This window comes from Zalophus californianus, chromosome 5 (genome assembly GCF_009762305.2).
Source record: "Zalophus californianus isolate mZalCal1 chromosome 5, mZalCal1.pri.v2, whole genome shotgun sequence".
In the NCBI taxonomy this organism is placed as follows: domain Eukaryota; kingdom Metazoa; phylum Chordata; class Mammalia; order Carnivora; family Otariidae; genus Zalophus; species Zalophus californianus.
In genome coordinates, this window is record NC_045599.1 from 18,984,535 (window position 1) to 19,056,623 (window position 72,089).

Sequence of the window (72,089 nt, forward strand, 5' to 3'; positions counted from 1 at the left end):
TGTGAGGACCCTCACAACCTATGGAGAGCAGCCTAATGGAGAGGTCATGGGACTGAGCCATCTTGGAAGGAGACCCTTTAGCTCTCAGATGACTTCAGCCCTCAAGGCCTGGAGTCTTCCTTGTGGAGCAGAGAGAAGGCATCCCTTCCGTGCCCTGTCTGAATTCCCAACCCAATGGAAAGCAAAAGATTACAAATGATTATTGTGGTTTTGAGGTCATTTGTCACACAGTGATAGATACCTAATGCAACATCCTTCAATAGAGAGGTGAAAGTTTCACTTGTTAAGCTGAGGACTTCTGTTGATAGAGATGGGAAGTAGGGAAAGGTTTTGAAGGAGGTCAGGCATAGACCACAGTGCAAATTAGCAAACTTTTTTTGTATCTCAGAATGTGCTATTTCACTTTTATGTATCAATTAACATGGGGATCTTTTGTTCATAGTTAAATAATTCTATCCAATGTGTAATTCTTATTTCTAGGATGACCAGACATCCAGTCGGCCGGGGACAGTTCCAGTTTTCACAATGCAATTCCCATGTCCCAAGAAATCCCTCAGTCCTGGGCCAAAATGACTGGTCCCTTACTTGTATCATAGATTAAATGATTACCAATATCTCACCTGAGCTAGTCCCATAGGCAAAGAAGGGGTTCCCCATAAAGGCTTTTGTGTGAACACATGCGTTGTTAGAGGAAAGGAGAAATAGCTCCTACAGCCCCCATCTGGCCACATTACTCCACACTTCTCCCTATGACCATGCGACTTCTGAGTCCTTCTCTTGGATAAGCATGGGTGGGAAAGGAGGGTATCAGGGCTCTCAGCTCACACACCCTTCATGTGTCATGGGATCTAGAGATGCAGGGTAGACAGTGTTGATGGTTGTTAGATGAGAAGGTGCCATGGGAGGGGAAAGCAGGGTTCTAGGGGAATCTCTGTAGCACTTAGCTACAACTCTATTGACTGAATATAGAAGAGAGTGCTCAGAATCAGTTTTCTTCCCCTGTGCCCTTTGATGATTGTCTGCTTTGTTTTGTGATTCAGGAGATCATAAGGGTGTCATTTGTTCATTTAATAAAAACTTTTAAATCTGGAAAAGATGAAAGAATGTATTACTTAAAAGCAGACCAAAGAACCAAAGACTCAGCTGCAGCCCCACCCGGACTTTTTCCTGCCTTGTCAATAACCAAAATAGCACATAAGCATCCAATCTTCTCGTGGAACTGTCTGTCATGCAAGCAGGAGAGAACTAGACAGAGTATTTATTGTTCAGAGTAGATGATGCAGAGACGAGTCACACCCACATGAACAAATTTCAGCTGCTTAATTCTACAGCGGACCCATAAGAATAGCTTTACTCTAAAAACATTTGTTCAGATGGAAATTCACCTGGGTTGTGAATACAGATATTCAGAAGCAAAGGAAATGTTAGTAAAGGAAATGCTGGCTTACATAAATGAGTCATCCAAACGATGCATCCAAAGCATAAATGCATCCAAACAATGCATGCATAAATTATAAGTTGTTCTTATCCAGGGTGCCTGGGTGGCTCAGTTGGTTAAGTTGTTCTTACCCGTTTGTTAAAGCAATCTTTTCCCTCTCGCTCTCTAACCTTGGAAGTAGCAATGATACTCACATGTAACAATGAGGGAGCAGTTACTGCCTGACAAGTACAGGAGAGCTAAATACATCCTCATTTAATGGATGCATGCAACAAACCTAAAGAGGCAAATGTTACCAAGTCCCTGTTTTACGGAGGAGGAAACTGAGGCCCAGAAGGGCAGAATAATGGCTGCGAGGTCACATCTCAGGTAGGTTCACCCTCCACACATGGGCTCTTTCTTTGATTAACTCAGTCTCTGATTACTCAGTTTTATTCATGCAAATCTGCCCCCCTCCCCCCAAGGAGAGTTAATTAACAAGTTAAACTGCCCCCTTGAACCCTCTCTGAGAGCAGGGGTCCTAGACCAAGAAACAAAGATTAAGGGAGGGTGAGAAGATGAAGAAATGCAAGGGGCAGGATGAAAGCAGGAAAGTGAAACTTACAGACATAGGACAGAATGATGGATGAGTGAAGGACAAGGGAAGGAGAGGAGAAAGAAGGAGAACGAAGGAAAGGAGGGCTGGCAGGGTGGGTGTGGAGAAAACGTGGACACAAGCAAGAGTTCCAAGAGCAGGTGTCAGCACGATTTTACATCTGATGACTGATTCATGTCTAAAATAAGGTCATGATTGAAGGCTGTAGAATTTGCATCTGAAGAAAAAATTTTCCTGGTGCACAACTTTGTCTGAGGTAGACCATGCTTCTCCCTGCAGAGTGTGAGGACTCCATGCAGGAAACAAGGACCATCTAGAAAGTACACAGTGTTGCAAGTAGAGGCAGAAGGCCTATTCCTGAGAACATTCTACCAAAGCCATGGCTTTTCAAATAAATTTTGAAGAAATGTATTGGCATTACGGTTGTTAAGATGGTGATGAAAATGAGTGCCCTGGTTTTCAACCCTGGTGAAATATTAGAATCCCTCTGGTGAGCCTCTCCCTCACACCCTAGCCCCTCAGCCTAATGATGGCAGAATTCTTGAAGGTGGAAGAAGGGGGGCTGGTTGGACATTAGGATTTCTCAAAAATCCTCTAAGATAAGTCACTCTGAGAAATTCCAGGTTAAAGAAATAGCAGGAATATTCCTAGCAAGTTACCTGTGCATACTGACAAACTGATTTTAAAGTTTACGTGGAAAGGCAAAAGACCAATAAAGAGCCAATAAAATATTGAAGGAAATGAACAAAGTTGGAGGATTGATACTACCTGATTTCAAGACTTAATGTAAAGTTACAGAAATCAAGACAGCATGGTACTGGTGAAAGAATAGACAAATACATCAGTAGAAGAGAATAGAAAACCCAGAGATGGACCCCATGTGAATATAGTTAACTGATCATTGATAAAGAAGCACAGGCAATATAATGGAGAAAAAATAATCTTTTCAAATGGATGGTAATGGGACAACTGGACAGCCACATGCCAAAAGGAATGGCTCTAGACATAGACATTCCACTCATCACAAAAATTCACTCAAAATGGGTCATCGACCCAAATGGAAAACACGAAATTGTACACTTCCTGGAACACAACATAGGAGAAAGCCCAGATGATGTGGGATATGCAGGTGACTTTTTAGATACCACACCAAAGACACATTCCATGAAATAAATAATCGCTTAGCTGAATTTGATTAAAATCCAAAACTTCCGCTCTGAGCAAGACACTGTCAAGAGCATGAGAACACAAGCCACGGACTGGAAGAAAATACTGCAAAAGAAGTCACAGGAATGTAAGATTATCAGAAGGATGGGACTACTTTATGATGAATTACATAATAAATAAAATCAGGATGCCTCGGTGGCTCAGTCGGTTGAGCGCCTGCCTTCAGCTCAGGTCATGATCTCAGGGTCCTGGGATCCAGCCCCGCATCAGGCTCCCTGCTCTTTGGGGAGCTTGCTTCTCCCTCTCCCTCTGCTGCTCCCCCTGCTCGTATTCTCTCGCTCTCTGACAAATAAATAAATGAAATCTTTAAAAGAATAAAATTAATTAATTAATTAAAATGTCCTCCACTCCCAAAGTTGCCTCCCTGGTGGTGCAATCTGGGCAGGATGGGGCGCGGATGGGTATGGCCAGGAAGGGATGGGGAGGGATGGGGAGGGATGGGAAGGGAGGAAGAGGGAGGGGGAGGGCAGGGGAAGGCGGGGAGAGCCGCTGTTCTTTGGAGATGGCATCGTTTTACTGTTGCTATCACCAGTTATCACCCGGTTTCTTTTCCGATGCTGAGTCCGAAGAGCCTCTTGATTACTAACAAAGCAACACAGCACACCCAGCTGAAAGCACGCTTTCATCCTTCTCCAGGAAAACCCTCTAAGCGAAGATGCCTAAAACTCCCAGCCCATTCTCCTCCTGCAGCCTCCCCGAAAAACTCCTCAGCGGAAGCTCAGCTCCTATTGCAAACAAGTCAGCCCCAACCACCCTTGTCATTTCCATGTTTCCTACACCTGCTCTGGGTGTGTGTGTGTGTGTGTGTGCGCGCGCGTGCACGCGCGCACACAAACGCCGTAAGCGGCTCTACCCCATGCAGTTTCCTCTCATTCGCCAGCCGCCACAGGCTCTGGTGTGGAACCAAGTTCACTTTCAAATTCAATCTCACACAAAATGAAAAAGCAAGAAAATCATGAAAGACAAAGCTGGCCAGAGCCATGAACGCAGATTTCCCTGCCAGATTCTTCTGGTTTATCCGTCAAATGGGAAACAGAGGAATCGGCTCCGAGAGCAGGTGCTGAGATGCGGACCTGGGTTACAGGGTCCTGTGGGTCAGAGGAAGGGCTCCTGAGATGGCCCAGCATGAGCACCCAAGCCAGCAACCCACAGCCAGGCACACTAGTGAGGAACACCCGCAAGGGCCCTGGACCCCCTTCCTCTGATAACAGTAGCGGTCCCCGGGGCCTCGCCTTTCAACAACATAGTGGAAACCATCCAAAATTTATTTCAGACACCAAGTTCAGGATTAGGGAGCCAGAGGAAATGACAAGGTTTCCAGAGGGAAAGTATGCATTTTCTTTCAAAACAAAAAAATGTTTTACAACCAGCACAGCATTCACATCTCTGCTTGAAACAAAGTGGCTAGTTCGGTATTCTTTAAATACAGCAGCAGTCCTGCTGAATTATACATGTGGTCGGAATTAGAGAGGCCTCGGTCCCATGTCTGGGTTTACTAGGACTTGCTGGGTTATCTCGGAAAAAAATCAGGAATTCCCAGCCAGAATGGAACTGGGTGGGATCTGGGCACGCGCGTGCGCGCGCACACACACACACACACACACACACACACACACACCCCATGTGCAGGGTGAAAGCTGCTCTATAGGGAGGTGGGCTACAGTGGACGTAGAAAGAGTCCCATAATTTGATCCTGAGTCCTCCTGGAATAAAGATGGCAGAAGTCCTTCACAGTAGACCCAGAAATGACCTGGCACCATGTCCATAAAATCAGGCAACATGGTATCTTTTTTTGCTCCAAAACCTGTGAATGTCTTCTACTTCCTTCCCCCTCAGTTTGAAATGCTTTGTGCTGGACGTACTCAGAGAATAAGTGAGTTTTCTCGATACTGAAGAGTTCTAGCCTTCTAGTTGTTTCCTACAGAAACGCTCTCCCCTCCCTGGCTTGGTAAGGAATTTCATAGTAAGAGAGCAGGACACTGGCTACAATGCAGGACTCACAACTGATGCCAAGGGGCGGCCCCTCTTCCCGGAATTCTACGTGATTGATCCTCTTTAAATAAATCTGGCTCGCTAACGAAAAGCTTTCCCTTTGCCAGCATTTTCTCAATATGGTCTCCAGACTCTTTATGGTTTAAAAAAAAATTACCAAATAAAATTCGTGAAAAGGCAACAAGAAACATATCTCACAAAATTTCTGTACGGAATTCAAACATTGTTCCCGGGCCAGAAACACACAGCTGTGGGCCTGACGTGGCAAAACCATCTGCTCCGAGCCCCACACTATGGCTGCTTCAGAGAGGCAGAGCTGGGTAGGTACATCCTTTGTTGGAAACACACAAACACCATTGCCATGGGAGCTTTCCTTCCCCCCGCCCTTCAATGCCGTCTGTCCATTTGGAGGGAATTGTCACTGGAGTGTTATACGCACAAGATGGTGCAGACAATGTGGGCAAAATACAACTGCTTAAAGCAAACGGAGGTTGGTACCTTCCTGCTTCAGCTTGCCTGATTTCCACTGGGCTTGGGATCATCACACCTGCTGAGAAGAAGGAGACACTCAGAACCCGAGCAGGGACGTGAGTGGTGGTCAACTTGGTAAACAGTTACGTCATCCCTGACCCAGAGCAGGTGTCCCGGGGGTCATTTCTATACATCTGTTTCCTCTGGGAACATAATTATCGATGTGATAATATTTGATACTAATATGTTTTAATTTTCCAGAGGACTCCCATCAATCTACATTAGCACCAAGGCTTATGAATAAAACTAATGAAGAGACCCCCCCCTTCGACAGTTAGAGGGAATGCTCCCCTTCCTATGTGCCTACATGGTTGCAGGATTTGGCCCCCAAGTTTCCCGGAGAATGCCTGCCTCAGTCACATCAAAGAAGAGACACAGGAAGTTTTAAGTAAGTGTCCTCAGACCCGGTGGGCTCACATGCCCTCAGAGCAAGTATGTTGTTTTAACCTAAACACTCTTTCTGTGCCTAAGGTAGGAAATCTTAGCTGGTGAGACCTGAGGACCTCTTTTCATAATGTGCTCACATGCATCCAATACAGAGGAATACAAAGGAAAGCAGTTCTATTTAAAAGTACTTATCAAAAGGTTTAAACAAATACATTCGTGATATAGTAATGTATGTGCTTATTTATTAACCCACTAAACAACAGAATTGGGCAGAGGGTCGAATGTCCATTGGAATTCTGAGGACAACATTCCTGCAGAAAGTGTAGTATGATACAAAAGTATCAGTGAGTCTCATTGGTGACAAAGTCACAGGTACCTGTCATACTGGTTGGTGTGAGGTTTTGCCAATACCCATAATTGAAAGAAACATCAACTTTAGTTACAGATTAGTCAAAATAAAGGTGTTTGGTCTTTTTTTTTTTTTTTTTTTTTTTTTTGCCCCATCTGAGTTCATGGGCCTCTGATTTCTCTCCACAGATCATTTAGGAGCCCTGAGTTAAGATCTCTATTTTTGTTCTGTTTTTCCTTTTAGACAATTAAATCTCTGGACAAACTGAAAGAGATCTAGCTGCCTAGGTCGTAAGTGAATGTGTTGTATGAATATGGAAGATACCATGTTTTGGATTCATGGATCCTGAGATAATTCTGTCAAAGGAAATCAATGTGTTGCTGTTTAAACATCCCAGTATTGGCCTTTCAAAAGTCATATGAGTTTCTCTTCTCCACTGAATGTTACCTTTCCTCCATCTTCTTCTGCCCCCTGTCATTCTTACTTCTAGAGGCAATGTTTACTTCTGTGTGTCCTTCCTCCTTCCTTAAATACTTCGAATTCCTCTCTTGCCTGGATTTTCCTCCTTCCGTAACTGTGCACAGATCCTTTATGTATTATTAATCACCAACAAATACATTGATCCCCATTATTTATCTAAGAGTCACGTCATACTTCTCCAACAATGCTCAAAGAACTTCTGAAGACCCCCTTCTCCCTGCTTCCCTCCACCATCCCCCCAGTGCTCCCAACTACACCAGTGTGAGAATTCACCTGAGAACCACCAGCAAAAGCCACTAAGTGCTTTCTGAACATATTCTCAGAGAGATTAAAAAGGCTGTTCTTTTTTCTTGAGAGCCTTGGCAGACCGTAAATTACCAGAACCTCGCTCCCTTCTCATTAAATATAAGCACTACATGCAGGAAGGGACTCATGTACTAGATGGGCGTCGAATTCAATGACTTTACAGGTCTTGCCTACCTTTGGAATTCTAAGATACCTGTGGTAATTGTATCTAAGCAACTCAAAGTTTCATACCCAGATCCTGTACATGCAAATTGATTCTGACTGGTACCGTCACAGACTTTCCAGTGAAATAGGCAGCAGAGATTAGAGCAACACTGACTATTCTTGTTCGTTGAATATGTGAGTTGTGTTTTTATTTGCTCATCAGTGTCTTCCTTAGTCCCGCTTTATTTTCCTATGGAAGGGTGGGGTTAAGGTTCATCTAAATGACTCTCCATATGGCCTCTAAAAATGCCTCAGGGACAAATACACACTGTGTAAATGCTTTCTGATACTGCTAAAGAGGGTGGAATTGCAAAGCTGCTCAATGAAAAAACCCAGAGAAGGTGTCTTTTATCAAAATGAAGGGAGCTTTACCTTCTCCTGCTACTAAATAGGAGATTTTCTCACTCTGAGAAATTTTAAAATCACACACACACACACACACACACACACACACACACACCTTATTAGGGAAAAAAAGGTTTTCCAACTGTATTACGGTATGATTGACGTAAACCACTGTGTAAGTTTAAGGTGTGCAGCATAATATTTGGTATATGCACATACTGCAAAATGATTACCACAGTAAGGTGAGTTAATATATCTGTCATTTTACACAGTTACAACAGGGAAAACATTTTTAGTCATATCAAAATCTACCACCCAGAGATGACCAGACTTAGTTTATGAATAACCTTCTAGATATCCATCTACATGTATAAATATATATGGATATAAATAGCTATAATTTTACATAGGTGGAACTTTTTTATACATGTTATTGTGTCACGAGTATCTTTCCAGGTCAATAAATATAGTGTTACATCATCCTTTCCAGCAGGCTCTTGGCATTGTGCTGGACAAAGGTACTATAATTTATTTAGCCAATTCATCTCTTATTATTAAAAAATACACTTTTAGAAAAACCTAAGCTCATAGATACAGAGAACAAATTGGTGGTTGCCAGAGATGGGGAATAGGGGATGTAGGTGAAAAGGGTGAAGGGGGTCAAAAAGTACAAACTTCAGTTATAAAATCAAGGTCACAGGAATATAACGCACAGCATGATGACTAATAATAGTGAATAATAATGCACTGTCTATTTGGAAACTGCTTAAGAGAGTAGATCTTAAAAGTCCTCATCGCAAGAAAGAAAGTTTTTATGTAACTACGTATGGTGATGGATGTTAACTAGGCTTACTGTGGTGACCGTTTTGTAGTAGATACAAATACCGGCTCATGTTGTATACCAGAATCTAACCTCAAGCTAATACGTCAGTTGTACCTCAGTTTAAAAATATACACTTTCAGAAGCTGAATAAATCTAGTGGTACGTGTGACACTGCCTCAGCAGGCTCTGAGGTAATCTTGACATGTTTCACCCCCAACAACGTCAACATTAGCCTTGGAGTCATTTAATAAAAGCAGCAGCCAGTTACTACGTCATCCTCTCAGGCACTACAGTCCACATATTAAAGACCAAACCAAATCCACATGGAGAATTTAAAAGAATCACAAAGGCATTAATCAAGGAATAAGCTCCCCCTTTAGACTCACTGCCATCAGGATACCTGTCCCCTCCTCCTTCCCCGGTGGGAACAGGACCTCCGGCTGAACAAGCAGGCTGTGGGCTGGTGGCCATGCTTGGTGCCACAAGGACAGGGGAGCCAGTCCTCAGGCACACATAGTCAGTGTCTCCCTGGCAAGTCAGGCACATGGGGAAGGGCAGTCACTCCGACAATGAATTCCATCTCATCGGAATCTATTGTCACGGCCAAAGATGTGTGTCTTTATTCAGAAAGTACCAGCAGTCGGATGAAAAAAAATTGCTTGAAAGCCCCTTGGGGGCAATTAGAAAAAAAATGGGGGTAGATCAATTGGAGTCACCTATCATTTTATTATCTGGAGCCGCATGCTAACGAGGACAAAACAAGAAGTCCCAGCAATAACTTGGGTGAGCCCGAGACGGATCGGTGGCCTGATTGGCAAATGCTAAACAATAACTCTTATTCCTCCAATCAAGAAAGATGGTGCCTTCTAGACCTTCTCATAGCCAAAGCAGGAGATGGCTGTGGCAGCATGGGCAAGAACGTCCGGTGGTTGGCAACAAGAATGAGAACGACATCAGAGTCAGAGGATTTATCGTTTTCATGTAATCAGTATCGCTTACATGAAAAAAGAAACTGGGGCCACAGGTGAACAAACCAGGACACAGAGTCTCACGAAATGTGCCTTAGAAGTAATGCTGGAGAAGAACACCAGAAGTCTGTGAAGAAAAGATCTAAAACTCGGCTAGACTCTGACTGGGTACACAGGTAGACTGAGAGAAAAGAAAGAAATTGCCAAGATGACAGCGATCATTTCACTCTCAGGAAATCCTGATGAGACACATGGCTTTTGACACTCCAGGAGCAATGCAGTTTTACTCAGTGCCTCTCTTTGAACTCTTGCTTCTACTAAAAATTAATGAGTGCTCTGATGAAGGCAAAGGCCAGCTTAGTGGGAAAGCTTCTGGTACCACTGACTATGGATGTGTCCTTTGAACCATTAGTACCTTCACATGTAGACTGATGTAAGAATAACTACCCTATCTCATAAGACTACTGTGAAAGTCCAACTTGGAAAGGGTTAAAAAGATATAAAAATGCAAATTTTTTTCCTACTCATATGACATACTTTGAGATGAAAATATTACCCAAGTAAGACAGGAGGGCAAAAATGGCGGCCACAACTGTCTACAAGAGGTGACTTGCCCCACATCACACGCAGGTATGCACTTCATAAAAGGCAGATACTCCCTCGAAAATTTCGGTCTAAGCAAAGGTAAATAGGGAGATTTCTTTGAACTCTTTTACATGTCCCAAGAAATGGTAGAAACCCTGGATCCTAAGGGCCGGGGATATCATCTTTCCCTGACTATGAACTCAACCGGACAGCAAGAAAGTAATGTTGAGTAAGGGGTCGGGGGCGGGGTAGGGTGGAGGGGGGAGAAATTCAGTCTTGCATGCAGATAATGTTAATTTAAAAGAAATTAACATGTTTCAGCGTGTCCCTTTAAATATCCACACTAACTAGAGAGGAATCTGATTTATTTATTCCACTCTAAGCAGACCCTGGCATCCTGTCGCCAAAAATACCCTCGCACTGTCTTGCCCCCCACCCCCTGCCTTCCTGGCATTGTCTGCAGGTGCCTTCACCCTGAAAATGAAGTCCTCTGCATGAGGCTGGGACTGGCTCGCTGTGTTTGGCAGGGAAGGCGGCTTGGCCCATTTTGCACATGCATTTGGGAGATTTCCAAACAGATGCATATGCATCTTCACTTTCTTGGCAGGAGGGCTGAGAATTTAAGAATTCTTGTGGGGAATTGAGACTGCTCTGAAACCTTAACCGGTCGTGGAAGCAACACGAAAGAGCTCCTATAAAAGACGTGACCTTTTGCCTCCTTTTGGAGTCTGTTGCTGGGTCTCCTGCGTCTCGGTTGCCTTTCATGAAAGTCTGGCGACTTTCTTTGTCAATGGGTGATTTCCACCGTCTTGAGCTCTCAAGGGTCTATTTTATTTCCGACAATGATTTCCATCTCATCCGAATCTATTGTCATGGCCAAAGATGTGTTTCTTTATTCAGAAAGTACCGGCAGTCGGATGAAAAAAAAATTGCTTGAAAGCCTTGTGGGGGCAATTCAAAAAAATGGGAGTAGATCAACTGGAATCACCTATCATTTTATTATCTGGAGCCACATGCTAACGAGGACAAAACAAGAAGTCCCAACAATAACTTGGGTGAGCCCGAGACGGATCGGTGGCCTGATTGGCAAATGCTAAACAATAACTCTTACACCTCTGAGGCCTTCAATCCCCAAATGATCAGAGAGAACAAAGAAAGCCCTGCAAATCAGGAAGATTTTATAATTTCATATCTGCCTGTATTTGTCTGGGCTAAATACAGCCAAGAGCTTTTTAATATTCTCCCCAAAGGATACTTTGAAAACTCACCAAACAGGAATTACCCTGTAAAAAGGCAGAAATACAATGCTCTGCAAACAGTATTTTCTTAGGCTGGGTAAACTGCAAATAAAACAAACACACAGAAAATTAAACGGTAGTTGAAAAGAATAAGAAAGTAACCCAGCCTCCTTTATTTGACATTGTGGATGATTTAAATCGTGGTTCACCCCCTTCCTTGATAAATACGCCGAGGGAATGAATTATCGGTATTTTGATGCCTGCCTCGATGGCCCGGGTCTTGTTTTCAATTTGCTTCGTGGGTTGTGATTTCAGCCCCCCCCCCTCCCCCCCGCCCCGGCAAATTCCTTCCCGTCTTTCCTCTTACCTGCGTAACCTGATTATACCCTGACATGGATACCTCCCAGGGTCGCTTCCCACGGCTCAGAGCCTGGTAGTACGGCGGCAGGCTTTTAGACATCTGCACTGACTCACTGAATCTATTCTTCCGCTCAGTAGGATGCCCCGAAGAAAGGTTCTCAAGCAGGGTCTAACAGGATCTTTATGAGTTGGGAGTTTATTTTTCCCTCTTTAGGGGAATCGCTTTGCTAGGAGAGAACAGAGGTGCCGAGACCCCGCATCAGCCTCCCTCCCGGCACCCGGCACCCGGCACCAGGGATTTCTGATCAGTCACGACCAGGGAGCGCCCCCATGGAGGATGGCTCGTGAGGCCCTCTAAAACAAAGGAAGTTTCTTTAAGCAGCTGATCTGCATTAGCAGCACTTGATTCTAGATAGGCTAGTGCACCAACAATTCCTCCTGAAAGAGTAACAGTGGCTGAGGAGAACACACTTCCAACTGTGAAGCAATTAGAGAGCTGCTGAATGGCTGACTGCTTGCGTGTGGTCCCCTTAGTTCCCTGGTGGAGCATGCTTGTCGCTCTGCAATTGGATAAAATGGATTGGAATGAGCGCTGTCATATAGAACTGCCAGTTGTTCTACTGTTAATAAAGACACTATTTAGCTATTAATACATCCCATTCTTACATGTTGTGCCCATTCAAACAAAATATCTTTGTTTGCGGAGGGGGTGTGACTGCACCTGTTCCTGATTCGGGAATCTGTGGCCTATGGAGGACCCCTTGTCACTCTCTGCACAACTGTGGTTTCCAGGCAGTGTGTGCTTGGAAAAGAAACAGAGCGACCAGACTGTGGGATTAAAACAAGAACAAGCCAAGCTCCGGGTTCAACGGAGCTGCCATTTCCTCACATGGTTTCTATGTAACCAAAAGCCATGTTTACTACGGGACAAGTTCGAATTCACTGGGAAGCAAATTCCATGTGACTAATGATTCCCTCCCTTTCCCAGGGAGTTATTATGTTTTAAATATTCCTGGGGGGTGAAGCAGGATTCGTGATGGTGATACCAGCAGGTGACAAATGCAGCCGAAGGCAGAGGAACTCACACAAGACACCATTTTCCAGGTAAGTCAAATAGCAAAGCTCTTTCTCCCCACCAGCAAGTACAATACCAGGCTCTTTAGAGCACGGGCTTCAAGGCATCGACAGTGAGAACAGAGAGGTAAGATTTACACACCCAGGTAGAAATAACCCGCACGAAGCAAGTTATGTTGTTTACATTTCTCTGTGGACAGACAGGAAACCCAAAGGATGCCGAGTGGGATCTATCCAAAAAGTGCAGTAACAGCCCAAGGTAGAGCCCCCAGTTAACCACTGCCCCTTGGAGCAATTTCCCTGGGGTTGATGAAGACACCACTCCAGCGCTGGCATGACTACACCACTGTGGCCACCATCACCTGAGTCTGTAGAAGCGTAAGAGACAAGAGAATGGAGACATGAAATTTAAAAGAGTCATCCTCAACCTGTGGGAATGAGGTGTTCCTAGGTGTATGGGTCTGCTTGAGCCACCAAAGCCAAATACCACAGTCTGGGTGGCTTAGCCAACAGAAACTTCTCTCTCACAGTTCAGGAGGCTGGGAAGTCCAAGATTAAGATGCCAACAAGGTTGACTCATTGTGAGGAGTCTTTTCTTGGCTTGGAGGTGGCCTCCATCTTGTTGTGTTCTCACATGGCCTCTCTCTGTGTGCATGGGGTAAGGAGGGAAGGAGAGGGAGAGCTCACCGGTGTCTCTTCTTAGAAGGACACTAATCCTATCATATCAGGTCCCCACCCTTTTGACCTCACTGAGCCTTAATTACCTACTTATAGGTCCTATCGCCAAATACAGTCACATTAGGGATTGAGGCCTCTCCACATAGCTATTTGGGGGGAGGGGACAGTCTATAGCATTAAGTGATGATTTTCCTTTGTTCCTCCTGAGGGGGAAGAGGTAGAAACACACTGTTCAATCCTACAGAAATAATGAGGGTGATTTCAAAAAGGGGAGACAGCCTCCAGAAGGCTCAACGGTCCTTGTGGTTCAGGTGTCTTTGGTGACTGGGGTGACTGGATCTGAGCATTGCCCCAAGGTAACCGTGTTCACCTACTCAAGCCCACTACGTCAGCAGAGGTCATCAGCAGCATCTGGAACTAGATAAAACCAGAGATGCGCGAGCCTGGGGCACTTCTTGCCATGGACATTTTAACTGATCAGTAACAGAAGGCCATCTTTGCCTCCCCCATCTATTCTCTTCATTCTTGCCACAGGAGGAGATTGGAAGAGAACCAAGAGAAAAGGGTGAAGTGACAAGCCAGATCCATTTCACTTCCTCTCTTCTTCATGCTGAGTCCTTCTAACTTGACATCCAAACTGTCCAGGAGATATTTAAATTGGAGATTGGAGAATTAAACCGGCTGATCTGAGTTGGAACTTATAGGCTGCAGTTACAACCAGACTGGCCTTTATATTCATAACCAAAAGGATGGGGAAGTTGTAGAGTCCATCCAATATAAAAAAAGAGAATTGCGCAGAGTTAAAAGCAGGAGCAGGAAAAACAGTTGTAAACTTATGCCATCTTACACTTTACTTAGTTTGTTAGCAGTCCTACTTCTTTATGAGGGAGAAGGTGTAAAAATAAATAATTTGGGAAAGATTAAAAAACAAAGTACCTAGTACAGTACCTACCACAAAGTAGGCCCTCAATATCAATTTGTTGAACGATCACTAAAATCTCCCCTTTTCTCTTTAGGAATTTCTACAAAGGATCAGGGGAATGTGTGTCTTTACAGACTGCTCATCCAGGAGCCCCAAACCACCAAAGATACAGAAAAGATGACAACCAGAAAAATCTGCTAGCATGTCTTTCGAGCAATTCTCTAGCATGATAGCACATCAGTTTAGAACAATTTGTTCACTCCCAACATCACAACCTGCTGCCCTGGTTCTATGGCAGTTTTCTCATACAGATTACTTTTGGAGGACAACTCAGTATGTGACTTCTCCACAGAGGCACTTCCTTTCAGCTTTAACTCAGTTTCCTGCTTCATCAAGCTTCCCAGTGATTACCTCTGCATTGGTATTTGTAGGTCTTGATGTACAGGTGTCTCTTTTCTCAAAATTATTCCTCATTTCCAGCTCCATTCTTCTGGATATTTCTTTCCCATCAATTCATGTGGCCTCTTCACAACAGGGTGGCATGATTTGTCTTTTAAGACCAGGAATAAGGGGATCAGATTTGGTCCCAGTTCTGCCAGGACCAAGGACAAGACCTCTTTTTCGTCCCTCAGTCTGTGCACGGACTCCTACATCAAACCTTTCTTGACCTTTGGGTAGAGGGATTGCTTTCCCTTGCTTCTGTTTTCATGTCTCTCACTCTGCATTTACACCTACTTGTTTATGTGTCTATTCCCTCTACTCAAGTGTGAGCTTTGCACAGTGAGGGTCCTATGCACAGCTGGGTTCCCAGTCTGTGCTATGTATTAGGAGTTCAACGGACATTTTGAAATAATGAATGGACAATCAATATAGGATGCATGGTGTTTGATCTAGTTCTTAATGCTCCCAGCTTCTGTTGACACTGTGACAACACTGTGCTGGGTGAAATAGCGTGGACTCGACTCTCCTGGGTCTACAACTGTTATCATCATTGGATGAATGTGGTCTCTGGCTCCAACACTTCCTACAGCAATTTCATTTTTTATCTCATCTCTCCTCCACTTTCGAAACACTGTGACAGTTGGGCCTCACTGGATGCAAAGAGACAGTATTAAGAGAAGAAGGATGATCCATATCAAATCTTTCTACTCTGACAAGATAAAAAGCTTTTGCTCTCTTAGAGATCAGTGAATCAAAAGAGACCTCGGGAGTGGCCTTGTATTTGGTCCTAGACATCTTTTAATCCGAATGGTATGTAATTCTTCTTCTCAAATATATGGGTTCTAACACAGAAGGTCGGGGTAACCTGATGATCTCAGTACCCAGAGCAGCAATGGGACCAAAAAGAGAACAAAATGTCCCCCGTAAAAGAGGTGCAAAAGTGGGATAAATGGATTTTATAGAACAAAAAATGAAGGTATAGCTTCTTTATAGGAGAGATTTTACTTCTTTGTATTCCTTGATACACATACAACTTTGAAATATAGTAGGTATTCAACACATTCTGAGAGGAAGAAGGATATATCATGGAGAATACTTTCCATAGCAAGTAACTGAAAATCCACAATAAATTGGCTTGCATATAAATGCAAAACTCACAAGGTTTAAGAACTTCAAAGGGTTTGATTAGTTCTACCTTCATTTCTCTGGGATTCCCTTGGGTCTGTCCTCCTCCATGGTAGCTTTATCTTTGGGTTGGCTTTCTCCTTGGTAGTAAAATGACTTCCTCAGGGCCGGACATTCTATTTGCATAATCACACCATCCAGGGGGTGAGAAAAGGCCACTTAAGCTTGAGGGACTGCCTCCTATTTATGAACCATGGCTGAGAAAATGGGAATAAGATTTTACTGACTGGCCTAAGCCAATCAAGTTCCATGTCTGGACCAAGAGGTGGCATCAACCCCAACATAACAACCAATAGGGAAATATCTAGAAGTTGAAAGTAGAGAAATATCCAGAAGTTGAAAGTAGAGAAAGGAAATATCTAGAAGTTGAAAGTAGAGAAAGTAGAGAAAGTTGAAAGTAGAGAGAGGTATCCAGAAATTTCTACAAAATTTCCACAAATTTCTGACTTTCTAGAAAGTCAGAGAGGGAAGGAAGGAAGGAGGGGCTGAAAACAGAAGCAAACCTGTTCTTATACCCAGTCTCTAGGTTATTCATAGCAGAAAGGATGTAAGTCTATACTGGAGATGGTGGTTCACAATGGCAGGAGAAAGAATTCTCATGAGAAACTGCTGTCAAATGTGCTGTCCTCCAAACCTTAGTTTCCCGCAACAAATATTTATTCGATATTTCTAAACAGCTATTGCCTGGCTTGAACTACTACTGCATTAGAAATTTAGGAAGGCCTTCGTGTAGCTTTTTGTATATTACTAATGTACCTTTTTGTAGATTACTAATGTAACATTACAAAGCAACTGAATTCAGCCTTAATAAGTGCAATCACAAAAATTGAAGAGCTGAGAAGGGGTAAATAGTGCAAATTAAGAGCTGCATGTTCATTTAGGAATGTGAAAAGATGCTAAAAAAACTAAATAGTAGGTAAATGGTAAGATTATCCATTTGGCTTACCAATCAATACAATTAAGACTCTTGGTAAAATTGAAAGAATTTCAAATTGGGAACTGTTGCTATTTCTAAAAGTGGCCCTAGAATATTCTGGAAGCATGGTGACTTGTGGGTCTGGAAACTTTATTCTTCATTCAGGTTGGTGTATTTTGTTGGGGTTTAAACAATAAAAAACCTGAAATTTGAGAAGAGAGAAAAAAGCAAGGGCAGGACTACTTTTTGTGTATTTAACCAAGAGATTTACATACAAGGATTAGATGACATTCACCTATAATTGTGGTGATGAATCTACCAAACTGTAAATAATTCAACCCACACACCATTCCTCTCTAGTAAATCTCTACACTAAGGCCTTCCTAAATTTCCAAGATATAGTAAGTATGCTATTTGTTTAGTTCACTTGTTCATTTATAAAGATATGATGGATAAATACACTTCTAGATCCAAATTGAAGAAGAAAATGCAGTAGTAGACAGAAAGTTCAGTGTTCAGTTGTAATTTTCTCACTGAGGAAAAGAAACATTAGTCACTCTGATCCAGAATTTATGAATAAGATGGCATAGTATATGTCTTAAATTATTAATAAACTTGGTAACTCAATGAAAGTTATTCCAGACAAACAATTACTCAAAACATAAATTAATTTTTAAATGGCCAAAAAAAGGTTCTTTCTAATCTCTAGCAAATAAATAATAATAAACCAAAATTTGGTAAAATGTTTTTTCTTGGATCACCTCATTGAGAAGGTGAAGGAGGAGAAAAATAAATAAATATGCAAAATGCTTCAATTTCTTATTCTGGGGATTTAAAATGACTACTAACAGGTCATTTGCAAATATCTTCTCCCATTCCATTGGTTGCCTTTTAGTTTTGTTGAGTGTTTCTTTGCTGTGCGGAAACTTTTTATCTTGATGAAGTCCCAAAAGTTCATTTTTGCTTTTGTTTCCCTTGCCTCTGGAGACATGTCTTGTAAGAAGTTGCTACAGCCGAGGTCAAAGAGATTGCTGTCTGTGTTCTCCTCTAGGATTTTGATGGTTTCCTGTCACACATTTAGGTCTTTCATCCATTTTGAGTTTGTTTTTGTGTGTGGTGTAAGAGAATGGTCCAGTTTCATTCCCAAAACCATTTGTTGAAGAGACTGTTTTTTCCATTTGGACATTCCTTCCTGCTTTGTCGAAGATGAGTTGAACATACAGTTGTGGGTCCATTTGTGGGCTCTCTATTCTGTTCCATGGATCTATGTGTCTGTTTTGTTGCCAGTACCATACTGTCTTGATGATGACAGCTTTGTGATAGAGCTTGAATCTGGAATTGTGATGCTGCCAGCTTTGCTTTTCTTTTTCAACGTTCCTCTGGCTATTCGGGGTCTCTTGTGGTTCCATACAAACACTAGGATGGTTTGTTCTAGCTCTGTGAAAAATACTAGTGCTATTTTGATAGGGAGTACATTAAATGTGTAGATGGCTTTGGGTAGTATGGACATTTTAACGATATTTGTTCTTCCAGTCGAAGAGCATGGAATGTTTTCCCATTTCTTTGTGTCCTCTTCTGTTTCTTTAGTAAGTATTCTATAGTTCTCAGGGTACAGATCTTTTACTTCTTTCGTTAGGTTTATTCCTAGGCATCTTTAGGCTTTTGGTGAAATTGTAAATGGGACCAATTCCTTGATTTCTCTTTCTGCAGCTTCATTATTAGTGTATAGAAATTTGACAGATTTCTGCCCATTGAGTTTGTATCCTGCAACATTACCGAATTCTTGTATCAGTTTTAGCAATTTTTTGGTGGAGTCTTTTTGCATTTTCTACATAGAGTATCATGTCATCTGCAAAGAGTGAAAATTTGACTTCTTCTTTGCCAATTGGATGCCTTTTATTTTTTAATTTTTTATTTTTTTGTCTGTTGCTGAGGCTAGGACTTCAGGAGTGCGTTAAATAGCAGCGGTGAGCGAGGACATCGCTGTCTTATTCCTGACCATAGGAGAAGGGTTTTCATTTGTTCCCCACTGAAGATATTCGCTGTGGGTCTTTTGTGTCTGGCCTTTATGAAGTTCAGCTATGTCCCCTCTATCCCTACTTTGTTGAGGGTTTTTATCAAGAAAGGATGCTGTACTTTGTCAAATGCTTTTTCTGCATCTATTGAGACGATCATATGGTTCTCATCCTTTCTTTTATTTATGTGGTGTGTCACGATGATTGATTTGCAAATACTGAACCACCCTTGCAGCCCAGGAGTAAGCCCCACTTGATCATGGTGAATAATTCTGTTAATATGCTGTTGGATTCGATTTGCTAGTATCTTGGTGAGAATTTTTGCATCCATGTTCATCAGGGATATCGGCCTGTAATTCTCCTTTTTAGCAGGGTCTTTGGTTTTAGAATCAAGGTCATGCTGGCCTCGTAGAACAAGTTTGGGTGTTTTCCTTCCCTTTCTATTTTTTGGAGCAGTTTGAGAAAAATCAGTATTAACTCTTCTTCAAATGTCTGGTAGAGGTCCTCTGGGAAGCCACCTGGCTCTGGCCTTCTGCTTGTTGGGAGATTTTTGATTAAATGGGTGATGGGTATTAAGGAGGACATTTGTTGTGATGAGCACCCAGTGTTGTATGTAAATGATGAATCACTAAATTCTACTCCTTAAACTAATATTACACTGTATGTTAACTAACTGGATTTTAATAAGAACTTGCAACATTTAAAAAAAAAAGACTACTAGGAAATAAAGCCTCTGAGAAATCCTGCAGTTATAACAAATAAATAATAGTGGTTGATTTAGTTTTTATTTCCTATGCTTGAATACTTTTTTTCTGGTAATACTTGTTAACATCCAACACTTGGGAAATACTTTGTTGAGAACATCCTTCTTTTCCATGAGACATCCAGGAATTTTAGCAACAAAATGGCATGTCTTGTGAAGACATAAAAAAAAGATCATCCTTATTGCCTTGAACAGATCCAAATAAATATTTGTATATCTTAACACCCTTAGAGAAAGGTGTTATAATCTTCCTTGTGGTGGTCATTTATTACATCAACCATATTCCTAGCCACTACTTCTAGAACACTACTGTGCACCTAATAAACTTGCAATAAAAACTTATTTAGTGGAAAATACTTCTGAAATTCTAAGGATATTCAATTTTTTTTCAAGTTTATATCTCACATAGAAATACTAATTTTTCCAGCTTTATGCCAATTTAAGTCAGTGGAGATACTAGAAAAAAGTATCTGAAATGAAGCAAGAATAGATTAAAAGTTTGGGTAAAAGTATGGTAAATATTGAAGAGACACATTATTTTATCTTGGTGGTAACTTAATAGTACTCTTCAATACACGAAGAATGATTAGGTGATAAATATTGCAATCACATATTTACTAAAACCTTCGTCCCTTCTCTAGTAAATATGATCTCTCTCCTTTGCAATTTGTTCTATCCTTTTTACCTAAGACGTACTACCCGTATTACAATCATTGCAACCGAATGCAATGGAATACCCTGAAATTTCACAAACCCTGTACTGAGGACTGCTCTAGGTGGGAGGCTAAGGTAAGAAGATGAAAGGACAGTATCTAATCTCTGAAAAGGGAGAGAAAGACCCATATATGGAAGGCCATGTGCCAGCATGGTGGACAGTGGAATCAGATGGCCTGAACTTGAATTCTGGCTTTGCTTTTTTTTTTTTTTTTTTAAGATTGTATTTATTTGACAGAGAGAGACACAGCGAGAGAGGGAACACAAGCAGGGGGAGTGGGAGAGGGAGAAGCAGGCTTCCCGCTGAGCAGGGAGCCTGATGCGGGGCTCGATCCCAGGACCCTGGGACCATGACCTGAGCCGAAGGCAGATGCTTGATGACTGAGCCACCCAGGTGCCCCTCTGGCTTTGCTACTTAGAGATACATGATCTTGCACAGTTTACTGAACTCTCTAACATTAAGCTTCCCATCTGTAAACAGAACCACTAATAAAACCTGCTTTGCACAGAGTTTATGGGAAAGCTAAATGGCAGTGTACAAATATCTGCCCCGTGTTATGCACTTCGCATGGCCTACAAATATTTGTGATGTTCATTAGGTGTTAAATGACTGGAAACAATAGCGTATAAGAGCACGAGAGAAGAGGTGCGAACACATTCTCTGTGAGTGCGGCTAGAAGACCGATTTATTCTGCCTGGAGGGGACACACTCTGGGAAAGTGTCCCAGAGTCTTTGCTAGGCCATGGAGTCAATACAGAGAGGTGGGGGGGGGGGGGGCAGGACACTGCAGATGAGAGGACACAAAGTGGCATGACGCATTCAAGAAAAAAACAAGTCAGGTGGTAGGTTCATTTCCTAAGGCGCCTAGAATAAAGTACCACAATCTGGGTGACTTCAAGCAACCGAGATTCATTGCCCTACAACACTAAAGGCCGCAAGTCCAAAAACAAGATGTCAGCAAGGAGGGCCGTGCTCCTTCCCACACCCATAGGGGAACCACTCCTGGCCTCTTCCTAGGGGCTGGTGGTTGGTGGCAAGCTTTGCCTTTCCTTTGCTTTTAGACAATTCACTGCAAATCCACATCTTCTCATGATTTTCTCCCCGTGTCTCTCTACATCATCTTCCTTTCTTCCTTCTATCTCTGTCTCTATGTCCAAATTTTCCCTTGTTATGGGAGCATCAGTCATCCCGGAGGGCCCATTCTAACAGACTTAATTTTACTTGTAAAGGATCTATCTTCAAATAGGGTCACATTCGGAGGTATTGGGTTAGGACTCCAGAAGTTCAGCCCATAACAGGTGGTACTATTGAGGATAGGATTCACAGTGAAAGAGGAGTTGGGTAGCAAGCAGACAGAGGGGGTCAAGGAGGTTAGAAGAGCCAAACTCTGTGATACTGTGGAGCTTGCACTTTATTTCCTAGGAAACCAAGATGCACAGATGGGTTGTACCCAAGGAGCGGTTGGATCAGACCCATGTTTTAGAAATTACCTCAGCTGGCGGTGGTGAGGAAGGATTGGACCATGGGGGACCCAGGAAGAAAGATATCGTGGGTGTGTATGACACTGTTCAGTGTGACATGGGGATGACAATCGTGCAGGGTCCATCCTAGAGCAGAACCCAGGCTGGTAGAGGAGGAAGAAGATACCGGAGAGATTTGGGCAGCAGAGCAGACCAAGTACCATTGTGCATACTTCACTTTTATCTAGAGAGAGATCCTTGAGGGCAGAGTCTACATATTACTCATTGTGAACCCACTGACAACATCTCAACCATGGCTTCTGTTTTTAGTCAGCTCAGGTTGCCATAGACTGTGGGGCTTAAATGACAGAAATTTAGATTCTCATAGTTCTAGTTCTGGAAACTGGGAGTCCAAGATCAGGGTGCAAGCATGGCTGGTTTCTATTCTGTAGGGCTCTTCGGTTGGCTTACAGGTGGCCACCATCTTGCTATGTGCTCGTGTGACCTTTCCTTTGTGATGCAGGCAGGGAGGCAGTGCGAGCAGATGCACGAGCTCTCTGGTGTCTCTTCTTACAAGGGCACTAATCCCATGGTGGAGTCTCATTCTCATAATTCCATCTATCCCTAATCTCCTCCCACAAGCTCCACCTCCAAATGCCATCACATTGGGTGTTAGGGCTTCATTATATAAATTTTGGGAGGGGGGTACACAAACATTCAGTCCATAATACCTTGTACATAACATTTCATACGGGATTCAAAAAAAAAAAAAAAGTAAGATGAAAGAATATACTCAGCATTGGGATTTAAGTTGCCACATTAAAGACAGGACACCCCGTTCAATTTGAATTTCAAATAAACAACAAATAAATTTTAGTATAAGAATGTCTAATAACTAAAAAGTTATTTGTTATTATATAAAATTCAAATTTAACTGGGGGTCCTACATTTTTTATTTGCTAAATTTGGTAACCCATAGGTATTTTTTTAAAAGGCATAATTCCCAATGCCATGAGACTTCTATACATTTGAGATATGCAACATTTGGAACACATTAATACTAAAAAACACTGTTTATCTGAAATTGAAATGTAACAAGCCCCGTATTTTTATTTGCTAAATCTGACAGTCCTCATTGGGATGATTTGCTGATCAGTAAGTTTGGAAGTCATAAAAAATAATAAAGAAAAAATCCCAAAGGACATAAAACAATACAAAAAAAAAAGAAAAGAATCCACTTTCCTATGCCAATAAAAACCGCAGGCTGTCTATTAGTGTCCCTGCCGGTGGAAATGGTATCTTGCTCTCTTCCCGTAGTATCTATAAATGCGTTTGATAAATATCATCAAATAAACATTTATTGGCATTCCAAAGGATTCTCGATTACGATAAGTTCCAACAGATAGAGAGAGGATCATACCTCTCTTCAACTCTAGCTTTCCAAGTTCTAACCGACTGGAGACGTGCAACCCGAATCTGATTCAAAGGGCCTAGGGGTTTGGGAAACTAACAATGAAACATACGCATCTTGAACCCTGAAGGCTCTCAGCCCCAATGGGCAGCCCACCGAGTCAGCACTCCCGGGCATGCGCCTTGTGGAAGGCTGCATGCAGCTGGCTCACAGGGTTTGCTGAAGAGGACATTGATTTTGATTCTCCTTGGATTCTCCGGGTCTCCATAGAGCCCGCTGCCCCATTTTGTTCTTGCCCGCTCTCTGGCCCTGGTCTCCCACCGCATGCCGTGACGGGTTTGTTCGTGTCGCTGCCTACCTTGCACACGGACTCCTTGTGCGAAGCACCCCCAAGAGATTCCGCACCTCCAGCTGGAGGGTCAGGGCTCTCCCGGGGGTCGGACCTGCCCGAATCTGACATGCGCGCCATTCTTTCTCTCCCTCACCCAGCCTGACTCTCCTCCTCTGTGCGTCCTGCCACACTGTCCCTTGACACATTTCCTACTTACCCTTAAGCCTCTGAGATCCAGTCAGATCCTAATCCTGGAGCTTAATGCATTCGATGCAATGTTTGTTTTGGACGAGATTTGAGATTTGAGTTGAAACCTTGAAAAAGCCAACAGAAACCTTTCCTTGCCCATTTACTTAAAGTGATCCCGCTCTGCATCGAGATTTTATACATTAGGATAAGTATCGATGAGGCTTTTAGGACTTAACTCTTAAAGCATTCAGGCCCATGAAAATCTCAGAGGTGACCTAGATTTCTCATCTGTCCACTTCCACACCTACAAACAGAGGGTGGTGAGGAGGTTCTAAGTTACAGTGCCCACTCCATCATTCTCCATCATTCGGTCTCCTGAATGCTACGTGTTCCCCCTTCTCCCTCTAGTCTCGTATTTTTAAGTGGTACACTTTCGAAATACCTGCCACACCGCAGATTTCCAGGTTTTGTTTCCTTCCTGGTAAGTGGTCCCTGATGGTCGCATATTCAGCTTTCATGTGAGTATAAGCTGAGTTTCAAATGGGTTTTAAAATGGGGAGTCCCCGAGAATTGAGATTCTTCTCATTCTAAGATTCCCATAAATTCTGGGAATTATTTTCTGAGGATGATGATCTGACCCCCCAAAATGACATCACTGCTCAGTGAAGATGATGCACTTTATACCAACGGGACAGCCCAGTGATCAATAGAGACATAGGCTATACACGGGCAATGTTGGTATACTCCCTAACTCCACTAAGAGTAGCGTCTTCAAAGCAGGATTATAAAAATATAGATATCATTTCCCTAATGGATGGGGGGGTAGGTAACAGACTAAATTACTATGGGAACAATTATGGATTCCCTTCCTTGAGTTTGTATCTTTTTCGTTGGGCTCTTCCTCTAAATAGAAATCTTAATGAAAGCACTCCTAAAACCAGAACAATACATGTAATGACCTTTTGAGGACTTCTCCCAGGATCCTGTGAAACTTGTCTATTCTTACATTCAACTCCTTCAGCTCCCTCCTTTTCACTGAGGTTTTTTGTTTTGTTTTGTTTTGTTTTTTTAAAGATTTTATTTATTTATTTGACAGAGAAAGACACAGTGAGAGAGGGAACACAAGCAGGGGGAGTGGGAGAGGGAGAAGCAGACTTCCCGCGGAGCAGGGAGCCCAAAGCGGGGCTCGATCCCAGGACCCCGGGATCATGACCTGAGCCGAAGGCAGACACTTAACCCACTGAGCCACCCAGGCGCCCCTGAGATTTTTTTTTTTTTTTTGTATCTCATCAGACCCAAATCACTTCTATTGGTAAATTATTCACGTAAGACAAAAGCTGTTAAAAAGCTTTGACAAGACAACTTCTTTGGCAAAGCCATTAAGATAAGACACCTCAGCAGGGTTGGACATTCCTCAGATTGGACTCCAAGCCTCACTATATAAGCCGTAGTTTTCCCCTTCTTCTCTCCCTTTCCACCTGTCTCTCTCTCTCTCTCTCTCTCTCTCTCTCTCTCTCTCTATATATATATATATATATCTTTAACTAAATGTCATTCTGTGTAACAAATCACCACTTTGCCATAAGTGATGTAGGTTTCTGGCAGTGTACAAAGCTGTTTCACTTGCAATATTATAAAACATTGAACCTGGAAAGATAGCCCGAGGAGAAAAACTCATTCAAAGTCCAGAGGTAATGTTAGAGACAGTGCCCATCACAGAGAACATCTTTCTGGACATTCAGAGGACAGCAGTAATGGAAGGGTTAAGACGGGGTACAGTATGTGTGTTTGCCCAAGATGAACACATGAATGACATCCTCTAAAAGCACATATGTGCTTATTTAGACAATATTTCGTGGCTGCAGAATTTTTATGCTAACCAAAGACATATGTTCCAACTTCAGTTTACCAGTTGATGACCTCAAAACCCACTGTCAGTGTGAACACAGAAGAATCAACATAGTTTATCACGTGGGGCTTCCAGGCAATGAAGTTTAAGGAGCAAGCTGAGTCAGGAGAAAAGTGCATCAGCCAAATTATGCTGTTATTTAGGAAGCAGAACACAAAGGGAACCGGAAGCTTCCAAGTTGCTGCCCAGCTGTTCAGAGCTGCTTCTCCATATATAATTTATTAATTCAACTCCACACATAATTAGAGGCAATTTGCATTAAACCTGATGTTAATGATCCCACCAATCCTGGCTGCACAACTTTGCGCTCTCAGTTTTGTTTATTAAACTGGAAAAGTAACCCAGGTTTGAGAAAATAACCTTCTTTGGTCGTGACTCATCCATTTTCTCGGCACAGTCTCTTGAGTACTCAAACTTGTCAAAAACTGTCTTTGTTCCCTTATGAAGAGAAAGATTCAGGATGTGGGAAACGAAGGGAAGTTTTCCTGGATGACATGCTTTTCCTGTGTCAGTAAGACCCCCTGCTGAAGTGCCCTTGGGCTGAGGGTGAACATTACAGACCCAGGCAGGGGACAAACCGTGACCAGAAGGAGGAAGCAAAGGACCCATCCAGGCAAAAGTCAGGGTGTTCCTCAGTGGATCATTAAATGCTCTGCTTGTTAGATCATATCACCATTGTCCCCAAGGAGGGGAGGCCTTACAGCACCTGAAAGATGACATAACTGCTTTTCTTTTGTGACATTTTACATCTTGGGAGCATTTTAAATGCTCTTCATCTCAGTCGGTTAAGCATCTGCCTTCAGCTCAGGTCCTGGAGTCTCGGGGTCCTGGGATCGAGCCCTGCATCAGGCTCCCTGCTCAGCGGGGAGTCTGCTTCTCCCTCTGCCTGCAGCTGCCCCCTGCTCGCTCTCTCCCCTGCTCTTTCTCTCTCTCAAATAAATAAAATCTTAAAAAAATAAATGCTATTTAGCCAAAGGTCACAAAAAGTCAGTCCACAAGCCCAACATAACCTCACATATATTCTTGTCGAGCTCATAAAACAATATTTTTTAGTATGTATTCATTGTGAACTTGAAAAATGATGAGATTTTATATGTGAACATCTATGTCTGACTCCCTTTGAATATCTAGGGTAGGAGTAACATTTGAGGTGAAGTTACTATAGCCCCTTTAGATCTAGTACATCAGTTTACAAAAATTTTCAATCCAGCCTGCAAACTGTTTGACTTTCTCTGCTTGAGCCCAGCCAGTAAGTTTTCGGAGGAGAGCTCCAAGGTTCAGAGAAGGTGACTTGTCCAAAAATCAAGAGCCAATACCAGAGCCAGGCCCAGAACCTAGTCATTTCCACTGTACTTCTGTACCTGTCCTTTGTGATGTCCTACCTGATCATGAGTCCAGAAGACCGATGCAATGGCACACTGTAATTATAATAACACTAACTATGAAACACACACCTTTTGCAATGCACAAATTCAAGGGGTTATAATAAGATATAAAATGCAGGACAGAAATAAGCCTCAAGATCAGTGACATTTACCGACTGGTGATCTTTAAGGTTTTCACAATATTTTTAAGCAACGCAATACGCTTGTGAAAGGCATATTTAGGGCCAACAGAGGTAGAAAAATGTAGCCACCCAATTGTGGTATCATTTAGTAAGCAAGACTTAAAAGAAAACCAAGAACTTCATTGTTTCTACCCAGCTGTTCAGAGCTTCCTCCTATATAAGTGGGCTCATTAGAATTTGAAAAATATGGAAACTAGTTTTTGAGTTGAATCCAGTTTCTTTTGGCAAATAGAGCAGATCGTGCCTCTGTCACACTTTTTGGACTGGTTCCTGTGAACACGGGGTGTTAAACCAGAAGACTGACAAATCCATGATTCTTTGATTATTGGAATCTGATTAAATTTTTATTAAGCCCACTGTAGTTGTTAGATGTAGATCACTGCTTACAATGGACTGTTAAGGGATCCTTTGCAAAGCTGTGAATCCCTGGTTAGAACACCCCCCGCTGCACCTGCACACCTCAACGCTTCCATAGCCCGAGGTAACCACACACGGAATCTGAGCGTGCGCCAGGTGTCTGAAGTTCAAGCCAATCGATGATTACTGAATCCTTCTAACTCTGAGAAGCCCCCTTCTGCTTTTATTTCCACACAGAGCATTGCCACAATGGGGTCACCATGGGTACTGACTGACCAACAGATGGTACCAAGGCTCTGAGGCTCTCTGAATTCAAAACCCACAAAGCACATTAAGTAGGTGTCTCCTGCTTTCTTCTGTGACATCGTCCCAAACTGTCAGGGATATGGTCGGATCACTACAATTTTGCCATAAAATTCACATTTTACTGGCTGCCTCCTCTTGCCAGGACTTGGGGTCATAGTGCCTTCTCTATGGACTGTCAATAGGGAATAAGGGAATGCAGGGGGAATGATGGGGATACAGGACAGAGATTCAGAAGGTAGCAGGAGGTTGACACGTAGGCACAGACCGCACGGTGAGTGTCAGCCCTCACCAGATCTCTACATTCCAATCCTGACCATCACAACCACCTGCATACAACCCCATCTTTCTGTTAACTCAGGATATAAACTTTTCCTTTGAAAACTGTGAAGGTACTACAGCCCCGGATTGTGTAATCAGAATATCATCATTTTCTCATTTATAACATGAGGAGCTTGGACTTATCTCTGAGATCAAAAGATAAACGTTCTAAGATCTTATGAGCTATTGGTTACTTAGCAAAATCCTACTAATTCAGAAACATAATACCTTGACACTGTGGAGAAGATACTGCTGTGTGGATAATACCTGAAGAAAGGCTATGGATTCTTGTTTTGGCAGCATGTTTCAGAGATCATGGCACCTTTTCAGATTAGCTCAACAAACATTTCTTTAGCTCTGTTAGGCATTGAGGCCACAGATATGCAATCGACCATTGCACAAATATTTGAGGAGATAACGTTGAATTGACACACAAATATCGTGTCTAGGCAGAGAAAAGAGCAAATGCGAGGACCCTAAGACTTAAGTTTGGCCTGTTGCAAGAATACGAAGACCATAAAGAAGGCCAGTATTTGTTGGGAAGCCAGTGGGAGGTGAGGACCACAGGAGACCACAATCAGAGTATATAGTCCAGGGAAAGACCAGATTTCATTCTGAGTGCAATGTAGATTTCATGCTATGTGCTGCCAGAAAACTAAGAACAGCGTCTTAACTCAACAAGACTGGTGGGGTGAAGCGACTCAAATGCACTGCAAAGTTTATGGCTAAGCTGAGTCTTGAATTTTGAATTAACAAGTTTTGGCAGGAGAAAGGAGAGGAGGAAAAAAGGCTGCAAATACAAAGAAAAATAGGAAAGAAAGAAAAGACAGTTGAGGTCGAAGAAACACCATGCATAAAGACATGCCATTTTCATGGTGTTTTGGGGAAGCCATAAGGGGCTGGGAGTTGCTAGCACCTAAAACAGGAGAGAGGACAGGAAGTATCTGAGACTGGGAAAACGGGCAAGTGCCAGAAACGCTGGTATTACAATCATGACTACCGAGATCTATAAAGCACATTTGTGATACGTATGCTAAGATTCTGTATTTTATTAGACTATGCTTGTGACCAAGGGCTTACAGTCTTATGCAACTTACTTTTCCTCTCAGCATCTAGATATTCAATAAGTACTTGTGGCTTGACGACCATTAAGTAAACCTCACTGACAGTTTCTGCTCATTGCTGCCAAATATATCACCAGGGTTTTCACCAAGTCAGGGAGATCAAGAATACTTGTACACGCTAATAATTGCTGCTTAGAATTTGTGGTGAAACAATGTTCAAAGGGGCCCATCACCTCCTGTATTTCTGGCCTATGAAATTAACAAGGCATCCAATTTGTTAAGATGGCTTGTCTTGCTTGAGTGATGCTTTATTACCTTACCTGAAGCGCGAAGCACTTCCTTAGGGGAGAAGAGTTCATAGGAAATAATAATAATGCACACATAAGAGCTTTAACGTTTTCAGAATGCTTTTATATATATAATGTTTTACCCTCATAGCGGCTCTTTGAGTTAGGTGAGACTGACATTATCATTTTTACTTAACTTTTATGAAAAGCAAGGCCCGGAGAGGTCACGCAGCTAACCGACTGTGTTAGACATGAGGTTTTCGAGGCTCATACTTTTGTCACCATGTGCTTTCCAACAACTGACAAATGCATCATAATTTTATTATTCAGGTAGAAAAAGGGCAATCAGTTTGCTGTTAGCTAATCTTTTGTATAAAAGATCTGTGTCTGTTCTTTCATTCCTTTTCTGAACAAATATGAACCCAGCACTTACTCTGTACCAGATACTTTTCTAGTCACTGGGGCTGTAACAAAAACAAAAATCCCTGACCTCACGTCGTTTACATTCTAGTGGGAGAAAGACAACAATCAAGTAAATTATGCAGACTGTCAGATGATAACAAGTGTCATGGGGACTAATAAAACAGGGAAGGGAGATGGAAAGGTAGGGTGAGTTTTTAATAGAATGGTCATGAAAGGGATTGCTGAGACAATGGCATTTGAGCAAAGGTCTGAGGAAGGTAATGCAGGGAGTCAGGTGGCTATGTGGGGAGGGCGATTCCAGGCAGGTAGACGGTAACTGCCAAAGCCCTGATGTGGTATAACATCTGGCTTAGTGGAGACTCACAGGAGGTTCTGCATAGCTGGGGCAGGCGAGACGCAAGACTACACGAAGATGCAGGGGGCGTCGATGTGTGCATTGGGGCTAAGGAAGCCACTGGAGGATTTTGGAGCAGAAGGCTGACACCATCTGTCTTACCTGTTAAAAGGATTATTCTGGCTGCTATGGGAAAAACAGATGATGTGGAGAAGGTGGTAATGGCAGACATAGCAAGACTCATATAGAAATGGTTGCAAAAATCCAGGCAACAGAGGACATCAGCTGAGTCTGGGGTGGTAGCAGTGGAGGTGAGAAGTGGTTGGGTTGAGGACATATTTTGAAAGTGGGGCCAGAAGGACTTGCCAAGGGATTAAATGTAGGTTGTAAGAGACGCATATTTTTGCTGCATTCCCACTATGTGCCAGGACCTTGGTTAAGCGATGGGGATGCAATGATGCACGTCTGTAGATGGACAGGGCTCTCGTCTTGTTGAGGAGCCACCTCCTGATGTGCTAAGTAGCCATACCCACTGACCACATTCTTACCCATCACCCATCATGCCAGGTCTGAGCACATCAACTATACATTGGGCCTCCATTTCCTCATAGGGGGTTGATCAAACAAGTAAACAACTAAACTGAAGTGCTCTTTAGCTCCAATTCTCTCAGCGTGGGTGCATCAAAAAAAGAGGAGAGGGGTCTCTTTCATTGTCGTCTATGAGAAAGGACTGCATTTTGGGGGGGAGAACACAGGATCTCTCCCAAAACTCAACATATTAGGACCAGGGGCTATGAGTAAACCTCCTCTACATGGGGCGCCCAGACTCTGAACTGCGGTCAAGAACCTGCTAAAGCACTACCTCCAACGGACAGAAAAATGAGACCCAAGAGAGGTCTACCTTTGGGGAAACCCCTGCCCACTTTCTTACGATGCCAAGGAGAACACCGAGGCAGGACGTCTGGCTCTGCTATTCTCCTAACGATGCTTAGAGAGCCAGTCGTATGGCCCAACCCTGAATTCAACCTCTCTGTGTCCTAGCTTGCTCTCTCCAAGCTGGTGAAAGGCCCTGTTTATATCTCAAAGTCTTGACATTTACCACTTGTCCTTCTTTCCCTCTGCTTCCTCAGGGGATCAAGCTATACAGACTTTGGATGATCCATAGGACCGTCTAGCCACTCATTCCCTCTCGCTACCACAGCTGTCCAGCCGGGGAAACCTGAGTGGAACAATGGCACAGGCGGAGCCCAGGGGAGGACAGTGACTCAGTGACTTCCAAAACCACAGTGATTGGGCAGAGTCCTCTCACAGATGAGGACTCTGCCCAAGGAGACGCGTGGGGATGGGATGGCTTCCTCCACCTCCGACTTTGCTCCCCACTGTCCACGTCTCTCACTGCTTCCCGTCTCACAGCTGTGACCGCTCTGTCACTCCTTCTGTCATACCTTCTCCCTCCAGTGTCATGGGTGATTTCCCCTCTCTAAGGCGGGAGCTCACCCTCAGCTAACGCTCTCCCAGCCAGTGTAGCTTTTCTCTGCTCATCTGCTCTCCAAAGGCTCCTCAGACTCAGGACCTAGAAAAAAGAGTCTGAGCTTAAAAAAAAAAAAAAAAAAAAAAAAAAAAAAAATCATGCTTCGGTCACTTTCTGGATACAGAATCCTGTGATGTGTTTCCAGGAAGATTCTTTTCTATGGGAAAAATTTGCCCCAGGGTACAACACATCCCTTGACCAAGAGCAGGCTTGGTCCTGTTGCACCCCTCAACCGTCCCCCCGCCACCCCCTGTCTACTGTATCTCCAGAAGGTGGTGTTTTTTATTCCATTCCTTTGGCCTTTGTCACATCTGGTTTCTGTCTCTATTTTCAGGTAACCAGCAGTAATTTTTGCCCTTTCCTCTCCCCTCCAAATTTGTAACTGCTTTGAACCGCCACCTCTATCTCTTCCTGTAGGTTCTGTGCTGAAAACGTGAGGATGGTTATTTTCTACACGGTCCTGGGTTTCTCCCAGGGGCTGGGAGGGTTTTTCTGGAGATGCTTATAAATGTTTGTGTGTGGGAGGAGGCTGTTATTACTTTAAAAGCAAAACTCTTCCACGGCACCGTGTAGCCCTTGCCAGAGGAAGTCACAATCTGGCCGCCTCCCTTCTAGAAAAAACTCTACACGGCTGCTGTTCCTTGAGCTGTGGCCAGAGTCAGCATGTGGCAGTGGCCTGAGGCCAGGAGGGCTCTGCTACTGGCAGGGAGGCGGCGACAGCCTGAGGGGGCTCAGAATCCTCCCATCACACTTTCTCAGGGAACTTGGTCCAAGTTCATTTCCCTGGTTCATACATTCCATTATAGTCCACGCCAGCAAATGCCACATAAAATGGAGATTTGCAAATACACGAAAACGACAGGGTTGTGCTCTCACAACTGGGTTCAGTAAATGACAGGGAAGGCCAGGTCCTGGGAGCTCTCCTTGCACACAGAAGTGTGGCCATGCCTTTGCGATTAGGGAATAAAATGAATACTGGTAACCTGTCCGCCAGGTGGAGGCGGGGAAAGAGAGAGGCATTAGGAGGTCCTTTGTCGAAGAGCGCCTGTGACCTGCCAAGTTCTTCTTAGAGTAACTCCCACTTTCCTAAGAAGGTCCGGGATCCAAATGGCACCAGCCAGACTCGAGACAACCCTTCAACCTGTCCACAGCCCCTCCCGCAGCTGGGAAGTGGCATGGCAAGTCCACCTGGCCTTGTAAAAACAAAGAGGTCCTTCTCTTTGCCTGGAGCTTTATGGGTTGGCAGCTCCGGAAAAGCCTCCCTTTGATCTTGAGCTTTGAAGGGATCAAACAAGCTGCTTTAATGGGTGGGAATGTGGCTCTGAAAATCCTACCTTTTGTCAGTAAAGTATTTCTCCTTCTCCTCCTGGGGCAGGTGCAATGACAGGATCCAGTCTGCTTTCCAGGCTCTGAGCCAGATGTTCCTTCTTGCAGCAAGTAGAACAAAGAAGTGAAAGTGAGATCAGGCAGCAACTGACAAGGCCTTGCCCACAAATGAGCTCTGCTGGGTTTGGGAGTTAGCTCTTGATGTGCTCCTTCCTGAAACCCCCTTTAAGTACACTGCATTTTACAAAGGCCAGAAATCAGCTACTCTGGTGTTAACTGTGCTGATCGTGACTTCTCAGAGCTTTTAGATTTTGTTTGGAAGAGGGCTCACCTTTTAGCAATGGGATTTGGGCTAACATCCTTTGATTTATGAGATATGTTTCAAACCCTTTTCAACCTAGGATTCCAGACTCCTTCCGAATGCCCAAACAGCCTTTAAATAACCACTTTTATTCCCTCAGCCTATGCTACAACTATGACAGCAGAAATAGAAAAAGAAAAATTGGATCACCGTTTATTTCTTGAGGACCATTCCAGCATGGCTCTAAGGACGGACTGTTAAAAATCTCACATCAGATAAATATTTAATACATTTCTCAAGCTCACCTGAAATGAGCAAATTCAGCACACTCTCTAATTTCTGGATATACGTGTCACTGTTTCCTTATAAATGTTTTCCAGAAACTGCCTTAAAATACCTTGAGGGAAGAGATACTGGTGATTATGCCTCCAAATGAATCCATAACTATTCAAGCTAGCAGTTAAAGTTTTCTTGGTGATGCTTTTATTTCATTAAGCATCCTTTGGGCCTGGATCTCCCAGAGTATACTCCGCAAATCCCTGGTCCTGGGAGATGCTGCTCCTTGAGGAGAGAGATCCATAGCCAAAGGACTTAGGCAAGCAGGTGACTACCAGTCTCTCCTTGAAATTCTCACTAGGCATCAAATCTGAAGGCTCTTAGAAGAAATTTGTTAAATTCCTTTTAATCCATACACCCCTAAATTATCTGACCAGGGAAAATACTTTCCTCATAATGATTAATATCTCATGAGACTAACTCTTAGGGGAACACACTCCGAGATATTCTGCTTTAGAGCATGATCATAGGATATACCCGGCGTACTTTCTTAACAAGTTTCCCTAGCCCTTCCCCAGGGATCTGAGTAGGTAGATCTGAAGTTGGGCCCTGGGAACCTCAATTGGAACGAGGACCCTAGGTGATTCTTAGTGATGAGGTAAGTTTCAGCAATTCTGGTTTTCTGCAGATCTACCCTTTCAATCCCCTGCCCCACCCCCACAGAAATATACGCACGTTATGGAAGCACACCCTAAAACATGCAAGCCCCTGAAAGTAATAGCCTCGATTTCTTCTCTGAATACAAAGGCAGAGGTAAGGTAGGCAGTGTCCTTGTAGCTCAAGTTGAGGCATACAGTGTAGGTCTGCCTTTTTACTGCCAGACCTCTAAGAATAAGGAGCACATCACCTACGAGCGTAGGAGGTGATAGGGGCTGGTGGATAAGCAGGCAGCCGTGGAACAGAGCCAGCAGGCAGCCGTGGAACTGAGCCACCCGGTTTGGGATCCTTGCTCTACGGCCCTCCATGTTCCAAGCTTCAAATTCCTCATCCATAAAAATCAGAGACGGTAAAAATTACAGTACTCCCCCATACAAAGTGTCACAGAGACACAGATAAGTCGCTTCATATAATACCTGCCAGGCGTTAAGTGCCCCATGAATAGCTATTATTTTTAAGCAAAGGTCTTAGGAGTCATGAAAACACCTGGAAGGAGGGAAAAGAGAGGGTGGGAAGAAGGTGCGTCTTCGGATCCCTGGACGATCAGCCCTGCCGAAGGCTCTTTGGAGTAAAATACGGAAGGGGACGAGGTGAGTCTGCCTGCCATCTTATCTGGGTGGCTATCAGCCGCTCCCTGGCTCCAGGGAGTAGGTTGGCGTTTCTGGATGCTTGCCCTGGGCCCTGTCCTCTGAAACCGTCCGAGTTCCGGGCCACGGGCGCCCAGGGCGTACACCTCAGCTTCCCCAGCGTACACATGCAAGGCAGCACCAAAAGGGTTACAGCCATGTTTCTAAACAAATAAGAACTGCCAAGGCTTGGTGCTGATATGAAATTATAATCAACGCATTCACGGATTGGTAGTATTTATCATGTTGTTAGCATTGTAAATTTGTACCATTGTAGATAGGAGTCACACAGCTTGGGGCCCTGTACCTTCACCTATTGTTTTCCCTGTGTTATGATAAATTTCCAGCAACACTTGATTAAAACTGCCAATTTGTTGGGAATAAAAAGAATCTCTCGACACCACCAGGACTAATTACGTTGTCCTTGCCAAAGGGGTAGTTGAATAATTGCATGCGATTATTACACAGGGATGGCGCTTTTCACATCAGTAGCAAAGCAATGAAGATTGATTCCCTTTAATTAATCATTCAAAAATAGCCCCCTTGCATCACTCCCCAAATAGGAGGGAGCATGTTCCTACATCTTTCTTCCACAAGGCGCCTAGATGCAATTGGTTCCCTGATGAGCTATCAAAATGTGTGTGCCTGTCCGAGATAGGAGGACCTTCTCTGTAATTGATTGTGGATCCTATTTTCCCAATTCTTTATCTCCAGCCCTGAACTCTCTTTGTAATCTTAACAGCTGGGAGCACATTTACATAGCTTTCATTAATTGTCCTCTGGCTTCTCATTAGAAAAGGAGGCAACAACTCTTATCTGATCCAATCTAGGCTTTATTTTGCATTTCTACTAACATGATATATTGGGCTGAAGTATTCCCAGTGTTTGGTTTGGAGGATCAAAGTCTCCAAAGGACAATACCTTATTAGAAGGCAGTGATGGACACCATTATATATTACTGGCATTATCTGTTTCTTGCTTTTTACAACAGTATCCAAATTCAGCCTTATCTCTGCTTTGACGACACTGATGTCCGCTTTCTCGATTCAAGTCTTCAAGTGTTAATATACAGTAAATCAGGATCTTCAAAGGTTGCTTGTTCTTTTTTTCATATACTCTTGTCATTAACGTGAGGAATGGTCTTTGCTCCGGAAAAAGATTCAATTAGCAATATTTGCTGATGATCTTCTGCAAGAGTTGTGCCGGATTTTTTTCATGTGATGCCACAGAAAGAGAAATGCACAGCTTCCTAATTGGGAAGCAAAATTGTCAAACAGGAAATGTCCAGTCTGGGCACATCTCCCACTTCCCACACCCTGCTCTCACCAACTGTTCCTTTGTCTTCCATTTTCAAAAGATGCTATATTAATAATTTCTTTGATATAATCTAGTATTCAATTTTTGAAGTCACTAGAGGACTAAGAAAGGTGCCCAGCTCCTGTTTTTGCTCTGCACCTTCCTCTCTAAAGCTCCTTCTCCTTTGCCGCCTCCTCCCTGCCCACGTCCCCTCGTGGCCCATGGCCCTTCCCTTGTCATCGTTCAAGGCTTAGCCCATCCAGCAGGGACAAAGGATGACAAGAAAAGGGAGATGTGGCACATGGGGAATCCTATCAGGCTCTCTTCTCTGTGTACCTGGATGACCATCACGGTTATTTTTCTTTCTTTACATTTAAAGATGTGCTATTTGAACCACCTTTAAGACTTAAGTGGCTAAATGTGGCTAGTGCGGGGTTGCCCTTTATTTATTATTATTATTGTTGTTATTGTTATTATTATTATTATTATTATTTAGAGAGGCAGAGAGAGAACAGGTGGAGGGACAGAGGAGAGAGACAGAGAAAATCTTAAGCAGGCTCCATGCTGAGCTTGAACTCACGACCCTGAGATCATCCCCTGAGCAGAATCCAAGAGTTGGCCGCTTAACTGAATGAGCCACCCAGACACCCCAAGAGTCGCCCCAAGGATCCTCAAAGAGTATCCTTTCCAACAGGGAGGGATGAGAAAACCAGAGCTCAGAAAGAAGTGGTTCTCACTGTGGATATGCAGCAGGACATTCTCAAAGGAGGGGAGGGCAGAGGAGGGAGAAAGAACGGCAGATGGGCAGAAATAGAGCTTAGGACAGGCACTACAGTCTCTGCCATGTGTGTTCTACTAGACTCCCGACTCTGGCAATGGACTCATCAGCCCTTGAACTTCAGTTTCCCTCCAGACATGCAAAAATGGCAACAACTACAGGGTTGTTGTAAGAGCACGCAATCATACAAGCCAAGCACTGGACACCAAAGAGATTCTGATTTAAAGATAGTGAACAGGAAAATGGTGATACCCAAGTGCGGTGCCCGCCGCCATGTTTTCCAGGCCTCACTGTTTGGAGTTTTGGAAAAAAAAAAAAAAAAAAAACTTCGTTAATCAAATGTTCTTCATTTTTCCTTCAAGGAGTTTATTTTTACCCTGAGGTCAGTCAGGAATAAAATAATGTAAAAAAAGCATTCCCTGAGGTTTCCAGCTTCTCCATCACTTATCACACTCTCACATGCCACTATTAGATCCAGAGAGCAGGGCTGGAGGAGCAGATGTACACAGGAGGCCCTTGAACGATGCAGAGGTTAGGGTGTCGCCCTCCCACGCAGTCAAAAATCCACATATCACTTTTGACACACCCCAAAAACTTAACTAGTAATAGCCTACTGTTGCCCAGAAGCCTTACCAATAACAAAGGGTCAATGAATGCCTATTTTGTATGTGCTATGTTTTATATATTGTATTCTTACAAGAAAGTAAGCTAGAGAAAAGAGGATGTTATTAAGAAAATCGTAAGGAAAATACATTTACAGTACCGTATTTATTGAAAAAAATCACTTGTAAGTGGACCCATGCCATTCATATCTGTGTTGTTCAGGGGTCAACCTTGTATATAATGAATAACTGGGAGAGTGCAAATTCCAGTCCTTGTGGCCCTGAGCTCATGGGAAGATGGGTGGATCACTAGAACACTCCAGAAACTCCTGGGAGGAAGCTTCTGTTGACCCTCTCCATCTTGGAGAAACCTGGTAGTGACAAAAAGAAGCTTAAACTATGGGCCCCAGCTCTTGAACCCAGTACCTTAGATGGGATTTAGCTGCACCAGCTGCCTTGTGAGACCATCTTATTCGTCGTCTCCACACGATGGGATCCTTCCCTTGGCAGATGTTTCTTACTTGAGACTATACATTAATAATGATCACATTTTAATCTGTATTACTTGGAGATGCCATTAAAATGCAAATTCTGGTTCAGTAGTTCTAAGGTAGGGCCCAAGATTCTGCGTTTCAGAAGAATTTCAAAGGGATGCTGATGCTGCTGATCCGTGGACCATCATATGAGTGGCAAGGGTGTCTATACATCACTGTCTTTGGGGCACGGCGTCACCATCCAACTTAAACCTCAATCTCAGATCAGTTTTGGCTAAGTGATCCCTCCATCTGAACATATATTCTTCTCTCACATATGTAATTACTGTAAATTGTGATATGGTTATAATACCAATAGTGCACGATTTTCTCACATAATCCAGACTCCTAACCACCAGGTAGTAGATGGGAAGGGTAGAGAGAGATGTGGCTCCTGAGACATGAGAGTTTTCCCCCAAACCTTTCCCTTCCCTATCAATTCCTTATATCATACTGATTGTAAGGCTCCTCCCAACCCCAAACCAGTACCTTCTCACTATTGCCCAACTATTCCAGGCCAAAAAAAAAAAAAAAGAAGGTGGTCTTTAAAAGTATAATAGCAGTAGACACATAAAGGAGGGCCCAGATATGAGAATCATAGAAGGTCAAACATCATCTAAAATAATTTTAAATTAAGCTAATAATACTCTTGAAACTCATTGTAATAGTTTGCAAGGGCCACCATAATAACGTACCACAGACTAGGTGGACCACGCAAAAGAAATGTATTTTCTCAGAGTTCTGGAAGCCAGAAGTCAGTGATCAAGGTGTCACCAACACCGGTTTCTTCTGAGGACTCTCTCCTGGGCTTGTAGGTGGCTGTCTTCTCCCGGTTGGTCCTTTTCCTACGTCTATATGTGTCTTCATTTCCTCTCTTCTAAGGACATCAGTCAGATTGGATTAAGGCCCATTCATATGACCTCATTCTACCTTAATTACTTCTTTAAAGGCCTTATCTCCAAATACGGTCACATTCTGAGGTGCTGGGGGTTAGCACATCAACACATGAATTTTGAGGGGGACAACGAAGCCCATAAAACTACTGTTTTAGTCCCCATTGTTTCTGCACCCAAGACACTGATAACCTGGTGGTGAAAATGTGCTTTCAAATGCATGTGCTGGCTTAGAGCAGCTGGGTTAGAACCCCTGGAGCAGGGCCTGGGTTCCCTCAGGTCCCCCAAGTAAAAAGGAGGCAAAATCAAGATGTAAATAAAAGCTTTCATATTCATGCATTTCTGGAAGAATAGCTCTTGTTTCTCCAAGAGAGGCTGGGTCAGGCAGAGCAGGTGCAGATGGGCTGAACTGGCGATCTAACACTTGCGCTCCCTGCAGCCTGAGAGGTATGCAGGTTTCCCATGTAGGTAGGTCAGAGCCCAATGGACAGGCTGAAGACTTCCTACCCTCTGTCTTAGGTGTGTTTTTATAGATCCAACCTCAGCGGAAACCATTTTTACACATGCTGGTGTTCTTACTGAAGAAATGCAAAAAAACTCTCTCTCTCTCTCTCATTCTCCCCCCACAAGACCGCCTTCCTGTCTCTCTCAGACACACACACACACACACACACACACACACACACACACACACACACACACACACACACACCAACTGCATACACTATCAGGAACCACCAACCCTTTGCCTCTAAGTAATGCGCCATACTGCATTAGCATGTTTTTAAGTCCTGAGGTAGCAACAGCTGATAATCAACATTCTAGGTGTCATCTCAAATTCTGTGCTTTTTTCCAAAAGAGCGTCAGCCTTGAAGGTGTGCATTAGGCGGTGTAAAGTTTCTTTTGATTTGTCAGTCATTCTCACCCCTAGGTCTGCCCCTGCCTTTCTGCTTGCGATGTTTCTCCCACCTGCAAGGTCTGGACAATGCTATGTCATGCTATAAAGGAAAATAAAGTACTTTCCAGCTTCCCAAATTGTCTCTTCTGGGAGCCTATTTATCAGAAGGCGCAATACAAAAGGGAGGAAGTGCTGTAGGTAGATATTATAAATTCCATTGGGGTTTCAGAAGTTGAACCATCTCTTTTATTCTAGCAGAAGATGTTTTCTATATATCTGCTGATTGCACATTCATTCTTTAATCTTTATACATGAAAAGCTAAAAGCAGAGAGCCATGGACTAAAATTTTCTCTGTAAATTGTTGAACATTTGCAACAGATATAGAAAATCACAGTGTGAAAGCTGTTAAAGCTGTGGAAAAATAAATTGGAGGCACCACAGGAAATGAAGGTTTTACATAAGGACAAGGAGCCAGCCAGAGTTTTCAAGTCCATTTTGTAATAAAGGAAATTATGAGCCACATAAAGCCCTCTTTGGGAAATTTACATTTTGATGGATAATACGCTTATAACAGTTAGTATGAAATGTTTCTGGTTTACCTACGACATGTTTCTAATAGATAGTCCACATGCATCTTTAGCAGAATGTAACTGCTAATATTTGAAGTGCAGGTAATTCCTTGGTTCTCATTTAAAATACCATAATGCTCTCCTTGCTCCAGGCAGGCGAAAATAAAATCTCAATTAAAATAAAAGCAGGCATGGTTCCAGTTAAGCAATGATCATTTAGAGAATTAACGCAATAAAGCTTTTTCCATAAAGTGCCTAGTCAGCACGACATGGGAGCCGTAATGCCAGATTGGGATTCCAGTCCCCTGCTTCCAGAAGTTTGCTTTTACCAGGTTGTTTCATTTTGAATATCTCACTTAACCTCTCCGGGCGGCAGCTTCATCATTAAAACATGAAATGGTTGTGCCCATAATCTCTCAGGCCTCATCCAGCTTTGAAACGCTGAGCCCTAGGATATAAGCAAACCTGTGGAAATCCTTGCAACACGGAGAAGGAAGAGTACTCACAGGGGCTTGCCTTCATTCTCATCTCAACTCACAAATTACAAAATTACGACAGTGATCAGGTACCGAGATCACAGACCAGCCGCTGCGTACCCCATGTGGTCTTCAGCACTTTGCCTAACACAGCATTTTAGGAAAAAATAGAAGACAAGAAATAAAAAACACCTACGCATAGCCTTTTTGATGTCCATGGCGCCTTGCTACTCTGTCGTCCTCCATCCTGCCTGACCTCTGGGGGGAACCTGACTTTAGGACTTGGATCTGATGTTCATTCATTCATTCGACAAATAATCTGTTGAGCTCCAACTCTGTGTGTCAAGCTCGGTTCTAGGTACCAGGATTATGACAGTAAATAAAATAGACAAAATTGCTACAGCACTGACATCTAGTTGGATCATCTACTTGGAATATTCATCTTATTTGGAAGTCAAGGTAGTCCGATACAACTTTTTAAGGCTACCTTCGTTTCTAATAGTTTCTAATGTATGGAACGTAGATGGTTCGAGACACCGTATCAGCTGTCACAGGGCCTCCAAAAACGCAGAGTTGTGGTACTATCATTTTCAGCTCTCTCAGGCACCTGAGCTTCATAAATCCACGCCCCTGGATCCTTCTGCTTCTGGCCAGCATTTCCCTCCTCCCACATCCCCGGGCTTAAGAGGGCTTCACCACCCTGGCAACGAGCAAGAAACTCTAAGGCAGAAGGAAGTGGATCGTTCTGGTGTGTATTCTAGCTCGGCTTCTGCCTTGTCCCAAGGTCTTGTTCCATTTCTTCCCTCATCCATCCGTTTCCCATCCCATGTCTCTTTTCAATCCATTGCCAATCTCTGAGAGGGAAAGAGAGGGCAGAGCTTCAGGAATCAATGAAAATGTGCAATAAATACTTAGCTTTCTAGGTCTGTCTGCTTCTCTTTGTGGGTTTGGAGGAGGATGGGGAGGGGAATATTAACAAATATCAAAGTTTTGACAGGACAGGTATAGCTGGAAAATGAACTAGGAGAAGAATGAATGTCATCATGAAACCAACTGCCCACCAACATGAGGGGAAAAGGAAGGCCTTCAAAACTAGGGAAACCGTCCTCAGATTCTCCTGCCCACGACCTCATAACGACAAGAGAAACTGAAGTGATGGAGAAAGAAAGCTGGACCAAATATCAGGACACCAACTACCAGCATTTGCCTAAGCTCCCAGGTCGTGAGTCCCCACCCAGCCTTAGCTTCTATTTCTAGAAATGAAAAAAAAAAAAAAAAAATGGATTACACTGGTTTTCAACTGTGGTTTCACATTAGAAGGGCCAAAGAAGATTAAAAAAAAAAAAAATACTGATGCATACACTTCACCCAGACCAATTAAATCAAAATCCTTGGAAGGAAGGCCCAGCCAACAGAAAAAATGGACTGCTTCCCAAGAGATTCTAATGTCTAGCCAAAGCTGAGAACCACTGGCTTCGAAGATCCATCAAAAGAACATCTGCATAGCCAACAGTGAATTAATGTTGGTTCAACCAAACTCAATGAGCTCAAAGTTTCTAACAACAAAATTTTTCCATTCTTATTATCTTTACTAGTAACTCCCATTTTGCTAAACAACCTCTCTGAGCTAAAATAGCTTTTCAGTTTTCACTAAAACTTCAGTTTCAACAGAACTGTAACCAAACCCAACCCAGCCAGAACAAAATGTACATTACTCTCTAATTTCAGGATATGGAAGTGTCATTCTAAAGAAATGAATAAATAAAGCATAAGAGGAATCTAGATTAAATGATCAGAAATCTGAATACAAAGAATACAAAAATATAAAAAAATACAGAAATTCTGCATTCTGAAACTGGCAAAACTATGTGTACGTGCACGAGATACAAAGCGTTGTTTTCCTTACTACATAAAACGTTCTCATAAGTTAATACATAAAATAAATAACCTAAGAGACAAATAAAAGCAGGATGTGAACAAACCACATATGATAGAAAAAGTAAAGCATAGATAAACACTAAATAGTTGAAGCTTGGTCATCATTCTATTATGTTAGAGAGCCTTTTCCAAAGAAATATAATGTGTATTAATAAGATAGGATTGTTATCTAACAAATATGATGGATTAAATTTTTTTCATCTTCCAAGACATAATCAAACAACATACTAAAGTGCCAGGGCTCCAGTCTTTGTCTTATAATCAGGACAACATTCTTGCTTAAATAATCACTCCCCAAGTTTGCAAATACACAATAGGTGCATGCTTGCTTCTTAAATGTCTTTAAGAACCTCAAAAACTTATTCCGCGTGACCATTAACCATGTCATCTTGTTTTTTCAAATACTTAGGAAAATAAACAATTGAAGGTGGAAACTTTCACTGCAAGAACAGATAGAACAAGTGGAGGGAAATGAAGCCCGATCTCAAAATGATGCATCTGCGGGGAGAGAGATCAAACACATGGACTTAGAGGCAAGGAAACAGTGAGGGCAAGGGGTGGTCTGCCTGAGAAATCCCTACAAGGTACATCTGCAAATCTTTCTGGATTAGGAAGGCCTCATGGCTCCCAGAAGACAAGAATCAAGAATTGTAAATGATAAAATTAGAACGGTACTGAACATGTTTATGAGAAATGAATCTGGGTGGGGGGGAAGAAGTGCTCGCATAATATACATTGCTTGCCAAAAAGAAAATATATTTGCAGACATCTCATTGAAGCTACAAGGGAAAAAATGCATCCAGTGAATTAAGTTTAAATTAAAATAAATAACTTTGGTTTCTCGTTGTTGTTGTTGTTTAACCGTTGCTTTGTTTGTTGGCTATATAAGCAATTTGCTTATATTTTTTTTCCTTAAAAAGTTTTAGACTTGCCTGTCATGGACTTTTCTACTCAACAGGCTCTCTTATACAGCCTACAAGGCAGACAAGCCTTCTCCAGGAAGCTTACCAATCTCACACTGCTTCCGGGTCCATTCCAGGCCTTTGATTTCTGTCATGAAGAGAAGATACTCCTTCTGAGTGTTCCATTATTTTTCTCCTAACCACAAAATGACGCTAGCCAAACTGAGACCAGTATTCTACCCAGAGATACTGACAGAGAGGTCAAGTACCATTGCTGAGTAGCATCGCGAAAGGATCCTCGATCCTCTCCAATAACCATCTCCTTATTTAACAGTATAAATATGTTGGGAGTTTTCGGTTTAAAAATGGTTTAACTGATAATAGATAGATAGATAGATAGATAGATAGATAGATAGATAGATAGATAGATAGATAATAGATAGATGATAGATGATAGACAGATGGTAAATGGATATAGAGAATGTTGAGCATTGGCTCCCCATTTACCACCCACAAACCCTGCTGGTAAAACAAAGCTGAGTTTATTGCTTACCACGGTCTGTCAGTAGGCAGCCTCAATAGGATTGGGTGAGAATCATGATATAACAGTTTAGGACTCGGGTCTAAGGAGGAAATATCTTTTCCTCTACACTCTTAAGCTTAGTGATGGGGCCTGTGAATTAAGCTAACAAAAGATAGATTAACAGGAGAAAAATGTTTATTTGTTTGCCCATGGAAACCAACAACAGTAGTAGCTGACTCGCTAAATAATTAAAGTTAAAGGCTTCTGTACCTAACTTAGCAGGGGCAAGGGAAATGGGAGAACAGGCTTCTTGTGGGAAAAACAGATACGTTTCTTTAAGAAAGACACAGAGGCTTTTAGGAAAACAATGGGGAGATAAGAAAGTTTGTAATAATGGCTATCTATATAGTAGGGGATGTCTTTCTTTCTCCTTCAGGGCCATAAAATTCCCCCAGAGAAGGAATTTGGATTAGTTTTATTCACATTCTCCTTTCTGGGAGTAAATCTGCCCAAACGAAGGAATTTATGGCAGCCTTATTTTCCAGAAGTTCCTGCTTTTAGTTAGATAAGGGAAGCTCTGAGTTGGCTTCTCTCTGCTTCTGTTGATTCTCAATTATTTTCACTCAGAATAATCCTTATGCCAAAGTGGCATGTTTGGGGTGGCATATTTTGATCTCCTTCAAGTGGAAACAGCAAGGCAAGGATCTTTGAGGCAAGGAATCCAAAGAATTTGGGGACTTTGAACTGTTGATCCCTTCCAAGAGTTGATGAGTCTTTCTGGAAAGTTCCTATAATGAACAATCAAGTTATCTACATGTGCAAGATTCTCCTGGAAGAGTAGTTATGCTATTAAAGACAATAGAGAATAAAGTCCTGTTAATATAAGCTCTGCGGGGTTAGGTAGTTTAAGTGTGTGTGTGTGTGTGTGTGTGTGTGTGTGTGTGTGTGTGTGTGTGTGTAGCTGAGATGCAGGGGACGCTCAACAAATGTTTTTTCTTCTCCTCAAATCTGTAAACGGTCAGTGCAGACAACTTAAAAATTGCCTAGTATTATACACTAGTCTGGATAAGGTTCAAAATGTTGAGCCTGAATTCAAGACTTTTCACCTTGCCTATGCTACCACCCACCAGATTTTTCTGCCAGGCTGGAATACTCAAGTGCTCCCTCCCCCCAAATTTTCATTTTAAATTACCTTTTCCTGAATGTGTGTAAGCCATTTTTATGTTAATTATCACCGAAGAATTGTGATTAAACAAGTATGGGCAAAGCTGAGTAAAGCGATGTTTAGCAAATTTCTTTACTAAAGGACTTCTCAGGGCCTTTTGGGATTTTTTTAAGGTAAGTTTTTAGTATAACATATTCACCAAATTTATTGATCACGAAACACTTTTTTGAAGCCCATGTCCTAGGATTAATGCCTTAAGAAATCTCTGAGGAAACATGGCTCTACATCCAACCTTTCCATCAAGACCCAGCTCAGATACCTCCCCAGTGGGGTCTTCCTCCATCTCCCTCTGAGACAGGGGATGTGAGACAGATCAATGATTCACAGGGATTTCCTTCCAATGATAACTAGTTTTTATTTCAATTTTAAGTCTTGACTAATATTAGGAAAACAAATTAATCTTCTTGCTGACTAATGAGGATTATGGATATTCTAGACCAGAACATGACAAGAACCATCAGAAAGGTCTGGGTGTTCCATGAGCTCTTGAATGAGTGCCTGGTGGCTACCAGAATATATGGTGAGAAATACACAGGGAGTCTAGGGGCTGCTCCGTGCGTCAACACTGACTGATCTTGCACACATGACAACCGTAACAGTCATCAGACCAAAATCAACTGTACTGAAAATGAAAGCATGCTGACACACCAAGAAATCAAGTATCAACCACAAATACCCACCATTCCTCTTCCTATTCTCTTCGTTTCTTTAAAAAAGTGTTGCCTTCCTTCTTTCCCTCCTTCCCTCTTTCCTCCCTTCCTCCCTTCTTCTCTCCCTTCCTTCCTCAAAAAGGCATTATGAGGCAAGCTTGAACAAGGAGATCACCGGGGTAAGCAGGCCTGGGCCCAGACTGGGGTGGAGAGAGGGGGAGGGAAGAGCAGAGAATGGCCCCGGAGAAGGGCAGACTGACCAACGAAATTGAGGAATATTACGAGGAATAGAGGCATATTGCTAAATAGAGGACAATAACGAGAGCCAGGACTCTCCCTGTTGGAAAAGAGAGATACAGTCACAGAAAGGAGTGGGCTACCATGAATCTTGTGGTGTCGGGCTTGGAATTGAAGGCATCAATGTGGATTCAAGGTTTTCTAGGTATAAAGATGGATAAATATAAAATAGATTTGCAAATTTGCACATATATGTATATACATGTGCATACTTGTATGGAGACACCCAAGTTTTTCCACTGAAAAGGGGAGGGAGCTCTGACCATTTAGTGGCCCAAACCTTGGTTTCCAAAGACCACCCTAAATGTGCCAGAGCCCCTTGGAGAAAAAGATGATGGCTGTAACACAGAGGGGTAATGGTACAAAGGAGCCTGGAATATCATTTCCTTACCAAAATGCAAGGAAATGCTCCAAGAATAATGAAGTCATATCAAGAAGACACAGAAGCAAGCTTGAAGGTGGTTCCACTGGCCAAAGCTGGGCATCCAGATAAACAATAATGGGAATGGATTCTAATCCATTGAATAACAGAAATAAGAATCTATGTGTCAACAGTGATATAAATAAGTGAAAAGATAACTTAAATAAGAGAGAGATATTCCTTGTAACACAAAGCCGCCTAATAAGAACACATACTAAACATAAAGGGAATAATGGCATTAGAAAACTATCTCTGAGCAACCATGATAGTAAAAATTAACTGAGGCAGGAAACGTCCGAGGATGTTAAAACCAGTGAAGGAACACAGAGTGAGGAAGAGAATTTTACCTGGTCTCAAAGTACCTGCCCGGAAAATATTAATTAATCCACATTTTCTTTAAATAAGTAGCTCACAGTGGAAAATCCTGGCAGATGATATATAAACCAAATACTAACGAAACCACCACCACCACTGGTGGGAAGAAGGGACATCATGGGCCACCCAGTAGGATGTAATAAAAAGAGCACAGTCACTGTACTACCTCAACTAAGAATAGATTACCATTATCTCATCATCAACAGGAAACATAGAATAATCCCCAATCAAGAGACAGCCTATCAAATGACCGACCTAGAAACTTAAAAAAATGATTAACCTCATGAAAAATCAAAGACATCGTGAAGAACTGTTCCACATCAAAGAGACTCCAGAGAAGTGACAACTGGGACCAACCCATGATCCTGAACTAGAGCCTTTGCCCCTAAGAAGATGTTGCTGGAACAAGCTCGTGGAATTTGAATCTGATCTCCGGGGCACAGGGTCTGCAGAAGTTCTATATACCGTTCTTGCAATTTTCTTGTCATCTGAAAACATGCTCCCCTTCCCCCCGGATTAGAGTTTACGTGTTGTCTTTTGGTCTGGTTCATCAGCTGCTTGACTTCAGGATCCACAGCTGGCTCAGTCAGCTAGCCTTCCCCAGTTCCTGGAGCATAGGAAACCTTCATCAGCGTTGGTGGAAGGCAGGCGGGGAGGGAGAGGGAGAGAGGGAGAGAAGGAGCGGGGGTGGGGGGGGTGGGGGGGAGCCAAAAGTAGACAAAGTAGACCTCCTCGGCCAGACGGTTCAGTTGGGCTAGGTTCCTAGATGACACTTGGCTCGATAATGATGGTGGAAAATTCTATCCTTGCTTTACTTAAAGTGTCTCTGGAGGAAAGAAAAATCATTGAAGTGTGTTTTTGGACCAGCTTGTCATTAAGCTGGAAAAAGCTATTTTGTTGCCTTAATTAGTTTTATTGTTTTGACATTTTAGCTTTTTAAAGGCTTTGTGCTGGAATTCAAGTGCAGTATTTCATTGCCACAGAGCCTATTTTAATGAATGATTATTATACAAATGAACCTGCTAATAGGATCCTTTTTTTCCAGAAAACAAACAAAATCCACACAGAAATGCTCAAGGGCACCCACTTTATATTAAACCTGTTTGTTGCTGTCTTCCTTAAAAACAAAACAAGACCAAAGAGAAAAAATAAAAAAAAACTTGGTTCTGCTAGAAAAATATAAATAGAAGTTATGGTAAATTGACACATTAGTAATGCAAAGTATTTAATGATGAGGACTCCTCCACCTTACATTTTTTTTCTCAGATTAGAAAAATAAGAAAACAATACATTCAGCTAGGATCCTCAGTTGGCTCAGAGCTCCCTTTTAAGGACACAAATCTGCCTCCCCAGCGGGAAAACCTCGCTTTTTCTGTGTGAATGTGTCATCTGCCCTCGGTGGCCATGACTCGAATAAGCGGCCAGCCCCATAAAACACAAGATCTCGCTCCTGAAAAAGGTGCCCCACCCATTTGCTCATAAACAATGATAGCATTTGTCGGAGCTAAACCTCCCCGGACGTTAGTGAACGTGGCATTACCACTTCCTAGGGGATTCTGTGGCATATTATCCAGCAGGCTCCCAGTTACAAGAGCACGGTAAACAATTAAACCTCATTTACATTTTACAATTAGGTTTCACTTACATTTTACTGTGGTTTTTACACGCATCAAAGGCTTTATTCCACATCTTTACTAAATCCACAAACCGTGAATTTAAGCATCCCATATTTTTGACATGTTATTCCACATGCTAAATGTCGGTCGTCTACATTTGGTTGAACAAAGGCTAAGAATTATACAAGAGTGTGCCCAAATTGAAATGAAACGACTCTGAAATCTAAAAGCTAAGCTAAATCATTTACAGCAGCTTCGTAAAAGCCTGAGAGATGAAATGCAAATTTCCTCTGGTGTTAAATAAAATATGTTTAACTCATGTCATGGATTCTAAAGGTCTCCCTGGATAGATTTCTGAAGGTCTGTCAGTTTATTAGGGCACAGATGATATCCATCAATTGGAAATCAATACTTACTGCTGAGTTCTAATTATAAATTATTGGGAAAATGCAGGTGGTAAATAGGCAAGGCATTGCTTGTTAATAGTTTGAAATAAAATTGGTTTGATTTCTAGTATGTGAGTTGAGGAAGAATTTCTTTTGTGCACATGTATTTGCTTTTAATCCCCCCCCCCTTTTTTCCCCCAGGTTTGGCTGCCAGAGGAATAGTTTCTATGGATTGTTGCATTTTAAATTCCAGAAAACAGTGCTCTACAAATCCAATATGATGATGTTCATAGGGAAATAACAGGCATTTACATTTTATTGGTACAAATAGGAAGGAGTTTCTCTGTCTCTTTTCTTTCCTTTTCATGGTCACTTGATTCCCAAACATACAACAGTGTGCCGGCATTAGCCTTTTAAAATATTTTCTCTACAGAATTTCAACTGCTTTTCTTTTTCAAAGTTCCTCATTCCGCATTTATGCCTATATAATAAAGTCAGCCTCCTTCCTCTGCGTTAAAGTATATAAAAGAATTTTACAATCAGCAAAATAAGCTGAAACTTCACATAGAAAAAAAAGAGGTTCTTTTTCACATGGGCTGTCTCGCTTCTCCACTGAATTCTGCCACGAATGTTCTTTACAATGTAGTTATTTAAAAAATTGGCTTTGTGTATCTCATCAGCAGAGGAGAATGATTCCATGTCCTGGACTAATTCTTTATATTTGACTTTTGCATGAGATCCTGGGAGCTTTCCCCAGTTACCTGCTATTGATTCATTTGTGCCTTCAGGCCAGTATTTAGTGGGTGGCCATGTACCACGCACCAAGTACAAATACAACAGCCTCAGTCCTTATGGTACCCAAAGTCTAGTAAGAAAACATGACAACAAAGACTGAAACTCATTGCGGCGAGCAGGGGAAAAGAAGTATTTGGCGAGTACCATGGGAAAGTCATACAGGAAGCATGATATATTGGAGGAAAAGTCTTTTCACTGTGCAATTTGTGAAAATCAAGGGAGGTGGGAAAATCCAGGGCATCTCCAATCCAGTTTCCCTACTGGTCTATTAAAAAGAGGTGAACACCAAACCAACCAATAAAAATGAACCAAAAAACCCAGAGACTCAGATTACAGGGGTGGTGATGCACCAACTCATGAGATTTGAAGACACAGGGCCACACCCTTGCCTCAAGCTCTGCCAACCGACAATCCTCAAGTCAGTGATCAGTCCAGAGCGAGAATATCTTCAAATGCAAGCAAATTACCAAAGATAACTACCTCTTCTTTTTGGTAAAGACTTCATAGGAGACCATAAGCCTCAGGAAGTTATTATTAATTTACTTTCAGTCATGTGCAAGTGATAATACTGCTCACAAAGTCAAATATGACAGAGATGTTTCACATGCAAAAAATAAAAATATCGGGAGAACAGTTCAGGCCATCAGTTCACAGCTCGAACCCATTCTGTGAACCCTCCATCATATAACATACACTATCCACACATACTCATACGTGCACTACATACACCTGCATACGTGCACACATCAAACACACAGACAAGTACAGAGAAGCATGTACTTGTCTTGTACAAGAAGCATCTTGTACACAGAGATGCATGGAAGCACATCAAGATGCAAACACAAATATACCTACATAGAATATCATTTAAAATAATATGATAGTCATAACGTAATGAAAAATTATGCTCTCACTACTTGAATTTCAATATGGTTTCACAAACATTTTTGCCAATAATCTTTACCAACTTCCCTCCTGGTTGATGTCCTCAATATCAGTGACAGCCCAAACATGGTGCCTACACCCTCAAAGTCCTTGTCGACTTTTTGACCCTAATGTCTGTTCTGATATTGGGTAACACTCACTCACTATGACCTGAACCAAAAAGCAAATTAAGTAGGAATTAAAAGTTGAGGGATAGGCAAAGGAACGCTAGAACACAAAGTACCACAATGGTCCAAAAACCCAAACCACAAAATGCTTCTTGGAACCGTTTTAGACACATGTATTGTCCTGATAACTAGCCACTGAAAGGCCCATTTAAGCCATCTTTGGTGAATGGACCATCTCTGCCAGCTACCTCTCTAAGTTAGTGGCAGGGAGGCTCCACCTTCAAAGCCCTTGTATGAGTTCCTTGGTGCTAAGTTTAGGATTTTGTCTGTGTACAAAAGTGGGGTAGAAAGACATGAAATGAGAAAACTTGGTAGCAATCCCAGACCCATTTGTTTCTGGCTGTGAAATACTGTATATGAATCTTATCTGAGTTTCCTCCTCTATGAATATCATGTCTATCTGCCTTTGAGTTGTGTAATGTGTGTATATGTATATCAAAATAATAAATAATAATAATAATTATAGACATGAGCACTTTGTAGGGGAGGGAAAAAGTTTCCCTTGTACCCATCTTAGGTTTGCTGGCTGGGGCTGTCCTAAGTCAGACTGATAAAAGACAGATGAACAACAAAGTCACAAACACAAGTGTATTGACATGTGCATCAGGCACACACATGGGACTACCCAGTGACAAGTAGGTCAAAGTGGGAGCGAAAACTTGGGCTGATACAACATCGTGACAAAAGAACAATATATTTTTAGTGAATGAACAAGACAAAGGAAAAGGGCTTTGTGCTTTTAGAGTGAGCAAATTATTGAGAAGGCAAATGTATAGGGGGAAACTGATGGTAGATGCAGGCTCATTTTAGCAAGGTTTATGAGGTAGGCTCCTAAGATTCTGTTCTGGGCTGACAAGGATCTAGAGGGGTCTCTGTGATTAACTTCTGTCCTTCCTGGTAGAAAGGAAGCCTTTACAAATGCATATTCTGTTGTTAGTCAAACTGAGGGAAGGCAGAGAGCTTTACTTTCATCTGCTTCTCCTCGATTGACTTCAGCTCAAAATAGTCATGCTAAAATGACATATTTTGGGTTGGCATATTGTGCTACACTTCAACTCCATTGGCTATAAGGTACTATAAAAATTCAAAATGTTATTATTGCTACCCCAATCATATTATCATCACACAGTAAAAACAGTGCCTAAATATGTATGATTCTATGCCAGATCTAAACAGACAGAAATGAGCAGATTCTTATCCTGTGCAGATTTCCATTCTAAAATATTTACACTTCGATCAGAGTAATTTCCTCATCCGTAGTATATTTTACCTTTCTCTGACCCACTTTTTCAGCAGAGCCTTGAAAATCTCATTTATCCAATGGGTTAGGGGTAAAGCCATTTTGCAAAGTTGAGAAATACTTTCTAGAGCACACCCGGTTTTGTTAAAATACAGCTTTTATATGTTTACATGAATACACATTAACCGTGTCTGGCAAGAGGTAGATTGTGTTGTCAGCTTACACGTCCTGCTTTTTTTTCTTCGTCCATAAGTTCATCATTTGTGGATCATCACGTGGTTCTTTCCATTTTTGGTCACAAGAATCATTTTTTTTCCCCCCCTGATCAGATACTCCAGCTTACAAATTGGATATGGTGGCAATTTTCCTCCATCTGGCATGTAAGCAAGAGACTTGGCAAATGCAGGTTTTAGATTATTCAGTGGTGAGATTGACAGTCTTGTGGAGTCAGAAATGGATACAGTAGACTCAGCTGCCATGTCGAATCAGATGGAGAGTCTATCATTGTTTGTGATCTGATGAGGACAGAGGAGTCAGCATTGTGGTATTACATTCTCCAGTTGAAATCAAATGATAGAAATTTATAACTTTCCCAAGGTATCATTTATCTAGTGGTGGTGGTATCCATGGGAAGAGTTACTCACCCTGAAAGCGTTGCATTTCTACAACACCTAAGGCAATGAATCTCTAATCATGGTAACCGCAACTCTACAATGCTTCACGTGGACCCACAGATCAGCTCTGCGCCTCACGTGTGTGGTTGATGAAGTCGAAGGAAGAATGAGTTTTGTAAATTATGTAATACACATTTGATACATTTGCTGGTGAATCACACAGCTAAAGCAAGAAATAAGGTCAAGAATTGGTCCATGGAGGGCCCCACCTTTGGAACAGACTGAATATACTCATTTGATAGCCCTGTTTTCCCCCAAAGAGAGACATAATTTTTTTAAAAAGGTCTTCAGGATAATTATTAAAAAATAGTCAGAAATGTGAACAATATTCTTAGTTCAAAGATCTCCATCACAGATTAATAATAACAAAAACAAAGTAAACGTCCCACAACACCGGAATGAAAAAATGCATTATAGATCTAAGAGTATGGTGAAATATAATGGTGCCTTTAAAAATAATTTTAATCTTACTGACAAAAATGTCTATCACTAAGTTAAATAATTCAAGATGTAAAACTCTATGTACATTATAGCTCTAACTGTGGAAGAAATGTGTATGTGTGGAAAAACAACGGACACAAAATACATCTAAGTATGATGTACATTTATTACTGGTAGCAGAAATATCAGTGGTTCTTTCTTTTCCTCCATACATTTTTTTTTTCCAATTTTTTTTCTCCAATGGAAATGAATTCAGGGAAAAAAAATAAACAGAACTAAAATAAAATTCTTTACACTGACCTATTATGGTGACTGACTGGTGGGACCTTGTAAATAAACTTGCATGTTTTTATTTACCCTTCTTTTAAAAAATCACCCTTCCGGGGCGCCTGGGTGGCTCAGTTGGTTAAGCATCTGCCTTCAGCTCAGGTCATGATCTCAGGGTCCTGGGATCGAGCCCCGAATCGGGCTCCCTGCTCCTTGGGGAGCCTGCTTCTACCTCTCTCTCTGCCCCTCCCCCTGCTTGTGTGTTCGCTCTCTCTCTCTAATAAATAAATCTTTAAAAAAAAAAAAATCACCCTTCCGTGAATTTTAAAAAGGTAACCTGCTCTTTGAGGGGGTACTTAAATTTGTAAAAAGCAATAGGACATGCACAAAAGAGGTATACATTTCTACTTTTTCCTGTGTTAGGGCTGAAAAAGGTCCATTTCCCTTGCAATGACCCATATTTCCCTCTTCACCATGTGTCTCTGGATGGTGGGCTCTGGGCCCGCCCCCAGGCAGAAGACAATCCCACTATGCAATGATTGACCCTACTATTCACGGACCTGAGGCAGCGAGGGAATTTCTGACTTGTTCTATTCATTTTATTAATCATCAAAACTTTGGCTATAAGACATGTTGCTCTTGAGATAATTTCACCTATGGGGTTCATTTTGCTTTAATCATTCACTTCAGCTTTCAATCTCTTCCCCTCTATCCCCATCAGAAAACTTCTCAACCTCCAGTCTGGCATGGAGATTAGCAGTGAGGGCTGTTGGTTCAATCAGCCTCTGTGCTTCATTATGATCCATGACATGATGACAGTATGTGATTTGCCCCAGTGCACTCTGAAGTGACTTGCTGTTGTGGTTCAGCAAGGCAGCAAGAATTTTTGAGAAGCTGCATTCTTGTTGATAGCACACTTTTTAAAACACCAGATTTCTCACAGATTTTGTAGACAATTCAGTTTATATATGACTAGCTCCACCACTAGACAAACACACACACTTGTACACACAGTCACACTGGCTTAAATTGAAAATCTTAATTATCCTATGATTCTGTAGGAATTGCTTAATAAGTTTTCAGATGTATTTTTGTCTGATTCAATAGTGTGTGTGTGTGTGTGTCTGTGTGTGTGTGTGTGTAGGTGCCAAAGATGAAGAGGGCAGATGGAAAAATAATTTTTCAAAATAATGGCTGAACTATGTGAACTGTATTTGTGAGCTTTCTACTTTTTTTTGTACAGGTATGGCTACCTGGCTGTGAATTCTGTTGCAGGAATTAGAGATATGCCTTCAGCACATAAGGTAAAACCACAGAATCTGACCCTAAGATTTTGTTTCTATTGGTCACCTCCAGGCAGTGAAACCGCACTCTGTTTTCAGCCCATTTACCTGAACTTCTCAGAGATTCACTCATTACCTCCAAACAGATCTTGGAAAGCTGAGACCTTACTTGGTCTCAAGGATATGCCACCATTTATATGACTTTCTCTTGGATCTAATGGCACAGAGCTCCCTTCATGCCCAGCTCCAGATAGAGCAATGGAAATGAATGACATAGAATTTTGCAGGACATCAGATCACTATTCTTTAGTTAATCCTTTTTTTTCTTTTTCCTGTACTACCACTTCAAATCCAAGCAGCTTTTCTTCAGTTGTTTTCTTCACTTCATTGTGTATTTCTCATAAACGATCACTGGCCAGACCTAGCCGTAAGAGCATACAGATTTATGACTCTTCTTTCTGTGGTTACTTGTTCTTTACTTCTCATCTTAATCTTGTAACTTAAAGCTGGTTCCTCTTTGAACTAAAATTATTGGAGAAACAGAAAAAAACATGCCTTCATCTTTTCTGCACTGGTAACATACCATTTTTAGCGCTGAAAAATGCTAGAAAACAGGCCACCATTTTGGACAACAAACTTTTCTGTAGACATATTAAGCATGGTATCCTTGTTGAAATCTATTATCTTGCTAGTGTAGAACTCATTTTTGGCCATGAGGAGGTTTCTTGTGTCCTGCCCCATCTCAGTCACCAGGAAACCTGATGCACTTTCATTTGCTACTAGACTTAATGCTGACAGTGGAGAAGGATAAAATGTGTGGACCAAAGGCCCCTGGATGGCTCAGTTGGTTAAGCGACCAACTCTTAATCTCGGCTCAGGTCTTGCATTGGGCTCCATGTTGGAGCCTACTTAAAAAAAAGAAAAGAAAAAAGTGTGGAGCAGACCATCCACTATCCGCCCAACAGCAGAGCCAATTTTTAGATTAAAAAAATAATAATTTATACTAGGTGGCATTGGAATGCAACTCTATTGCAAAAACAGACCAAATGCTGAGAAACATGCCCAAATAAAGTTCATTATCTAAACTTTGCTGAAAGATGCACTACTTAATCCTAAATCAATTCAATTGAAAACTTTCATGGAGCTAGATGTAACACATTTGAAATCGATGCTAAGCAAAACCCTTAGAAAGTAACTAAGCTTGGAAAGGAGAAAATCTGATGAAATGCCTAAGAATCAATGCTCTTGAGAGCAGTCACACAGTTTAGAGTTTATGGCAGAGCTTAAAGCACTGTCCTGGAGCCAGACTGCTTCGGTTCAAATCTTATCTTGTCTCCTACTCCAAGAATCTGGACAACTGGTTTACTCTCTCTTACCCTTAGGTCATCATTGGTAGAATGGGACCAATCATCTCTCTTACCTCCTAGGGTTGGGCAGATTAAATTAACACAGGTAAAGCACCTAGACAATTGCCTAATACATGGTAAGTACTTCATAAATACCATTAAATATTCCAGATTAGATAAAATTCCATGACTAAAACAGATAATTGGTTTCAGTGTGAGTGGGAAAAAATAAATTCTATTATTTTCATTTATAGCAAGTGTTGTTCTCTGCTTGACAAAATGGGAGAACCAGTTGTTTATTAGATATGTATTTTATGCTGTTAAAAGACACAGTCATTTTGACCTTTGTAGTTGAAACCTCTCCCAAAGCAGGTGAGTTTTAAGATACTACTATGAGAAACCAAATGTACAGGTGATACTAAATCTGTAACTTAAATTTTCACCAGGGGACAAACACCTCCCTCTAATTGGCAGACAATAGAAAGAAGCTTTTATTTTTGGCTACCAGAACTAATTTGTTGATAGACTGGGTTTTGTGCATCTCAAAAGGAAAATCCTGTGGGGCAGCAGAAAGAGAATATGACTAAGGAAATCATCAGAAGCAACCTAGAAGGAAAAATACGGTGACTGGAGTCATTCAAAGAAACACAATTATTGGGAATAAATACATACAATAATAAAAGCACTTTCTTTTATCAGAGAAGGTACTAAGGAAGAAGTTGAGGAGAAACTGCTCAGAGTGTAATGTGCCTCTAACAAAAATTCAAGGTAAATTATAGAGTGCCCAGGTCATGGGTATTCCTTGACTTGTGCAAGATCATTGGTGTTCTCTGACCACATAAAATTGTGTAACCAAAGATAAGTATTTTAAAAACAAATGACCCATGAGAAATAATAATGATGGAACAGTGCCAAGGGGTTTCAACCAACCTAAGAGACATGCCAAGAGATGATAGCCTATATTCATGAAATGCTGTGTACGTCTGAATACATAGCATGAGTGGAGGGATTGTAGGAAGGCCAAATGCTCAGAGGCAACAGAATGGGATGGTTACAAGATGACTGTGGCAGACATGGAGGATCCACCCCCCAAGACTTCTGTAGGTTTATGGCCCTCAAGCTTTCCTTTCTTGGTAGAGAAAGGGAAGTCAATTATTTTAGATGGATTGTCTTCTACTAGTGAATCTCACCTAGGATCAGGCAGGTAATATAACAGCAGTTAACTCTGCAATTCAATGACAACAAACAAGGCACAAATGAGATACTTTAGAACAATGAGGTTGCTGAAGAACATTCAGTTCATTATCAATGTAGCAGGAACAAATTTCATCACCATAAACTCTGGTGGGCAAAAGCGTAGACTTTATTGATTGTCTACAACTCAACTTCTCTTACTCCTTCTCTTCCACTCAGCCAAATAGTAAAAGACATATTATTACCAATTCAAGGTCATCTTGGTCACTTACTGGGGTTTTTTTTGGGGGGGGGGCGCAAATAGAAAAATTCAAGAATTTCTCCCAGTCACTCCTCTTTCCCTGCTTTCTCTTTTCCCTCCAAGAGGAGGTTACAGGAGGAACTTCCAAGAGCATTTCACGGCATCTCTTCCCTTCCATCGTCACTGTCCACTGTCCACAGTCCCCGGGGGTGGGGGGTGGTTGCCATCTATTCTTATTGGGATATGTTGAGAAGGCCCCAGGGCTAAAGCTGGTAAGTACAAACACTCTGAATCTTCCTCATTCCAAATCCTAACTCCCCTGGGTTCACCTGCCTCCTGAGAGACAAATCTGTACCCTCGTGAAAGAGTAAGTTTCAGATTCCTCTTCTGCAGCATTCCTTGGCGACAATCCATCTTACCACACTTCCTCTCAATACTGTAATATTGGTATAACAAATGCAAGTCTTCTCATTTAGACCTTACCATCTTAAATAGTTATGTAGCCATTCATTCATTTTAAGAAATACTTTGAAAGGCATACAATACTCCAAGCACATATACAACCAACTGCATGAACAAGAAATTTCCTATAGTTATATATGCATACATATATACACCTCTACTCAACAATGCATGACATCTGTATATCTCTACTCATGAATGTATAACAGATATATATATTCATGTATATATGCATATGGTACCATTTATTCTCTTATGTTACCACCTCCAAAGTACTGTTTAACTTGCATTTAAATATTAAATATTTAAATAAGATGGTTTAATACCACAACCACATTTGTGTACAGAGCTGGCTTTTGGAAATGGACGCAAGTGGCAGTGAAGTGTGGTGGTGTAGACACTGCTGTAGGACCAGATTCTTGGATTTGAAACCCAGCTCTACCACCTACTATCAGTACAATATGAGGCATACTACTTAATTTCTCTGTGCATAGTCCCCTTAATTAGAAACAAAGAGAAAGAATAGTGCCTCCCTTGTAAGCTTGTTGTGTAAATTAAAAGGGATAACACACATGATGTGGTTGGAGTGGTGTCGGATGCAAAGTAACTATAATCAGAGTTTACTGTTAGTGTTATTCTGGAAGCACAAAAAAAACACACTGTGACTCAGGAAAAGTGTACATCCTTTATGACTAAACACAATCTTGTCCAGGTAAACATAACTTGAGGTCTGAACTACAGGGGATGTCTCAAAGGCAAATCAGTCATCTCTTCTGGTAGGTTTATAAGTGATGATTCTGTGTTATAAGGTATAGGCAAGAATGAGGTCATCTTGATGTTCATGATCTTCTAGGTCTTTTCCAGCACAGCAACAAGAAAAAAAAAAAAAAAAAGCTTTTGAAAGGTTGGGAATTTTTGAAAGTCTTATGTCATTCTCAATAGCAAAGTTAGAAAGATATCCTAATACTTAATACTTAATACTTAAGCTTTACAAAGCACATACACCAGTTTCCTAGGGGTACTATAACTAAGTACCACCAACTAGGCAGCTTGGAACAACACAGGTTTTTTCACCTCACAGTTCTGGAGGCCAGATGTCCAAGATCAAGATGTTGGCAGGGTTGGTTCCTTCTGAGACCTGAGGGAGAATCTGTCCATGACTCTCTCCTATCTTCTGGTGGTGACCAACAAGACTTGGCATTCCTCAGCTTGCAGGTAAATCCCTCCAATCTCTGCCTCATGTTCACAAGAACTCTCTCTATATTTCCATGTATTTACATGGCCATTTCCTTGTAAGAAGGCCACTCATATCAGATTAAGGGCCCAGCTTCCTCTAGTATGACATCATCTGAACTTCTTATCTGCAGTGACCCTATATCCAAATGAAGTCACATTCTGTGGTACTGGGGGCTCAAACATCAACATATCTTTTTGGAGGAGGCACAATTCAACCCCTAATAGTAGCTTAACAGCAAGTCATAAAGTAAGAACTATTATCCCCACTTTATATACGAGGGACCTAAGGCTTTAATAATGTACGTGTCTTGTGCAGTATGACACAGCTATTTCTTGGGTTGAACCCAGGTCTTAGGATTCCAAGTGTAATGCCATCCCCATCCCACAAGAGCTTTCATGTATTGTTTACCTACTATTTATTATGAACTTCATATGTTGGTTAATAGGTTTTGGTTTGCAAGTAACAGCAGACACATACCAACCAACCCTCATATTGGCTGAAACCACAAAGATCAATTGGCTATGACAACTGAAAATCAACAGGTATGGTGGGCTGTTAAGGTCTGACTCTTCTTCCTGTTCTTCTTTCTCTTCCTTATCACCTTCCCTTTCTTTCTTATTCCTTTCTTTCATTTCCTTTCCACTCTGTTCCTAAAATAGTCAGTCCAAAAGCAAATAGGTGGGTCCTGAGCAAAATAGGCACTGGTGTAGGGAGGGGAAGCTAGGAGCTGTGGCAGGCTGGAGCAGAGTGTCAAAGCCTGAGCAGGGTAAGGAGGATGTTCATAGTAGGGGATGGAGTGACTTGATGTGGGGTGTGGAACTTGGTTGAGACGAGGGGGGCATCTAAGCGGACATGGTGAACCACTCACAAGATGGCATCACGTTCTTGCCAAAGACGCATAACCTAAATCTAATCATGAGCAAACACCAGACAAACTCAAATGGAGGGATATTTCACAAAACAATGGCCATGTCATCTTCTAAAGTGTCAAGAGGAGAAACACAAAGAAGGACTGAAGGACTGTTCGAGATAGAAAGGGGCAGAAAGACATGAGAACTAAAAGCAACGCAACGTTCTGGACTGGACCGTTTTGCTTAAAAGTCACTAATTAAGCAACTGACAAAACTTGAATGCGATTTGAGAATAAGATAAAAGTAATGAATAAATGTCAATATTCTAATTTTTGAGAGTTATATTTTGCTTATTCAGGACAATATCATCACACACAGAAAATATATCCTCATTTGCAGAAAGTAAATCCTAACGTATCAAGTTGCCATGCACATAAACTTCAGATGAAGAAAGTTTAAATAACTGAATGAAAATCTGGGTAGTTATCAAAAGATGGGAACGGGGTGATGGGCAGGGAGTTAAAATACCCACACTGATGGTCAATAGATCACTGACACGAAGAGCCCGCGTTCCACAGTCGGACCGTTCGGGAAAAATCTTGGTTTTGTTCATTTCTAGCTATGTGACTTTGGGCAATTTCTTTACTCTCTTTTTTCCCAAATGTGCACTCCTATGCAATGAAGATAACCTTACCACCATCACAGGATGGTTGGGAGAAATCAATAATCAGCACGTGTAAAGCGCTCAGAATAGCGCCTGGTGCGCCACGAGCATTCAAAAACCATTAACTCTTATTATTATTATCTCACTTAATTTTTACAAAGTCCAATTTCATAGATACACTGATTCAAGAGATAACTGCTGCATGCTTGCTATATGCTTGCCATGGCCTATTCTACAGACTGAGAAAATAATAATGATCCAGACAGACAAGATCTTTCTACGATGCAGTTACATAAGCAGCTTGTTTAAGATCGGACAGCAATGGTCAGACCTTGGCCTTGAGGTCAGGTTTCTTACATTCTCACTTTCCCTTCAAGGACCAACTATGGTTTAAGTGGACGGGGTCAGAGTGCATACTGAAACCAGGCAGAATGTTCCAGAAATGATAATGCTTGGCGTGGCATTTTTTTTTTCCTTCAAATTTCACCTGCTACAGCATACGTGTGTCACCTTTGTGAATTGCTAAAACTCTGATTGACGGGAGTTTCAAAGACTACATTGGAAAAGGAGAGTTTGATCTTGCTTTTCGTTAACACTTATTGAGCACTTAACTATGTATCGCATACTGTGTATCAACTCCTTTGGTCTTCAGTACAACGCTGTAGAGTCCCTGATATTATTTTGCCCACATTCTAGATGAAGAAAGGAAGGCTCCTAGAAGGAAAGTAACTTACCTGAAGTCACAGAGCAATGGCTGATGGGCCAACAATTCAAATCCAAGTAAGTCCGACTGCTGTTTTTTTTTTCTCCTCCAGTTACCTATGGTACTTGAAGCAGCAGCAAATAGTTAATGCTTCACTCATTAGCAGTTTTTGAGCAACTACTATTTCCCCAGACACTGTCTTCAGGACTCCGGGTGCTAGAAAGCTGGGTGATTCCTACCTTCAAAGCAGCCCTCCGCTTGTCTAGTGTATGCAATATACATATGAAGTCTTCCTTCCAACGAGTCGAGAATGAAGAGTGCAGCCCTACTTGAGCTTTCAAGGATCAAGAAACTCTCCCATGGCTGCTATTCTGTGGTAGCATCTGAGGGCAGGCTCAGCCTGTGTGCCAAATATTGATTTTTAATATATAGCAGAATTCTACGTATCTACTCCAAGGACAATGGCAAGAGAGGCAATCATTTAAATGAGGGCAGCCGAGAACATGAAACAGACACACCAGTGGAATTCTCTGGTTTTACCATATCTCCCCAGGAGGCTCTCTGGCACAGGAGGGAAACGTGGTCTTGAGAGAACGTATCACATACGTGAGCTCTGCATCCACTCCCACCTTATATGCCTCCTCTCATGCTTTTGCTCGCACTTCCTCTTTTCCTGCATTCTTACACATCCCCTTCCTTCCTCTGTTTTCTCCTTGTCTTTCTGTACCTTTCAGTTCTTCCCTGCCTTTGCCTTAAGCCTGGTTGTGGCCCTTGAGGGCTCTGCCCGTCCTGCTGACAACACCTGGAGCAAAGTGTGTGCTAAACCTGTGTTCTGGGCGATAGGGCATCAGATGGAATCCCTGACTTGTGGCGACTCGAGGATCCCGTGGAATTTCTCGCTGTGGTGTTAACTGCACGATCTGGCCCTGTGCCCTCCGAGCTATTGCTTTGGCCTCCTGCAGTCCCTTGTCTAGAGTGTCAATGGAAGAGTCATCTCTCATGTCTTCAAAGACTCTTCCACTGATTTGCCCCAGTCAAGGCCATTGCTAGGCACCAATTTCCCATTGGCTGTGGCCTCTGGAGTCTCTCTCCCTAACCACAGTCATTTCCGGCATTTCCCCAGTGAACTCAGGCCATCCCCTGGCTGCCCAGGTCACTAACTTGAGAGGTGCACCCAAGCCTATCTTCTGAGGGACAATACATGCTCTGAACCTGTTCTTTGCTCCGTTTCCCTCTTCCTTCCTACCCAAACAAGCTAGTCTTCCATCCTATTTTCCCGGAGCCTCCCTGTCGTTGGGGGATAGCTATGTAGGCTGAGTAACTAATCCACATTAAAGGGACACCACTTGCAAATGATGGAGAGTTTTCCTCAATTCTCTCCCCAAAATTTTACTCCTCAAGCACAAATAATAATCCTCTACTGAGCGATTAGCATGTGCCAAGCACTTCTATAGGTGTTTTACATGTGGCTTATGTAATATTCGTAACAAATCTGTAGGTGCTCTTGGTGCTATTAATATCAGCCCCATTTTACAGACAAAGAAAGTGAGGCAAAAGGAGGTTACATAATTCATCCCAAGTCACCCGGAGTAAATGACAGAGCCAGGATTTGATTCCAGGCATTTTGGTCCTTGAGCATCTGCTCTTCCCAATACCCTTACTTCTTGGCAAGCCTACCTCTCCCCCCTAGTAGGATCATGTTGCTCTGCTACTTACCTTCAAAATACCCTCCAAGGCTAGATGCTGAAGCTGGAACCAACTGGGTAGCAAACAAGCCCTACATAGTCTGGTCTCCACACTATTTTTGAGGAATTTGCCTCTGTTTCTCTGCCCCACTTGCTGATGTTTGGAATGTCCATTCTCTTCCTATAATGCCAACTCTCCTAAGTCTACCTTCAGTCATGCTATTACCCCTGCATGAATGTCTTTTCCCATGCTCTCTGACTGGAAAACCCTTGCTCATTCTTTGAAACCCATCTCAAAAGTCTTGTCCTCTTTGAGGCTACCCTCCAGGCAGATAATTAAGTATTTATACTTTTTTGCTCCCAACTACTTCGTCATGTATGTGACAGTGTGCAAACTAGCTGGGGGGGAAAAAATGACTTTACATATCGTGGGGCTCCAAATATATAGACAGGGTTCCCGTTTGCTTGTTTGCTCTCTTTCTCTCTGCTGCCACAAAAAGGCTCTCTGGGCATGGCGGGCTGGTGGCTAGGGGCAGCCCGAGACTCACAAGCCTATTGGTTTAGCAATTCTAGTAAAGAGAATGCTTTTTCTCTAATAGCGTTAACAGAAAGGTCACAGAGCGTGTTCTAATTAGCCTGGCTTAGAACACTTGTCCAACCCTAAACCAGTCACTGAAATTGAGGGGAGGGGGAACTTAGCATTTAACATCTGTTTTCTATGACCATCCCGTTTGTAGAAATGCTACCGGGAGAAGATACAATGGTCAGCCTATACTAAACAAAAACTTTATACCACAGGGAACTGGCTTCTTTATTTAAATCAGGGAGCAAAAGACGCTGGGAAGATCAAAGATTTCCATGATATTCTACCCATAGTCTGGCTAACATTTATAGTACTCTTTTTCATATAGACTATTCCCCAAACACTTTCACTATGAGCTCTTCCACTAATAATCAAAGGCACATTATTCAAAGCAAACAATCAGAAAGTCTGTCTGATTACCATGTTCACCTCCATGTTCAAGACCTCTGCTCTCAGTCCAAGCAAGTGAGGCTCTTAATGCTATAGGAGCCTGCGAAATTAACCACCCAACACACTCCACATATAGTGGTGGGGTCAAACAAGTTAAACATGCCAGGAACCACTATTTGGAAACTACCTATGATGGTTACTACTCTCAAACATGTATCGTATCCTGCCAGACAGGGATTGCAAAGATTCCTACCCATCAGTAAAGTGGCTTCCTAGACCCGTTACTACAACTGCCCTGGTTCTGTCCTCTGGGAAGATCATCCGTGTCCATTGCTCTTCAAAATCACATATGTGAGAATATTCGAGAATATTCAAAAATATTCTTTTCCTTGGACTTAACTGCCATAGTATCCCAATCCTTATTGATGAAATTTTAGGGGATAAGAAATTGCAGACCTAGACCTTGTGAACTGAATACCATAAAATTTCACTTGGCCACTGCACAATAAACTTTCTAGAAAACCCATAGATTCGTCATTTAAATCAGAGAATTTGTCAAGGCATGGTTTCTGAATCTGGGTTAGGGTCATGCTTTGTCTATCTGTCTCTTAGTGAGGGGTCCCCTCACAGCCCTCGACTTAAATTGTTCTCACAGGGGCACCTGGGTGGCTCAGTTGGTTAAGCGTCCAACTCTGGGTTTCAGCTCAGGTCATGATCTTGCATTTGTGGGATCAAGCTCCGAGTCGGGCTCTGCGCTCAACAGGTAGTCTGCCTGAGATTCTCTCTCTCTTTGTCCCCCTGCCCCTCCCCTTCCTCCCTCTCTCTCTAAAATAAATTTTTTTAATTTAAAATTTTTATTTACTTATTAATGAGAGACAGAGAGAGAGAGAGAGGCAGAGGGAGAAGCAGGCTCCCAAGGAGCAGGGAGCCCAATGCGGGAGTCAATCCCAGGACCCTGGGATCATGACCTGAGCCGAAGGCAGACGCTTAACCATCTGAGCCATCCAGGCACCCTAAAATAAATAAATATTTAAAACTATCTTTTTTTCTCAAAGCAGAGCTCTCTCCTCTGTGCTCTGAGATGATCCAACTGACACCCAAGCTAGGACCTTTCTTACAACACCTTTCTGAGAACTGTGAAAAGTGAGCAAGAGGGGGAGGTTGTAGGTGTGTAGGGATAAGGAGCATATGGAAACTCTCTTTACCTTTCATTCAATTTTGCTTTGAGCCTAACTCTTTAAAAATTAAATTAAGCTTACTAATTTTTAAAAGTAAAAATAAATTCCAAGATGCTCACATTTTTCCACAAAACCTTCCAAAATTACATTTTTTCAGCATATTCGTGTATCAGGAAAGAAGCAATGACATCATAAGAGGCTGCTCTGCTGCCCCTTAATAAGTATTGTCAAGTTCTTGGTCAGAGGTAGGAGACTCTTCACTGTCCCACGCTCTACCAGGACTCAGCCAATTCCATCTTTTAGCTTTGGTTATCTGCCACTCCCAACTCCTGGCACCAATTTCTGCATCAGTTGGGGTCTTATGATTACAAGCAACAGAAGCAGACTCTAGCTAACAACAACAATAAAAAATAACAAACAAAAAAAACAATAAAAAATAACAACAACAAAAGATACAAGCATATAAGAGAAATTCAGGGATGAACTCAAAGTCCCACACAGGCCTGGCCTCGGGAAGCACAGAAACAGGGTAGTTCTATGAATCTTGATGGTAGGGAGTAATGGGCCATCATTTCTCCAGAAGGTTGCCATCAGAGGGAAACAACTTCTGTTATCTGCCCTGTGCCATTGAGCTCATGACTCAAACCCCTGGCAAAGAACGTGACTGACTTGAGTCACATGCTCATTCCTGAAGAAATCCAGGATGTGGCAAGAGATGGGGGGAATGGAATACTTTCTCTCTGATTGGCTGAGTCTCAGGCTTGGGCCCAAATTTGAGGTTGATAAAACACAGGGTCATGGTCAGAATCGATTTTCTACCACAAAGAGAAGTTGTGACACCAGAGAAAAGGGAAACAATGACGGGAGAGCCAACGTAATAAATTCCCACTACAATATCAAGTAGAGTCCTTATTTCTTTGCCTCTCATTTTGTTGTTTATATGTCTAGCACTCTTACCAGACTTGATATTGTTTTAAACAATGTCCCAACGTCTATTTGAAAATCAGATGCATAGCACTTTCTCCGTACATGTTTTCTAACTGCTAACTTAAAGTATTATTCATTTAAGACATACTAACAGGGATCTTCTAGTAACACTGCTGCCCCCCATCCCCACCCTTTTAAGAGGTGATATAAATGGCAGATAACACTTTTGCATAAGTGGTCCATCAAAGCTCATCAAATCACTCCAACTGTTAACTCTAAACTTAGAGTAGAAAGGAAACTTAAGAGTTCGGTTTCCATGAAATCTTGCCATTTGCAACGACATGGATGGAACTAGAGGGTATTATGCTAAGCGGAATAAGTCAATCAGAGAAAGACATGTATCATATGACCTCACTGATATGAGGAATTCTTAATCTCAGGAAACAAACTGAGGGTTGCTGGAGTGGTGGGGGGGTGGGAGGGATGGGGTGGCTGGGTGATAGACATTGGGGAGGATATGTGCTATGGTGAGCGCTGTGAATTGTGTAAGACTGATGAATCACAGATCTGTACCTCTGAAACAAATAATACATTATATGTTACCAAAAAAAAGATAGTAGGAAGGGAAAAATGAAGGGGGGATATCGGGAGGGGGAGACGAACCACGAGAGACGATGGACTCTGAGAAACAAACTGAGGGTTCTAGAGGGGAGGGGGTGGGGGGATGGGTTAGCCTGGTGATGGGTATGAAGGAGGACATGTATTGAATGGAGCACTGGGTGTTATACGCAAACAATAAATCATGGAACACTACATCAAAAACTAATGATGTAATGTATGGTGACCAACATAATAAAATTAAAAAAAAAAAAAAGAGTTCAGTTTCCAGGGGTGCCTGTGTGGCTTAGTTGGCTTAACGCCCAACTCTTGGTTTCAGCTCAGTCCTGGGATCCAGCCACATCAGGCTCTGTGCCCAGCAGGGAGTCTGCTTGTCCCTCTGCCCCTCCCCCTGCTTGTACCCTCTCACTGGCTCTCAAATAAATAAATAAAATCTTAAAAAGAAAGAGTTCATTTTCCAGTTCCTTTCCTCATCTTCACATCTACCGCAAGCCACCCTGTACGTGTCACATTGAGAAAAGGACTTTTCCACAGTCTAGAGAGGGAGAATAACTGGATAGCATAGCCATTCAGAAGATGGGCTGTGGAGTCATAAGCCCCAGGCCTACATACGGACTACAGTCAGTGCATGAAATGGGAATAACATCATCTACTTCATGCTTGACATGAAGACTAAATCCAATAATGTTTGTAAGGTCTTAGCACAGTTTACCACATATGGTAAAACCCCATAAATAGGATAGCTTTTATTAAATCTGACCTGCCATTAGATTTGATATGTGAATATTTCCAGGGGATTTTTTTTTTTTTTACAATAACTACAGATTATAAATAACCTAATAGAATAATCATGGTGGAATCTTTGCTACTTGGCTAGCTCTGATCCCATTAATGATGCATTATCGGCCTTATTAATGATCACCATGCTATCCCTTACACAAATATTAAGTTTTCCCTTTTAGCCCTAGGCCCTTTATTCCTGTGCTCATTAACTTTGTACTGTTATAAAGTCATTCTCTGTCACTCTTTATTCTTGCTCCTCTAGGTGATTTTATACTAATAAGAACTCCTTGCATTGAGCAAACTTGCCATGAATGTCATTTTATCTTTTGTTACAAGTTGGACGTGCTACTCCCATTAGGCTTTGAAAGAAAGCTCAAGATTGAAAGCATGCAGTTTGCAGAACTCCTACAATCACTAAATTTATCTACGCTTCCTATTTTTCTCTTTTCATTTCCCATTCTCTCTGTTCCCACATACCTGAGAGAGAAGCTGGACATCATGCCCACGTAAGGTTGATTCCCTGAGTCTCCAGGTCCTGGTGCTAGAGAATAAGAAGGCTGGCACCTGAGTGGCCCTCCCTGGATTATGTCAATGCGGGACTCATTTGGGGCCCTCTGAAGACATCTGTAAGTATGCCAGGCCAACAAATTATTTAATCTCACTCTTCTATTATGCTATGTTCTAAAACTCTCTGGAATGAAAGGATGACATTTAAACCTAACTTCTCAGACCTCCTTGAGTGTTAAGCGTGTGTTTTATTATTATTATTAGTTGAACATACAATGTACATTCTTTTTCCAAACTTTAAAAATATTCACTCATCTATTCATTCAGTTAATACTGACTAAGCCTCTCCTTTGTTCTAGAGACAGAGAGTGAACAATGCAGATAATGGTCTGTACCCTTACAGCCATACAATCTAGTGTTGAAGACCAGTAATTAAATAAACAATTATAAAAGAAAGCAGTAAGCACTGCCATAGAAGACACTCAAGGCACCCTAGAAGCATGCAGCGGGAATCTTTAATATGATGGACAATCAGAGAAGACTGGGCTAACGAGTGAGATTTAGCTACATTAAAAGGAGCATGGAAGAAAAGAATAAAGGCAAAGTCAACAGGGCAGGTATGGACAAGGACCAGAAGTGATTATCTTGCACGGTGCTTAGCACATAGTAAATGCTCAGTAAACACTTGCTGAAAGGGACAGAAAAAGCATAGCATATTGGCGGGAATGGAGTAAGTTGACTCTACTAAAGAGTACAAGTGGAGAAAACAGGCAAGATGGGGAAGAACGGCTATAGGAACAGGCCAGACCATGTAACTCAAAGAGCAATCGAAGTATTGCTTTTTTTTTTTTTTTTTTAACACAACAGACAGTGAGACTGAGAAATGTAAAAGAAGAGAATGACTTGGATAGATTTTTACCTTAGGATTATCACTTTGGCTGCAGTATAGAGAGTATACTGGAAACACTACAGGACAAAAACAGACCGGTGAGAAGTAAATGGAGTAATCCAAGCACAAAAGAACAGTGGCTGGGACTAAGGTTGATAGAATACTGGATAAATGTGAGCAACATTTAGGGTTGTGTGAAAATATCTTTGAGACACTGGATGAGAAGGATTCGCTACGGAAAGGGACGGAGGAGGAATCTCACATTCCTAGCCTGGACTGTGGTGTCGTTCGTTGACATAAGTAACATGTGAGAAAAAACAGGTTTAGAACAATAGATAATTTGCTCTGTACTGAGTTGGAGATGTCTGTTTAACATCCAGAGATGTCTAGTAGGCAAGTGGTGAAGTAGGTGTGAAGTCCAGAAAAGATGTGAATGTTGGAAATAAAGATTTGGAAGTTGTGTGAATAGGAATGGAAAATTAAACACACCGAAATGGACAGGATCACATTGAGGGGATCGATCCAGGACCGATCCTAAAGACCTAGGCAGATAAAAAAAAATGAGAATGCAAAAAAAAAAAAAATTCCAAGAGGAATGGCCAGAGAATAATGGGGAAAGCAGGAGTCTATGACACCACGGATGTTAGTGAGGAGAGTGTTATAAGATAAATGAAGCTATCATCAATATCAAATGCTGCCCATGGGTTAAATATGATTATGCCTAGAAAGTGTATATCCAATGAATTTTGGAACAAGCCTATCTCCCGTGACCCACAAGAGTAGGTTCACAAGGGTAGTGGGAGTAAAACACAGACACTTTAGGTGGAAGAATAAGACGAGGGGAAGGAAGGAAGGAAGGGAGGAAGGAAGGAGGGTAGGTAGGAAAACCACAACGTAGACTTATTTCAGGAAGATTTGCTGTTAAGAAAAAAGAAAAAGGAAAGTCAGTCATCAAAGGGGGATATGGCATCAGTGGGAGGGGCTCAAGAATAATTGGAAAGAAACCGCCAAATGGAACAAAGTTAAAGATGTGAAAAACAAGGCGCACAATGAATAGATGGAGAGCTCTGGAAAAGTGAAAACTCTGGGAACAAAGGGAGGGGAATCTATTTGGGAGATGGGAAACACATTTCACAGAAACAGGGGGAGAACAAAATGGGCAGAGATGCAAGTGTGGGCACAGAGATGGGAGACCTGGGTGATGGCTTCCAGTTTTCTCTGTAAAAGACACAGGAGTGTCCTCCAATGAGAGTTAACAGGAAGGTGGGGGGGGGGACAGGAAGTTGGAGGAGAATGGAAGTTGGAGGAAAAAGAGCACATTGGGAACACAGAGAAGGATAACAAGGTGACATTGGGAGCCCAGTAGAAGTGGGAGATCTTAAAGATGCGTTTAACGGTCTTCAGACGGTCCAACACTTTACCAACGCTAAATAGCACGAGCACAGAGAGACACTGGGATGGACCCACTCGTATTACTCTCCCAGCTTCAGAAGTCAAATACCTAGTTCTCTCCTGGGCTTACAGGAAGGAGTCAAATCTATTAATTTAGACAAATTCATGCAAAATGGACATATTACTTAAAATTACTACGGCCCCCAACACCATGAAAGAAAGAATAGAAGCATCGGGGGGTGGGCTAACAGTTGAAACGTAAATTCTAACCGTAACTCAGCCCCCAACAGCTATGCCTCCTTCATGCAATCACTGGGTCTCAGTTTCCTCATCTGTAACATGAAAGGGCTGTATGCGACATTATCCTCCAAGTCAGCGATCAAAGTTTCTGTGAAAACATTGTTCCTCAGCTACATCTGGTGGAAGGGTATCTCTACAACATCACCCTAAAAAGCCCATTTCACCAACAGCAAAACGGAGGGAGATACTCTCTTTTATTAGAGAAGAAAGATCCCCTGACTATCTCCAAACCCATACTCCATCCACAGTCAAAAACACCCTCAGATTAGGCTTACAAAATGAAAGATCTATAAAATCTGTGGAACGATCCAGAAAGCAGTTTGATTTGTTGGCCTATCAGAGAGAACACACAGCATCTCCTGAACAGTGTGAACTGACTGATCTGTGATGTCACTTCCCAGATCCACAATAAAAATCTTCTGCAGACAGGGAAAGACGTGTTGGGGGACACAATTAACAAACCTTTGTGTAACTCTAAAAAAAAAAAAAAAACCTTTTTAGAAATAACTTTCCTAAAAACTCAGGCCAGAGAGCAGAAGGAGGAATTTTCTTTCATTTTCTTTCTCTGCCAAATGAGTAATTTCAGAACAACTGCTGAGTGCTGAACAATAAGACATTCAAGGACCAAAACGAGAGAGTCATTTTTTTCACAACACCCTCGGGTAGCTGTTCACTGTC

General features: G+C 42.1%; 1 long non-coding RNA gene across 1 annotated transcript; it reads left to right on the forward strand.

Moving 5' to 3' along the window:
- Positions 1–12,669: 12,669 nt before the first annotated feature.
- On the forward strand, positions 12,670–44,051 carry LOC113929527. Its single transcript, XR_003522229.1, has 3 exons — positions 12,670–12,932; positions 14,597–15,753; positions 43,664–44,051. It is a non-coding gene; the product is annotated as an uncharacterized LOC113929527 (long non-coding RNA).
- The last annotated feature ends 28,038 nt before the right edge of the window (positions 44,052–72,089 follow it).